This window comes from Hakea prostrata, chromosome 7 (assembly GCF_041222555.1).
Source record: "Hakea prostrata isolate BN-2017 chromosome 7, UWA_Hpros_2, whole genome shotgun sequence".
NCBI lineage: Eukaryota > Viridiplantae > Streptophyta > Magnoliopsida > Proteales > Proteaceae > Hakea > Hakea prostrata.
In genome coordinates this window covers 26,136,558-26,208,646 of record NC_142606.1, presented here as the reverse complement: position 1 = coordinate 26,208,646, position 72,089 = coordinate 26,136,558, and the positions used below count along the sequence as shown (strand labels likewise).

Below are 72,089 nucleotides of genomic sequence, written 5' to 3'. Positions count from 1 at the left end.
TATAGAAACTAAGATATAAAATTTATGTAGTTAAGGAAGTAACCATCCTTACCTTATATAACTCGCAAATGAATCTTAAGAATTCAAGTAAAATCTTGACAAACTTGAGAAGAAGATCCTAAACAAGTGTATACAACATATTAGGAAAGATCCCTAGAAAGAAAGATATCAAAACATCCAAAACAGACCAAATCTGGAGTTGTTGTACTCATTGGTCGATTGGATTGGTCTATTGTCTCAGTCGACCAATCAGTCGACCAACCAAGACAGTGGCCTACAAAATCAGAGTTTTGAGAATAAAGAACCAAATTTGGTGGTTCAAAAGGGTACCAAACAAGGGGTAAACTACAATGGTAGCATCCTAGTATATAGAGGACTTCAAAACACTAATTGAATCAAGTTTTCAAGTTACAAATTAGGAAACAAAAGTTACTATAATTAGATCAATCATAGTTCTTGAAGAATTCAAAGTACAAATCATAGACAAGAACAAAAGGATGATGGATCATTGATTGTGATAAAGAAATCATGAAAGGCATGCATAGATCTTCAAGAAAATAGATCTAAGACTGAAGAACATGGATCTAAATAAGGAAACAAAACTTACCATAGATGTATCAGTCATGATTCTTGAAGAAAGCATGGTATGATAAAGGAGAAATAACTAGAGATTGATAGATTATGGATCATGTAAAGAAAACACAGCGATTGACTACTAATATGATCAATAAAATAGATCTGAGAAGATCAGAATTTAAATCAAAGATGAACGAAGACAAGATCATGATTTAGATCATGATTCCTTCAAAAGCTTGCAATGATCATGATTAAGAACATTGCTTTAGCCATTAATCCTTAGGAAGATCATGAGAGATAAGTGCTGAGATGTTTGCAATAGATAATGCAGCATCTCCTCTACTGTCTCAACCCAAAAAGGAAAGAAAACAAAGATGAAGAAGAAGAAGAGAGTGTATACATACCTTTATGTGTTAGAACATGAGTTTTGACGAAGATCCGTCAAGATAAACACCAAGGACGCAAGGGAGATGACTTGCAGAGGTCTTTGGTTCGTTCCAAAGAGTTTGGAGGCAGAAAATACGAAGTAGACTCGAGATTGGACTTAAATAGAGCAAGCAAGACCTAATTAGCAAAGATAGAACCCATTGGTCGATTGGATTGGTCGACTGGTCCAGTCGACCAATCAGAACAGCAAGTCCAAAACAGGGAATTGAAGGCTCAGATCAAATCCAAAAATAAAGGGGTTTTGCACACACACCAAGTGACTTACCTAATAGGTAGAAATGCCTTCGAACCATGATAGAGAGCACTCCAAGTCCATCAACTAATCCGATTTTCATCAGGATTCAGTTTCCATAAATAGAACACTGTCATCAACACTCATGGATTCAAAGCCAGTCACCAAGTCTTCCACTTCCACTGGGATGGCCCATAGCTGACTTCTTGCTTTACTTCGAGTTGTCAGACCTACAAACAACAGGGTTTCCGGGTCAAGGTTAGGGCTAGGTTTCACACATATGGTGTGGAAGGAACCAGTTTGGTTGGAACTCTGTTGAGGATATAGGCAGCAGTCAGCAAAGCATCTCCCCAATAAGAGATGGGTAGATTTGCATGTGCCATCATGGATCTCACCATGTCTAGCAAGGTTCTAGTCCTCCTCTTAGCAACCCCATTTTGTTGTGGAGTCCCTGGAATAGTAAGTTGTTTAGATATCCCCTTTTCATCACACAATCCTTTGAACATATCGGAGAGATACTCTCTACCTCTATCCGTTCTAAGAGTTTTAATCCTTTTATCTAACTGATTCTCAACTAAGCTCATGAATTTCTTAAAACATTCTAGAACTTCTGACTTATGAGAAATTAGATAAATGTGACCATACCGTGTATAGTCATCTATGAATGTGATGAAATAAGCCTGTCCTTTTCTAGTATGCACATTCATGGGTCCACACACATCTGAATGGATAAGTTCTAAAGGAAAAGAGGCTTTCAAAGCCTTTTCAAATGGTTTTCTAGTTGCTTTTCCTGCTAGACATGACTCACAGGTTGGCAAATCAGATAGTGAACCTTGGCCTAAGAGATCTTCTCTTGCCAACCTGTTCATCCTATCTAAGCCAATATGTCCTAGTCTAGCATGCCACAAATTAGAATCAATACACACAGTATTTTGGCAAACAAAAGCACTACTAGAATTAAATGAATACTCAATTGTATCCAATACAATGAAACCATTATGAAGAAAACCATAACCATAACTGTATCACCTAGATACAAAACCAAATAATTGTTTTCTAATACAACTCTAAAAACCATGTCTCATAAACCACTCTTGTTTTTGTTCCCACCTCTGTTACTTTGCCTGGACCACTGAGGTTGAGCTCTCTCTCTTTCTTGCGCTTGAAGCCTGCACCCTTACTAGTGCTTACTTCAGCAGCAAGTACTTCAGTGTAAGGAGCATCGACCAACATCCGATCCTCCTCTAGCTCAAGATGCTTGGCAGCCTGATCAAATGTCTTGACCTTATTAGCATGAGTCAAGAAGATTTTCATATGCTCCCAAGACTTAGGCAATGACCTGATGACTGCAGAGACTTGCTCCTCATTAGTCTTTTGGCGCCCAGATGCGCTCAACTCACTAATCATGTTAGACATGATTGTTATATGCTGCCTCATGGTGTGACCCTGGCGCATTTTATAACCGTTAAAGGTGAGTTCGAGCTGGCGGCCTCTTGTGGTGGAAGTCCCTCCGTACTGGAACTTCACAACCTCCCATAAGGACTTTGCAGTCCTATGCTTCTCAAATTGAAGCATCAAATCATCCCTCATGGAGCTTAGGATACTAATCCTAGCTACCCGGTCCTTCCTCTTCTAGGCATTGTAAAGCTCAAGGTCCCTGCAATACTGTGCAGTGGTACTTGCCTCAGGTGGGGACATGGTCTAGATTATGGTTTCCAGCATGTTCTGCTCTTCTAGGAGATACTACACCTTTCGGTGCCAGAGGTCATAATTCCTCTCATTCTATTTATCTCCTTTCGTGAAGTCAGCAACAATGCTCTTGGTAGCAGCCATTTATTCTAGAGACATTATATACTAGGATGAGTTCAACTATTCTAGCATAAAACACAACTCAAGCAACAGCAAATCACACTAGCATAGTCAACCTATGGGGTAAGCATTTAAACCAAAAGAGATGCTAACAAACATTCAATCAAATTCTCATACAAACCCACATAGACTTATACATTAGTTTCATTCTGTGCAAGAAACATGATTGATAGACCCATAATTAAAAAAAAATTATTAAAATAAAACATGCAATCATGTTAATGCTATGAGGTGGTTCACACAGAACACTTTTACCTCATTAGCTCCCACTAGGCCCCATTAGGCCCTCAATGCCCAAACATCACACAGATTGCCGGGCCATTGGTGTCCGGTAAGTTAGAAACACATTCTGAACTGGACAAACCAATATCCAAAAAAAACCATCTCCCAGACGGACTGTCGTCTCCCCAGACGGTCGTCCGTCTACCTTTTATGCCCAGACGGACTACCGTCTGCCTAGACGGAGATTCCTTCTGGGTCACTGTGATCAGTCTAACAATAGACGGACGTCCATCTGGTCCACAGTGACAAAAAATGGCTTGTTTTTTTTTTTTCACAATTTTCTTAAACGAAATTTTTTTTTCAAAAAAACAGAAAATCACGTTTTTTCACCCAAAACATCATCCAAAATTTCATGAAAAAAAAATCCAGCAATAAATATTAAACAAAAATAATTATTATGGATTATCAATTAATGCAAAACTTCATTAGGAAAATTCACAAGGATCCTCCCACTCGGATCCGAACCCAAAATATAAGGGTTTCTAAAAATCCTATCAATTTTCCATGGGTTTCATATTAAACCCTGGATTCTCCGCAGGTTTCTATAAACCCTTGATCCTCCCATTGGATTCATACAATGAAATTAAACAATGGGGAGGAACAAAGAACCGTGGGAACCTGGGCTCGATGCCAATGTTGGAAATACTCCATATATATTCAAATCTATATGATAGGGGAAAGATCCTTACCTGGATTCGATTTCCCAAATATGAAGTATTCGCAGCGGAAGTAAATCTGGATCCACGTTCTCGTTCCACCACCAAAGTTCTACTGGGGTGATTCCACAATCACTAGGATAGGGAATAATTTCCACAACCCAAATATCGTGTGGAAAAATGATGGATGAGTGATCTAAAGCAAAGGAAAGAAACCTCCAATGAGTTTCTCCTTCCTGCGTTTCTTGGAGAAAGGGAGAGAGAGATGGAGCCTGTCTCTTTTCTAAAAAAACTCTCGTACGAATGAATCACTCACTTACTCAAGTGAAGCGGTGGTTACAAATATATAACCTATATTCTGTAACCGTCCTAATTGTGAGTTTTCAGATTTGTCCTTGGACATCTAATTTATTAATTATATTAATAAATTCCAACATAGGCAAGATTGATTAGACAACCATCAACTAGGGTGTTGCCCAGCTTGTGGTAGGCCTTGGTAACTTTTCCCAGTCGTCTACAAATAAAAAATCTACACAAACAAAGAAGATAGCAACATTTTCTGATGAGAAACAGGACCATAAAAGTTTTTAATACAGAGAATGGTAAAGAGGAAAGTTGAAGCCTTTAGGGAATATGAGACCATGAGTCTCTACTAAACCCTCAGCGACGCCACTAAACTCCCCGCCGTCTAGATGAAGTCCAATTAAAGCGCCTATGTCTAGTAGAGTAGGTGATGCCATACAAAACTTAAAAGGGAAGGTGTTGGTGGAAACAAACCAGAACCCTAGAGTAGCTAAGAGTAGAGGGGTGTCAGGTTCAATATACTCAGTAGAAAGCTATAGGACATCTGCAATTCTTATCTTGTCTATGGTAGACTTGCAAGATGGGTTGCCACAAATATGAGTAACTCAGGGCTTCCATCCTGGGATGTCAGAGGATTAAAAATGAGTGAAAGGGTGCAAAGGTTCAAAGCAAGAAGGGTTGGAGGGTCGTGCGGAGATTTTCATCCTTGACCAGAGGGAAATTGTCAAGGTAAATAGGATTCTTGTAGAAAGGCCCTAAAGAAACAGAAGGAGTTGAGCTATGTGCCTCAATAACGATGGAGATTTGGTGGAGCTGCACCCTTGTTCTCGACAAGAAGTCCTCCAGGATAGAGGCCTGGGAATCCTCTGGGGGACTACTACTATCCGACATGGTTTGTGATCAAGAGGGATGGAGGTGTTGAATGCAAGATTGCGCGATGAAGGTTGAAGACAAGAGGAAAGCAAAGGGTTTTTGGAAAGGAGAATCTTAAGCTTAGAAGTTGTGTTAAATATTTATTACCTCGACACATGTCATGGAGGACTGGCACGCATATTGGGGTAAACTGTTTACAACTTTTTTTATTCAAAAGAGGATAACGGTTAGGAAGTGGAAGAAGTTTTTTGGAAGTCTGAAGCATGGCCCATTTGATTTTGAGACAACTAGTGGTTCTCAATCACACGACCATAAGGGACAATGTTAGTCCCAAAAAAAACTAAGTGAAATGAATTGGGTTCTGGAATGGACCAGACTAAATAAGATTGGGCTAAAGTTAGTGCCAGCTCAGGACAAAAATGTTACTTGTCCAAGCAGTCTAAAACCGATAGTTATAGTAGTTATGCCTAGTTACGCATTTGAGTTTTGAATTTCTTATCTTCAAGAATGAGGGAGATTTTGAGGGTTGTTTTAGGACCTGTTTGGTTACATAAATATGGAGATCTCAAATCTATGGAGTCATAATTTATAAAATTAAATGTTTGATCGATGTAATTTTTGTGAATGTGCAAATGTATAGCTTTTTTGAAATCTCTGGATTTCACCCCTTACCTATAAATTTACAGATTCATGTTTTTAGTGTAAAAAGGTGAATCTCTAGATTTCATGAATCTAGAGATTTTTACAAGCAAACGGGTATAATTCTCAGATTCATGAATCCAAATATTTGAAATCTCTGGATTCATGTAACCAAACAGGCCCTTAAATAATTTTGGGAGGTAGTTATTTCCTTCATCTAAATATAATAGTGTAAACTCATTTGTAAACTCCACTCATCAATCAAATGATTTTTTTAAATCTTACTATAGTTTAGGTTTTGTTCCTCTTCTAGATAGCCTTGGCATGGCAATGCTATAGGTTTGCTAAAAATAATTTCATGAGTTTGAGTTGCCTTCTCATAAAAGGCATCAAAGTTCTCTATACACCAAGGTAGATGCAAGGTGTGAATTATTGGTGAAGTTTGCCATTTCGCTCCTTGGCGAAACTAGTTTGCCATTTCGCTTCGCTCCTTGGCGAAACTAGCAAAAAACAATGAATTCCACCAATTATTTGCCCGAAAGTCTCAACATTTCGACCTCTTCCCAAATCCCAATGATTTGTTCCGACCAACACAAAGTCACAATCTCAAAATGAAATTTTCAATTCACATGAACTTTTTAAAACACTACTTCCTGAGTGGAATTATGCAAGAGAAGTGATGGGACAATTGGTCCCACATACATTTAAAGCTTTGTACTTATGTTTACTAATAAAACTTTTTTAAAAACTACAAAAGGTGGTGAGAGTTTTCCTTTAATTAATCCTTCACTCCTTTCTTGTCAAGTCTAAGCATTGATCAGAACTTCTCTTCATGAGAGCAAGTCCAAGCATAAGATCAAATCAAAGCTTCTTTTCGTGAAAGCGAGTCCAAGCATATTAGAGCTTCTTTTCTTTCTCATTATTTTTTACGAATCTCTTGCTTTATTGCTCTCTCTCGTTCCCTCATCTATTTAAATATTTGCTTCAAAGAGAAGATGAGAAAAGTTTAGAAAAGAGAATCACCGAGAGAGAAATTGGGGTTTTGCCACAAATTTCACAAGAAATGATGGCAAAGAGTCTATCGCCGACATGATGTAGAATCGTGGTTCGAGCGAAAGTTTCATTCATCTTCTTCATTTCATCTCTGCAACTATGAAATATTGAGTAATATCGTTTTTCGGGTGGATTTTCGATTTGCTACTCACCGAGCTAGCGAAATATTGCAATGTTTTGGTGATATTTCGTCGAAATGTTTTTCTTTGGGTAATAGAACTCATAACAGCCTAATAGTTTGAAATTCCCTTGGGTCAGTTCCAGACCTAGCACACTAATGCAAAATCAAGAAAAAATTGGACAAACAATTACATATTATAACATAAAAAAGAATAAAACCCATTGCCTCATCATCAATAAGAGAAAATAGTCATTATCCCACCATAAGCGTTCAGTGATGGGCATAGAACCTCTGTGTATGGTAAACCTATTAAGATAAAAAGATCCTAATCCAGTAGTTATTTTATTTGAAAAACTCTAAAGCATCGGTCCAAAAGAGAACGTATCTGGATCATGGGGGACCAAATTGGACCACAAAGATCACCCAATCATATATTTGCTTTACAGTGTCCTTTACATGTCAGTCTGTTCCGTGAAACATCACATATCACATGGTCTCTGACGGTTAAGTATTCTTGAAGCTGCAGCCATATCCTTGTCCCGTATTTCATATTTGTAATTGTAATTCGTAATTTGTGAAGCTCTTATATTCTATGCCTAAGGATATCAAGCGATATCGTCTCAGTAATGTAGTGTAGTCTAATGTGGTACGGTCTGATACAGTAGAGAAAACAAATACCTGAAACCGAGATCTTATTGTATCCTGTCGTTTTGTATCTACAAACGATATGGTATGTTAGTGGCATAAATGATACAAATTAGTATAAATTATATGAAAATGGTACATATGATTTCTGAGGTACAATTTCAGTATACACCGGGGTAAGCAACAGCTGGTGGACAACAGTGTTGTAGCCCTAAGGGTCAAGACATTGAAATAGTCCTCAGCAAAAATTGTTGGGTAAGACTCTATAAAAAAACTGTTCTGTCAAACTCTTGCTTGTGCTGAAGAGTATCAAATTGCACCCTCGTCTATTGCAAAAGTAGAGATCCTAAACTACAGCATGCATTTACAGTTTTGCACTACAACATTGAAATGAGCAACGGCTACAAAAAGCAGTGTAAGGCAATCTTCTGGTTTTGTCTCCTTTTGCTCTTTTTATTGCCTTCACTTCTTTTAGATTTTCCCCTCTTTTCTTGCTTTTATGTGAAGAGCACCCATTTCAAAAGAAAAAACCAATTACTGTTCTTAAAGCAAGAAAAAGTTCAGAAAAGCTCTGCCACAGAGAAATGGATACATAGCAATAAAGAAAGCAAAAGGCTAGCATTGTGGGAATCTTTCTCGTTTTCCAGTGTATATCTGATCCCACAGCACTCTCTCTCTCTCTCTCTCTCTCTCTCTCTCTCTTTACCTGTCTCTTTCATTTGCAGGCTCTATGTGCGTGTGTGACTTCTTGAGATTGGTCATGGATTTGGGCTGAGCTATTGTCTCTTTATGGGATTTTCAAGTGGAGATGGATTTGTATGGCTATTTTCTGTTTCTTCCCCTTCCTTCAGTCTTTAAATTGCTGGATTTTTTTAATCCACTCTCGTTTTGTTGAGCTTTTAGGATCAACAAGAAGTACGAGTTCCTTTGAGGCCTGAGATTGAAGAGATAGGGGTTCAAGAAACTTTAAGCATGGAGAGCGGTAATGGCTTAGAACTAGATCTAGAGTTCAAGCCAATAGAGCACCCAGTAGAGCCACTTGATGAGGATAGGCCAGTCAAATGCCCAACTCCTGGCTCTTCAGTGACAGATGTAAGGAAATTCAATCTGTTGTTAATCTGTTAGGTTCCTTTTGGCGTTCTGGTTCCTCTTTTCTTCTCCAGTGCCTGCTTCAGTTTCTCTTACCTCCATTGTTACAAAGCTCTGCTTTTGTTTTCTATGGACTAAATGAAACTGAACCTCATATTAAACCATCTTATGTTTCTTTTTTTTTCTTTTTTCTTTGATGGGTTTCCTCTGTTCTCTCTTTTCATGTAGAGTAGCTTCAACACATCACGTGTACTTTTCTTTTCTTTTCCTTTTTTTTTTTTTTTTTGGTTGGTTGGTTGGTTGTTGTTGTTCAAGGTGTATATAGATAATGTACTTTTAACTACAAAGCCAAGTTTGAGATAAGAATTCAATTAGTACAGCTTCTAATGCCCTTTGAGTCCTTGACCTGCATCTCAAACTATGAAATCCCAAATTTAGTATCTTCTGGGCAAGTTCTATAGATAATGAATCAGTTTGGAGTATTATAATTTGATCTACTGGTTAGTTTCACATGAAGGAAAATCTCATCAACTCTATGCGGAAAACATGTTTAATCTGTACCCTGTGAACCCTACTTCCCCTCTTCCCATGAAAATATTATTGATTCTTTAATTTATCCAAAGGATTTCTATGTTCTCTTCCCACACTAGATCTCTCAGAGAATCAATATTCTAACATGTCACATATGGGCTTCTTTTTGTGTCTGAAAAGGATGTACAAATGCAGGACGAACGGTTCACCGAAAGCTTGAGAAAGAGAGGAGAACTATCACCGGATATGAATGACGATGCAATGGTGGTGGTGGCCGATGAACCTCCAGCCCGAGCAGTACGTAAGAGGCATCATACTCTCACTCGCAACCATTCTGTGCCGCCACTACTCAAGAGGGCTCCTCTTCCTCCTCTACCAACTCAAAATGGTACAATCTTCAAAATGATTCGGCAATGCAATGAGTATGAAACCATTCAAGATATGCAATATTAGATGAATACAACTTTTGCAGTTCCCTATGTTCCTGCCAGTATTCAATATCCCCTAGTTACTCATAGCTTCCTTAAGTATAGACAAATGCCAGAACTCAATAGTTTCAATCGCTAGTAGGAATGACTCAGACATGTCTGAGGGGATCCGGAACACCATGATATAGCTCAATGTGAAAGTATCTGATTATTCAATACTTTGTGTTTCGTAATCAAACATGAAAGTTGATCAAGATTCTTCTGCTCTTATGAGTACCTATCCATCCACTGTTCTCACAAATGCTGTGTTGAGACAATTTTCTTATGCAATTTTATTTTAGCAATTTTTGTTGGGAAGCTGTTTTGATATTGTGACCTCAAGTTATAATTGTGGTCCGACCATTGCACGTTAATTCCTAAAACACTGAAATATTATAATACATGGTATGAATACAAGGCTTCGAGGCACGGGTGTAAGTTTAATATAAAACTAATATTTGGTACGGTACAATACTAAATAAATTTACCTTGTACCATTACCATATCAGATACCATATATATCATATTACCTACCATTATTCGATAAAAAATAATTTTAATATTCAATATGACATCGAGTATGGTTCATTTATACTATTTTGTCCATACATATTATTTATCAAACGATATAGCTGCACATATCGATACTGACTATGTTTGTTCGATATGACACAACACAAATATAATCAACAAGAATTCAATTTTACTAAATAATGTTTTGGTAAATGAGTTTAGTAAATGACACACTTACTAAGTTGATGCCCTGAAAGCTTCACGCCTACAAGGATTGAATCCTGGTCGACTTAAAAGCTGTTACAGATCAGAATCCACAAGGATCCCAATCAGCTGCCAGGTGACCAATGGGTCCACGAAGGTCGGTTTGTTCGGGCAAACAACCATCATTTCTGAAGGATAATGTTTTTAAGTGAGATGCCATGTGCAATTATGCATTTGGGCGGGAAATGAAGGGATTCACATCTTCTGTAATTCCCTTCTCTATAATTCCCTGCAATTCTCATCTAAGATTGTGCCATGTGGCATTAAATAATCCGACGGTCATCCAATTTAAACTAAATCTAATTTTTATTTAAACCTACCCATATTTTCCTCTCCCCTCTTTCGGAAATTTTGAAAAACCCTAAATCAAAAGTAGGTTAATCGTCAATCAGTGTTGGGTGCTATAACGTCTACCCAACAGAGTTTGAAGCTTTACAATAAGGTTCTCCCAATATTTTGGCGCTTTATACTGGAACCATCGTGACGGAATATGGGAAGAAAAAAGAGAGTTAACAATTGACATTTGAACGTTTCAAGCGTATCAATGCATCATTTTACCGATGCGATAATAAGCTCCATACATAAGCCTTAAACGAACATTTGGAATCTGATGCTAAGTTTGGCTTTATTGTCATGGATGGAAAGGGGACCCTTTTTGGGACTCTTAAGTGGAAACACCGGGAGGTGCTTCGCAAATTCACAGTTGATCTTCCAAAGAAACATGGTTAGAGGAGGGCAATCTGCACTTCGATTTGCTCATCTTCGGGAAGAAAGAAAAGAGAGAAAAATATGAGTGGGTTTAAATAAAAATTAAATTTAGTTTAAATTTTAAATTGGGTGACCATCAGATTATGTAATGCCACATGGCACGATCATAGATGGGAATTGTAGGGAATTGTAGAGAAGGAAATTACAGAGGATGTGAATCCGAAATGAAGGGTGATTATAGAGATCAAATTGCACATTCTGAGATAATAGTTTGTGTAAATTAAAATCTTAAAAGGATGAGCAATAGATCGTTTACATTAGTGATCTAGACTGCAATGGATCTAGACACAGGTTGTGTCTCTTTGCATTCCCTTTCCCTTGATTTGTCTGGCGTACTTTTTAGATTATTTTCACGCTTCCAAATCGACGAACCACAATGATGGAGGTTCATGATTAGTTTCTCTCTTTGGAGAATTCGTAGAGCAAAGGAGAGTATATATATATATATATATATATTTCAGTAATCTATTTGGTATTCCATCCCTCTATTTATAATGTTTTTCCCTCAACCCTAATTCCTTAATTAGAGTTTTACTTAGACTTAACTAAGTGAGGGAAAGCAATATCAGAGTCTTGCTTAGACTCAACTAAATATAGAGGTAGTCATCTTGGACTACAAACCGCATTGTTGCCACCTATGGCACAAATTGTAGTGGGACCCCCCACTACGATTAATATCTCCCACTAGCCACAAGGTGGTGGAGTTATCTAAATGCTCTCATCAACTTTAATCCTTTCAATGCGAAACTGAAACGTGCGACTTAGGAGATGTATCTAGGGTAGGAGTGCTATATCAAGTCTCCATCTAACCAACATAGCACACCACTCAAAATTATCTCATTATACCCTAAGCAATTCAATTATACATAGTTCCACACTTTCGATCCCTCATAGCGAGCAATGTGAACTATCTTCATATGATGTACTCATGATTTGTCAAATGACAAGTCACCCGGGCAATGAGTCACATCACTGTTGGGTATAGAATGAAAAGTTTTCCCATAGCCCTCATGCCATTTGGATTATCCCCAACTGCTTTTCCAGTCTTGTCTTGCGAGACCACATCATCCCTAATCCTAAGGAACAAGCTAAAGTAGCATCATTGGGTGTCCTCTTTGTGGCATTGGCTAAGGTGAAGGGTACAAGTAGGATCAACAAAATGTGATCCTGATGGCTCACACAATGATGAAGTTGGGATCCATTCAATCACTTTCATCATCGATCGACTTCAGCACATGCAACAAACATGCATGTTATGGCGTAACTCCCCCTGATATGGGTATGTCACAAAAGAAAAATAACATCATACGAATCTTGGTTTAGTCGCTACCTAAAGCGCCTAACCTGATTCTTTTATAACTAATTGTCAAACAACCAATTGTAAAATATTCACATTCGGCTTCAACTCAGGTAACATGGAAATATGGTGTCTCCATGTTCGACCAATGAGGGTCTCATCTTAGTCCTTACTAAAGCGCCCCTCATTAGTTTGAAAGCCCCCTAAAGCCTTACAAAACCATAGGCTCATCTTGCTCACTATCCACAAGCGCCAAGGCGAATTACTAGTATGAGTGGGTTAATTCAATACCTAGTGACACCTTTATAAAAATAAACATGTACATAGAATATCACTTTGAATATATTTAATATAAGTGTCCAATTAAGAAGATACATATCTCATCCTCTTCAATCCCAAGTTCCTTATATGAATAGGAAAAATATTTCTAGCAATGAGCTTTATCAAGAGTTTTAGCCAACTCATTGTTAGTGGAAGATATAAATTAGGACTACTTCATCTTTGTGCAACCATATCGTGAATGTAGTAATATCAAACATGTTTAGCCATCCTATAGAATTTTGGGATGTCAAGTTAGCGTTGCTATGCCATGTATTAAGTCAAATGACATCATAAATCGATGTTCAATAGCAACTTACTCTGACTCTACCAAAGAGGGGGCATTGTGGTTAAGTCAAATGACATCATAAATCGATGTTCAATAGCAACTTACTCGGACTCTACCAAAGAGGGGGGCATTGTGGGTTTGTTTCTTGCCACATCAAAAGCAATAACCCTATTTCTCAAAAGTAAATCCTAAAGTGGACTTACACCATCTCTTTTACTGTCAAAAATACTTTATCCTCTCAATCTCAAATGTGAACCATTGTAGACGAGCCTGAGGTCTATAGCCCTATTAAGATATCTGAGGATTCTATTTATTGCTCATCAATTACCTAATCTTGGAATGCTTTGTAATAAATAAATATCCCAATTGTATAGCATATTCCTGCATGTGTGCATATCATCACGTGCATCAGACTGCATATTGCATTGGGTACCTTGGACATATAGTTTCTTTCTCTCTTCATTAATCTTAGAGCATTGGTCTAGGTTTAAAACACATGCCTTGTCCATTGGAGTGCCTGTGGGTTTCAAGTTGCTCATATGGAATCACTTAAAGAATTTTTCTTATTAAGTTTGGTAAGACCTATATACCAAGGAATTTTCTAATGCATTCCCTCACCAACTTCAGGCACAACACAAAGTTGGCCCCACCCATGTCCTTTATCTTAAGAAAATATAGGACGACCACTTCTTAGTGAAGACAAAATCTCCAATATATAGGATATTGTCAACATAATTGGTAAAGAAATATTCATTTACTTAATAAAGGTAATAGAATGATTAAACTTCATGCATCACCACCTAGACGATTGCTTAAGGTCAAAGAATAAATGAATGAGACAACATGCTTTGCGCTTTTATTCCTTGACCACAAAACTCATTAGTCGAGCCATAAAGGACTCATCATCTAGTTCTCCACTGAGGAAAAAATTATGAATGTCCAACTAGTAGATTTTCAGGTCCAATTTTGTGACAAGCATGAAACAAAATGAGATTATTTTCAACACAAGGGAGAATGTCTCTCATCTTTGTAGCCTACACCACAGTTTGTCCCATCTCTTTAGGGATACTCATATGCCACTAGGCATGCACTAGAAGACGAACCTCATCTTCCATAAATGTTTATGTTAGGAAACGCCATGTCAGCATTGTCACATTAGCCTCCATTAGTTTTGATGATAACAAACATGAATTACTAATGGTTGTACTGAGTTGCATTTATCTAGTTCAATATAAGAGCAAGTGGACCAAATCCAACTCAATGCCAAATGCCTAAGCCAAAGTCAAGGCCAAGACCAAGCCAAGATGGACATGAAGTCTAAGTCAAGATGAGCACGAAGAATGGAGTACAAGAGACTCAAAGAACATCAATGATCATCAACTCAAGCTCAAGCAAGAAGACTTAGCAAATTAGGACTTAAGTCACTTCATGTACATTCATATGTAATTGCACTCAATTATACACATATCATATCATTAGACTGACCTAGGACATGTTAGGAGAGTGTATGAGACTTAGGGTTGGTTAGAAATACCAAAAACCCAATCAAGTCCATGTATGCACCTAAATGTTCATTTTGTGCCTCAAACGGACATCCGTTTGATCCAGATAGTCGTTTGTCTAGTCACAGAAGGTCAGACGGATCAAACGTTTGATCAGACAGACATCCTTCTGAGATGGACTTCCATCTGTTCAGACGGATATCCTTTTGGTCAAAAATCTGCAACGGTTAAATTTTTTAAACGGCTATATTTTCAAACAGATGTCCGTCTGGACTGAAATCTAGACTAAAATATGTTCATTTTCTATCCCTTGGGGGTTGGGCTAAGGCACTTAATGGCCATTTATATAAGCCCAATTCACCCCATTTGAGACCTTTAACCTCACATTTGATCAACCACTCCCTAAGTAATCTCAAGCTCTCAAGTCACAAGAAAGCAATTGTGTTTGCTTCTCATCCTCATTCAACCTTGAAGAACATACCAAGGTATTAAGTAGGCTTGTGGAAGTCAAGCTTGAGGTGATTGAAGGCGTTGGTGGTGCATTCATTTTACAATTGAGCATACAATTCTCATTGCATCACACTCACACAAGAGGTAAAGTGTCACACCTCTTGTTAGGTAACATAATTTTCTTGTAATTGTTCAACTCTAGTCCAGGTAGATTAGAATTGGTTTTGGGTGCTCTTGCCCGTGAACAAAGATTGAAGAGGGCACTCTTGCCCTAGGATAAACAAATATTATAAAGGATGCTCTTGCCCCATAACAAAGATTGAAAAGGGTTTGATCTCTACCCATTGTATTGAAAGAGAATCACTAGTGGAAATCTCTTTTGAGACCAAGAGAGGAGTGGACGTAGACTTGTAAAGTTGAACCACTATAAATTCTTGTGTTGTGGTTGTTTGTTATTGTTTAATTTCATTTGGATTTTCAATTTATCTTGAAATTGCAATCAAACCAAAAAATTGGGACAATCCACTAGTTGCAACCGATTCACCCCCCTCTAGGTGGCACCAATAGTTTATCTCATTTCCTTAGCTTAAAGAGAGCACTTCACATAATGAAGCGAGCTCTTTCTCATCTCATAAAACACGGCTAATAACATTCTTTTCAACCTCAAAATGATGAAATATGAATGTGTTCTCATGTGTTCTACGTACAAAGGGATCTTGAGTATTTGGTTGTATGCTCACACTTGGTAGTGCACTCCCACTAGACTGATGATCAATCTCATATTCTCTAACATTTACAAGATGGGTTTTAATTCCCCACCCTCGCCTAGAGCAGATTATACTTTTTCAATCTCTTTCTCATAAATTCAAGATCTATGCAAGTGTCTTTTATGCTAGGAAACTAGTCTCTAGAAAATGAACATTTTAGGATTTTGCCTATGATGGCACATTATTATGGATGCCGGTTGCAGTCACAAAAAAAGTCCCCTCAAGAAGATATTGAGACGTTGACTTACATCATTACCATCCTAAACATATCTAGAAGTGAAAACTTTCTCTATTCCCTGCTACAATATTATTATTTGTTACAGGGAAGAAAAATATTTCAAATTTCCTTCTCATTAATTGTCTGCAATGTCCATAAAAATAAGCTCAAGGGTTTGAGATACCTTTCTTAAAAGATTCCAACAAGCCTTACAAGCTAAATAAAGCACATATATCAATTGATTCACCTTAGTGAGTGGGTCAAGAAGACCTTCTCTAGCTAGCCTGACAATTTTGTCACGATTCATGTGTTTTAATTCATCATGCTCAAAGAATATACAAGATCACAATAAACATGGATCACAAAAGATGAAGTAGAAGCAGTTAGATTAAAGAAAACCCGACTTGATGAAACCATTCTAAATTCACAATGTCCAAATAAACTGCCATTGGAACATATTTCCAAAACAACTATCAAATATTAAAGATTTTAACAAAGACAAAAGTGTGCTAAAACTAAAACTAGATTACATCGAATTTCTGATGCTTTTAGCAAGTCATGGAGAAATAATGTACACTCAGTGTGCAAATCAAGCTTGGAGTACCACCCCACTGTACTACTTCATCCATACTAATTCCCATGTAGATAGTTTGTGTGAAATCCAGCCCAAACCCTAGCCTGGACACCCTATCTGTTTTGGATGAAATAGAGTTTGTTTGATGTTTGACCTTGAGGTTGGACCTTGAATACAATTTTGTTATCTTTGGAAGGTCCAAGGAAGTTAGGTCAGACCTCTCCCTTATTGTAGATCTGAAGATCTGAAGTAAAGGAAGAAGTCATTATGGGCCATCTCAGTTGAAGACATGGTGTTTGACCCAAAACCCATGGAGACTAATGATGGAGTTCCCTATTTGGAACCTTATCTTGTTTTGGAGATGAACTGCACCTTGATGTTTAAGAGCTTGGTTGATGGACTTGAAACCTATTTGGACATGGTTTGATGCTAGGTGAGTCATATGTTGTGTTAGGAGAAGCCCATTTGAATTGAAAGAGGTTTGGGCCTTGAAGTCCCTGTTTTTGGGCTTGCTGACAGCCTTGGTCGATTGGCTGGTCAACTGGGCCAGTCGACCAACAGTGACAACAAGATTTCCTAAGATCCTCTGATTAGGGTTTTGATGCTCTATTTAATAGGACTTCGTGTCTCTTAGCTTCTTTTGTTTTTAAAACCACTAGAGAATGTGGAGAACCTCTCTCAAAGCCTCTCTTGGTTTTGTGGAAGATCCCCAAGCATTCTACCAAGTTTCTATTTTGGTTTCTCTCATTCAAGGTTGGTATTCTACCTCTTTCTTCTCTAATCTCTTCTCTCTATTGTTCTATCTTATTGTTTTGATTGTCAGGAATGTATTACACTACTGTAATTGCTTATTCTCTGATCTCCTTTAACTTAGAGTAAAACCCCATTCACTCTATGTATTCATTGAAGCCATATGGTGAATCTCCTTGATTTTGATTGATTTTGATTGAGTTTTGATAGCATTATCTAATCCTACTATAGTTTTTCATTCAAATATGCATTAGACTTGTTTCTTATCAATTTTCCATACCTGATCTACTTTCTTGTACCTCTTTGAATGAATCCCCATTCATTCTAGCTATTCTAGCCTTTCTATGTTGATCCATGGTTTTAGCCTAATAGGGGTTTTGTTAGAATTCTATTATATTGGCCTTATTAGATGTTTTAACCTTCAAAGATAGTCTTAGTATGTTTTTGTGGAGTTCCCCTTTGAATTTCGGAGTAATCGGACTTCAAACGAAGAAGTTATGACCAATTTAATGTTTGTTGTTGCATATTGTTCACCTGGTCGACTGGTTGGTCGATTGGGCCAAGCTGCCAACCAATCGACCAAGTGAGTCCGCAACTCCATTTTTGCTCTATTTCGACTCCTATGTCTTGGATTTACTTCTTATGGTCAATACATGTTTTCTCAAGCTTATTTAGGTGATTTTGGATTTGTTCTCTGATATCTCAATTGAAGGTTTTATATTCAGAATTTGAGGTGAGTACTCCAACTGACAATATGCCTATTTACATGCCTTTTGTGATATGACATGAATGCATGATCTAGCTACTATTGTTTTGTTTTCTTTACATCATGATACTTCTATAATTATAGTAGCATGTTTATAATGTGATTTACATATTGGAATTGACTATGGATTTATGTGAGTATGATTTGGGCTATGATGTGATGTGTATGGAATCATGCTATGTTGTGAATGTCTAGGTTGTAGTTGTGGAATGGGGAATGCCCCTTTGGCGTTTCTGTCTTTGGACATCAGTGGAGGTGGTAAGGGAAGCCTTCCTATGGTGCCCCTTGACTCTTTCCTTGACTACTGGTTGACATACCTAGGGCATTTCTAGAAGTGTTTGGCTAGGAAACCTTTGTCATATCTGACCCCATCGGAAGGGGAATTGAGACCTAGTGACATGTGGCAGCAATGGGGAGAAATGGGCGCTCAAGATAGGTAACCAACCCGTGAGAGGACATGGATCACATTGTGGGGGCCATTCATTGGTAGGGTTGCATGTAGTGGACTTGGGCTCGTGGGTGCTCGAGATTGAGGGAAGCATGAGAGGACACGAGAGCTTCCCGCTTACTATGTGTGGATGACCAATAGAGTTAAGAGTCTACGTAGCCAGGAAGGAGACGGTGACTCTAGTGGGAAAGGTACCGGAAAGGATCTCGAGAGGCAAGGAATGGATGTATCTAACCCTAAGTAGATGTGACTCAGTAGATGACTTGCATTGGGCTAAGATTATCCTTGTACCCGCATTTTCAAAAATCTAAGATTGAGAAGCAAGTCGCCTCCATGCTCAACAGTGGGATAAATTCGGTAGAGTATGAGCCCTTACTCATAAAATATGCTCACTTTAGTCTATCCCCTGGCTTCACCAGGGCCCCGATTGCCGATACATTTGTCCATGACATTGTTCGCCACCATGGTGTTCTCGGCTCCATAATCAGTGACAGAGACCCATTGTTCTTAAGCAACTTATGACGAGAGTTACATCGCCTAAATGGCACTACATTAGCCCTCAACACCGCCTACCATCAGCAGACTGTTGGCCAGCCAGAGGTCTTGAACAGGACGCTTGAGATGTATCTCCGCTGTTTTGTTGTAGAAGCTCCCATATGATGGGCGAAATATTTGAGTTGGGTTGAGTATTGGTATAATATTGCTCATGATTCCACCACCAAGATGACCCCCTTCAAGGCACTTTTATGGCCGTGATCCTCCCACTATTGCTTGCTATCTTCCACATTCGTTGACAAACGCTCTGGTGGATGAAGAATTGCAGACTCGAGATCAACTCTAATGCTGATTTAAAGGCTAATTTGCTCTAAGCTCAGGCATGCATGAAAGCCCAGGTAGATACTAACCGGGTAAATAAGGAGTTTGCTATTGGGGATTGGGTATATGTTAAACTTCGTCCCTACCGCCAGACCACTGTTGCCCACCATCTTCACACCAAACTTGGCAAATGATTCTTTGGGCCCTTTCAAATCACTGAGAAAATCGGAAAGGTCGCTTATCATTTACTTCTTTCCCCCGAGTCCCAAATTCACCTTGTTTTTCATGTTTCCCTCCTAAAACCTGGTGTGGGCTCAACTTCACCACCTGTTCTTCCCCCCCCCCCCCCCAAACCGAACTTCTTCCAGCTGCCATCTTGCAGATTCGTCATGTCATGCATTCTGGGGTTGAGGTTCACCAGGTCTTGGTGCAATGGGCCAGAATTCCCTTGAAGGAGGCCACTTGGGTTAATTTGGACGATTTTTAGGCTCAGTTTCACCAATTTGACGTTGAGGACAAGGTTATTTTCCAAGGGGATGGGAATGTTACAGATCAACATCCATAGGGATCCCAATCAGCTGCCAGCTGACCAATGGGTCCACGAAGGTCAGTTCATCTAGGCAAACAATGATCATTTCTAAAGGATTGTGTTCTTAAGTGAGATGCCATGTGCATTATACATTTGGGTGGGAAATCAAGGGCGGTTACAGAGATCATATCACACATTTTGAGATAATAGTTTGTTACAGAATTTGTTAGCTCATTAGCCTATAAATGTAATGACCACAGGAATAGAAAGCATCGTAGAAGTTAAACCGTCAAACCCTTCTATTCTTCTCTTCTCCGATCCTCCTCTGCTATCTCAATTAATTGTTAAGCTGTAACAAAAGCTCTATAAGGACAAGAACACTACTCAATCCTCTTTCAACACGTGTAGAATTGAAACATGCAATGGGGGAGTTACTCACTTGAAATAAACAATTTTTTTTTTTTTGGTAAGAAGTTGAGAAATCTTCATTCATGAACTCAAAAGGAAATAAAGACACACACCAAGGGAAAAAAAGAAATACAAAAGACAAATGCATCAAACACAAGGTTCAGTCTGAACCAAGGAGTGAAAATTGACCAAACGTCGAGGCTAAGGGATGGGTCGAGCCCGTAACAATCACAACAACAAATAAGCACAAGAGATACAACATATAGATCTTCCATCACAAACGCCCAAAGATATGCCACAAAGGCGGAGACAGACATGCCACAAGGACGGAGATACAACACTCCACAAAGGCGGAGATACAACACTCCACAAAGGCGGAGAGACAACATGCTACAAAGGCGGAGAGACAACACGCCACAAGGGTGGAAACAAAAGCCACAACGGTGAAAAAACACAAGCAGCGACCAACAACAGAGGAGAAGCTTGCAGCAACAAAGCTTCTAGATCCACGGGAGGCACTTCTAGCTTTGGCGTAAAACCTTCAGATTTGTGGGATGTACGTCCGCATCTACGTGATTTATTTTTTTTTTTTCCCATTCTGATAACCGAAAACTTCCACCGGTTAGGGAAAAACAAAAAATGGAAAGAAGCGGAGAGAAAAAAGAAATTGAGAAAAGAGAGCAACGGAGAAAAAGGTGCGAGGAAAAGGACAGGAATGAAGAGGAGAAATAAACAAACAAAGAAACAAGAGAGAGGCGGTGAGATAAGCGGAGAACGGAGAACAGAAAAAGGAAAGAGAGAAATGGAGAACAAAAAAAAAAGATAAGAAGAAAACAAGAAGAGAAGGCGGAGAGCGGAGGCAAGGAAGAAGAAGCAGAGGTGGAGGCCTCGGTAGGTTTTCTGAGCACCTCGTTAGGTTTGCTCAGAGGTGATCAATCTGTTTTTTGGAAACCCGAAATAAACAATCTTACAAGTTACAAGTATGATCCTTAATAACCATGCGTGCTTTGAGCCACTCAACCCAATGCTCTTGGGAGGGAAAATCAATGAAATTTATGCATTAGAAATCATCACTGACTAGGTTTTGGGAATACAACTCAGATAAAGAAAAAACAAATTCTAAAGCATTAACCGTAGATGAACAAAGAGCACTTTTCGAGTAGAAAACTAACGTGAGATTATAACTCCACAATTCTCAATATTTTTTTGAAAAAAAACTTCAGCATTTTAATATTTTTTTTTTCTCTTATGATTTTTTAGTCATCATCAGATTTAGTCAACTGGAGACCTACAGGCGCAGGATATGAAAAAAACACTTTGTTGAACCTACTGCTTTTATACATAATACTACTACCACTATACCAGAAATACATCCACCTTCTCTATTACATCATTGACATAAAATTGGATAGACTTTCTATAGTCTACAACCATCAACTTAGATGCCTGAGCTATAAATAAATAATTACGTTGATCATCTAATGACAAACCATGTCAAAAGTAAATAATCCAAGATAATGAAACATTCAGAAATCATAACCCGGATTTTAAGGGAGTAAATCAAAAAGTTTATTAAAAATTTCAAGCAACAAATAATTTGAACGTGTAGAAGATGATTAGTTGATTAAAATAAAAGTTGCAGAAGATTGTGGACCTTACCTACCGTCAGATTCGAATTGAGGCAGATGTTGGGTTGAAGCACCAGGTTGAATAAGAAAAGGCGACCAAGCCTAATGTGATTAATATTCCTTCTACTTGTTTGGATTCCAACAATTTGAAAATAAACTGACTTGATTTTAAGATCGATCGATCCAAAGGTTATAACCAGATACCATGAAATTTTCTCCTTCACCACCAGATGATCCAGCTTGGTCTTTTAAATTATGGTACAAATTTGTGTGCACTTATTGTCTAGGGATCAAGGTAGTCTTCTCAGAATACAACAAAACTATCTCACGTGGAGGCTGAGAAGGCATTGATGCAGAAAGGGACCAATGACAATACCTTGCATAACAGCGTGGTGCTGCCAAGAAGGGAACTTCTTACCAAAGAAAGAATGGAATTGATTGGTCAAACAGAAAGTGGAAAAAGCTAAAAAGAATTTTTTTTTTTTTTCAATTGACAAATCTGTATTTGGACGATTACAGAACCTAATGGTGTGGAAGCACTTCACTCCACTAGGGAAATACAAAGTGCGACTGCCATGCCCATAATCAGTGAGGTCAGTTGGATAGCTGAACTCTTGAATGTAGAGTTCCCATTATTCATTTCTGGGAGAACACCAGCAACAGCGATGTAAATGAACCCGCCCGCAGTAAATCCCTGCAAAAAAGTTGTATATCTATCAATAACTGGACCAGCCCACAAATAAGAGTTCCTTGAAGAGGGATATTTTCACCTCAATCAATGAAGATTGTCCTGGATCCCGTCCCATGAGCAAAGCCTGTGAAAACAGAGACAATTGTTGTTCATTTTATTCATTTAATCATTTAATTTATTTGGCACGGGTGGGGAAAAATTTTGAAGACAAAAAAGCCGCAAATAAATATGCTCACCAGTGCAGTTCCAGCTAAAGCTACCAGTGCAGATAAGAAGTTGAAAAAGAGGGCTTTTGAGACACTAAAACCTGACCTAACCAAGATTCCAAAGTCGCCAACCTGCGGAAAAGGGATAAACCAAGTGAAAATCCAAAAGGAATGGTTGGTGAGAGATTGCTTCTGTTGTCCATGAGTCTGAACATTTAAATACAACAGAATCTTCTGTTTCTAATTCAAATCAAATGCATTAAAGGTACAAAAGAGTGACTGTACAAATAGATGCAAGGTATGGTTGGAGCTGATGTCAAGAGGCACCTAAATCTACAACATGATCTTTTAAGGAAGCTCTGCTGCTGGAATTTACTTTATTGGGTGATTCCCTGGTTTGAGAAGTTTCTTACCTAATGTTGCAGATATGCTATGACATTGGAAAACATGGTTTCCTCAATGTCAAATGAATTCACATTCCTTCATCTTCAAAATAGTTAAATCATTTTGCGCTCAATTTAAATGAGTATAATACTTATGGATGCTTTAGCTATCATGTTCTTGAGTTTCAGGAGAGAAGCAAAAAGCAACATGTTGAGATTTGCGCAAATTATTGGAGATGCTGCCTTGGTGCGCAACTCTTGGAGCTGCTGTCTTGGTGCCCAAGTTTTGGAGCTGCTGCCTGGAGTTTCTTTTTAGGATACGTTCTATTTTCCTTTTGTTTCTATTTTAGTACTTTCTAAAATATTACAACCCTACTCACTCACTAATTCAGAGTACATTCCAAAAATAAAAACCAACTTTCTACGACTCTAAAGATATTTCCCAACAAGGAAAGATGATATCAAACTAAATCGACTAGGAAATTAGTAACTTCCTAATTTTGTAGAACACTCAAAAACTTTCCAATTCTATAAGAACTTTCCTCCTAGCTAGCATGCCTGATTATCACAGAACATCTTAACTAGCTTTTCAACTTTGTTAGAAAACAAGCTTTAAAAAATCAAAACAGTAGTTGAACTTGAACAAAGAAAAGAGAGAAAAAGAAGAGAAGAGAAGAGATATGAAGAACTAGTAGAAGAGGCCTGTGATTCTAGCTGAAGAGTCTAGAATCACAGAGCCCTTTTATTTATAGCTTCTAATGAATTTAATACAACTTGAGAGACAAGTAATTCTCCTCTAGAAAAAGGAAACAAAAAATTACAGCTTTAGTAACTTCCTAGCTCCTAAAATAAAAAGTTCTGAAAATATAAACTACCACCAAAATAGAAACTATGCTTTTTAAAAACTCCCAAAACATATGTAGCAAGACTCCTACATTAGAAATAGAAAGTAGAATAACATCAATAGCATAATATTGTTCACGTGAACAGTAAAATATCCCAAATTTATGTATACTTCAACACTCCCCCTCAAGCTGGAGCATACAAATCTCCCATGCCCAGCTTGCAAATAGAGACTCTGAAAACATGGTCTGAACAGAGCTTTGGTGAACAAATCAGCTAGTTGGTCAGTAGAGCTCACAAAAAGAGTCGCTATAAGCTTCTTCTTGACTACATCATGCACAAAGTGACAATCTACCTCTATATGCTTTGTTCTTTCATGGAACACTGGATTACTAGCAATGTAAGTGGTTGCTTGATTATCACAAAACATTATCATAGGGGCAAAAACTTGAAATCCCATTTCCTCTAACAATGAATGAAGCCACATCAATTCAGCAGTGGTGTGGGCCATAGCTCTATACTCAGCTTCAACACTAGATCGGACAATGGTGGACTATTTCTTACTCTTCCAAGTCACAAGATTTTCACCAAGAAAAGTACAATAACTTGTGGTTGACCGGCGATCAATGACAGATCCTGCCCAATCTGCATAAAAAAAGGCAACCAAGTCCATACTTCGATTTGGTTGATACTCGATAGATGAGCCCTTTTTCGGGCATACTCTTAAGGTACCGAAGCGCTCTCATCGCTGCGTCCCAATGGGCCTTCCTAGGAGACTGCATAAACTAACTCAACACACCCACAAAATAAGAAATATCAGGACGAGTAACAGTAAGATAAAATAAGTTTCCCAATAAGACTCCTGTAATGATGGACATCATCTAACAAGTCACCAACATCATGTCCTAACTTCAAGTGAGGATCCATGGGAATGTCGCTAGGTTTAGAAGCAAACATGCCAGTCTCAGTCAAAATATCTAACACATACTTCATTTGTAACAAACTTACTCCTTGTTTACTGCGGATCACTTCAATCCCCAAGAAATATTGTAGATCACCTAAATCTTTGGTTTGGAAAGATTTCTGTAAGTGTGCCTTGACTATATGGATTGCATCAACATCACTACCTGAAAGGACAATATCATCAACATAAACTGCTATAATGACAACACAATCACCCTGCCATCTAACAAACATAGAGTGATCAGAATAACACTATACAAAACCAAAAGACTACACAGTCTTGCTAAATTTCTCAAACCAAGCCCGTGGAGACTGTTTGAGTCCATAAATTGCTTTATGAAGCCTGCAAACACGAACATTGTCCTCCCCTTAAGCAACATACTCTGGAGGTTGCTCCATATAAACCTCTTCATGAAGATCACCATATAAGAATGCATTTTTTATGTCAAGCTGAAAAAGAGGCCAATCATAATTCACAACCAAAGATATCAAAACATGGACATAATTAAGTCTTGCCACAAGAGTAAAAGTCTCAAAATAATCCACACCATAGCTTTGTGTATAGCCCTTAGCCACCAAGCAGGACTTGAGCCTTTCAACCGTACCATTAGAATGGTACTTAGTATACACCCACCGATAGCGGACCACATCTTTCCCAGGAGGTAAGCCTACTAAAGACCATGTATGACAAGAATGTAAAGCATCCATTTCCACATCCATGGCGGCTTTCCAGCCAGGAATTTTAACAGGCTTCGGTATAATGCGTTGGAATATAAATGGTAGACATAGACAAAGCAAGGCAACGAAAGCTAGGAGGGAGATGAGAGGTAGAAACAAAATTGGAAACAGGATAAACAATGTTAGAGTGTAAAGTACAAGTACGAGTACCTTAAAGCAATTGGTAAGTCATCTGAAAACGGAGTGGGATCTCCACTAGAAGAATCCGCCGATGGAGAGGATGAAGAAGGAACATCCGTAGGGCCAGCTTCAGGCTCCACTAAAGGAGAGCCGCTAATATTGTTAAGAGGAACTCTACTATCCACAATATGTTCTACCAACTTATGTCTCTGCTGATAAACCTATAAAGGAACATTGCTAGTGGAAGGAACTAAAGAGGGAATAGGAGGAGAATCAACCAAAACACAGTTTTCAACAGACACAGATTGACTAGGATAACAAGGTGTCTTAAAAAAAGGTCACATCCGCACTTGTAAATTGTTTGCGAAGAACCGGATCATAACAGCGAAAACCTTTTTGAGTATGTGAGTACCAAAGAAAAATACACTTAACAGAACGGGGGGAAAGTTTATCCAAAGGATGTGGTATGTGAATAAAACACACAACCAAAAATTTTGGGTGGAACTAAAAACGGTTCTTTATTGGGAAAAACAATTGAAAAAGGAGATTTTTCAGAAAGCAAAGTCATAGGCATTTGGTTAATTAAATGACCAGCAGTCAAAACCGCATCACACCAGTAACTCTTGGGAACATTCATCTAAATCAAAATAGTGCGTGCAACCTCCAAGAGGTGACGATTTTTGCGTTCAGTCACTCCATTTTGTTAGGGAGTGAATGAACAACTGGTTTGATGAATCATTTCAAGAGAATCACATAGGTTAGATACATCATGTTGCACATATTCTAAAGCATTATCAGACCGAAAAATTTTAATAGGAAGAGAAATTGAGTCCAAATTTCATGAATAAAACTTTTAAATGTAGTTAAGAACTCTGTCTGATCCTTTAAGAGACACAACCATGTAAGACGGGAGAAATCGTCCACAAAAGTAACAAAATATCAAAAATTATGCCTATTGCTAATTCTAGAAGGGCCCCAAATATCGGAATGAACAAGAGAAAATAAGGACTCACTACGAGTGAGATAGAGCGTGGAGAATAGGTGGCACAATGATGCTTCCCTAACTCAAACGCTTCACAATTTAATCTAAACACTGATTTAAAATAAGGAAATAAAATTTTTAATCTAGGTAAAGACAGATGGCCTAAACGACAGTGCCACTGGAGAGCATCTACACAATCATCAGAGAGACCCGCAATAGGGGTAGCATAGTCCAGATAGTAGAGTTCGTTCCTTTCACACCCTCCACCAATCGTCTTCCTCGTGTGAAGGTCCTGAAAAACACAATAAGTGGGAGTAAAAGTCACAGAGCAGTTTAGTGCTTTAGTTAATAGACTAACAGATAATAAGTTAAAAGGAAAGTTAGCAACATGAAGTACGGATGATAAAGTAAGAGAAGGTGCAGGAGAAACACTTCCAGAGCCTAGAATAGGTGTGGAAGTCCTATTAGCTATGACAATAGAATTTTTAGTGGTAGATTTAGAAAAAGAGCTAAAAAGTGATGACTTACCATTCATGTGCGAAGAGGCCCTTGAATCGATGATCCAAGGGGTGGGAGTAGAAGTGACAAGTGTTATGTTACCAACATGAGAAAGTGTGGCAGCAGAAGTACCAGTGGATGTGGAAGCGCCAGTCTCAATATTTTGCAATCGGCGAAGGATTTGGCTTACATCATCTCTTAGAGTCTTAGACAAGTCCCCTGAAGAAGATCCAGAACCACTATCGTTGTTTGCTATAGTATCAGTACCACCATAAAAAAATGGCATGATTGGCAAGGTGCTTAGCCCACTCTGGTTTTCCATGTATGGCCCAACAAGCTTCCACTAAGTGCCCTGTTTTACCACAATGAGTACAAAGTCGAGATGTCTTATCAGACAATTGAACACCACGACCTCCAAAAGACCTGCTAACTCCCCCTGAACCACAACCACGTCCCCTTCCACGAGAGGTAGTGAAGGCTAAATTTTCTCCTTTAAAACTTTTTTCTAGAGAACTCCCTTCAGGCAAGGCAATACATTGAAGTCTAGAATATGTTTCACTAACGTTAGGGACATGCTCACCAGCAAGAAAATGTCCTTTGACATATTTCAATTCAGGGTTCAATCCTGCAAGAAACTTAGATACAAAAAATTCATTCCGTTGGGCTTTAAGCTTCTCTATATCAGTGGTGAGAGGTTGAAAGACATTAAACTCCTCCATCATGCCTTTAAAGGAATTGTAATAATCCTGCAAAGACTTGTCAGCTTGCTGAAACTGAAATAGCTTCTCATAAATACTAAAAATCCGAGTCATTTTTAGCTTGGGAATAGGTCTCTCGCAAATCATCCCATATTCCCTTTGCAATCTTATGGAACATAACATTTGCTACAATATCAGGTTCCGTAGTATTCCACATCCAAATTTTGATGATTGCATCATCTTGGATCCAACTAAAATAGGATTGTTAGTCTAGTAGGAAGTTCATCCTCAATGAACTTAAGTTTACCTTTTGCAAGTATATACACCCGAACCGCTTGTGACCACAAAAAGTAATTAGAACTACCTTTGAGCTTGATAGATGTAATTTGAATGTTTACATGATCTCCTTGAGATCCTTTAGATTCAGTTGTACTCATGGTTGAATCACGTGTAAGTGAAGACATTAAACTGAGGTAGATATCACTCAAATCAGTTTTTCAAAACTTAAAGTAGAATGAGCACAAAAAAAAAATTATGCAACCTTAGGACTAAATAGGAGAAAAAAAAAAGGTTTGCAGTAAAAAAGAGGTAACAAAGGTAGATAGAAAACAATATTTAATCCAAGTTCTGGAACGTGCAAGAGTAAGGTAATAAGTAGAGAAGATCAGTTCACATGAATATTTGATCTAACAATCTATAATATACAACATTAGGTGGTTGCACACCAAGGTAAACAAAAAAGAACTTCAGAAGAGAATATTGAGAACAACACTGTTTTGATTCAAAAAAGCTCTGATACCATGTTAGAAAACAAGCTTTAAATAATCAAAACAACAGTTGAACTTGAACAGAGAAAAGAGAGAAGAGAGATGAAGAACCAGTAGAAGAGGCCTGTGATTCTAGCTAAAGAGTCTAGAATCACAAAGCCCTTTTATTTATAGCTTCTAATGTATCTAATATAACTTGAGAGACAAGTAATTGTCTTCTAGAAAAAGGAAACAAAAAATTACAGCTTTAGTAACTTCCTAGCTCCTAAAATAAAAAGTTCTGAAAATATAAACTACCACCAATATAGAAACTATGATTTTTAAAAACTCCCAAAACTTATGTAGTAAGACTCCTACATTAGAAATAGAAAGTAAAATAACATCAATAGCATAATACTGTTCACGTGAATAGTAAAAGTTGTTTTTACTGTTCACGTGAACAATAACATGAACAGTAAAATATCCCAAATTTATGTATACTTCAACAAACTTCAATCCCTACTTTCAGGAAATACTAGACCTAAACAATTTCAAACACCATATGAGCCATAGCACGAGACACAACCTTAGCACTATAGCAAGCCATTGTAATTTGCTTCTTACTCTTCCAAGTAACAAAATTCCCTACAAGGAAAGCACAATGATCAGAATTTGACCTTCAATCATCTCGCGATCTTGCCCAATCTGCATCTGAATAAGCACACAACTTTAGATGAACATTTTTCTTGTACACAAGCCTTCTCCTGGAGCCTTCTTCAAATACTATAAGATACGCATCATGGCATCCCAGTGAAGCTTTTTAGGTGAGTGCATGAACTGGCTAACATCGCCTATAACATATGACAAGTCGGGACAAGTCACAGTAAGATATATAAGCTTCCCTTCCAACCGTCTGTACCTCTGGGGATTCACCAAAAGCTCTCCTTCATCCTTCGTGAGTTTGAGATGAGGATCCGTAGATGTATCAAGAGGTTTACACCGAAGCATATTAGTTTCAGCCAACAAGTCCAACATATACTTCAGCTAAGAAAGGCTGATTGCTTCCAAGAATTTCAACTCTGAAAATACTGCAAATGCCCCAAGTCCTTTATTTGGAATGGTGTAGTCAAAAAATTATTTACCTCATCAATGACTGCATTATCACTTCCAGAAACAATTATGTCATATCCACATAAACAATTAGTAAAAAAATTCCAGACTTTGCCTTTCTTACAAAGATAAAATGACCTGAATAACATTGGGAAAATCCCACTTCAGATAGTACTGAACTAAACTTTTCAAATCATACTCTTAATGACTGTTTCAACCTATAGATGGACGTGTGAAGTCAACATACTTCATTAGAATTCCACCCCTGAGTAACAAACACAAGAAGTTGCTCCATATACACTTCTTCAGCCAAGTCTCTATACAAAAAACCAATTTGACATTTAACTGATGAAGAGGCCATTCTTAATTAGCCGCCAAAGGCAAAAAAATATGCATAGAATTCAAACGAGCTATGGGGGGAGAAAGTTTCAAAAAAAACTATAACATAAGTGAGTATACCCCTTGGCAACCAGCTGCACTTTAAGGGGCTCTACAGATCCATCAAACTTATACTTAATCACAAATACCCAATGACATTTCACAAGATCCTTACCTCGAAGCAAATCCACAAAAGTCCAAGTATCCTTAGAGAATAGAGCCTTAATTTTAGACTTTATAGCAGCTTCCTAACCCACACTAGAGAAAGCCTCAGATATGTAGATGGAACAGTAATAGAAGACAGATATGTGGAAAAGGTATGATACTGAACCGACAAGTGAAGAGTAGTAACATAAAGAGAAATAGGATACACAACAAGAACGTTGGACTTTCTTGTTGTATTTCTTGTTTTATTTTAGGATTTGAAAAACTGTAACCAACCTAGGGACTAAAAGAAAATTTAAAAAGAAGATGAATAGAAGAAGACTGAAGAAGAAGAGAAGAAAAAGGGAGAGAGCTCGCATGTATGTGTTGGCTCTCCCCTAGTACTTAATTTATAATGCAAAATTAGGTCTTAGTTTAGGAAAGTTTCCTAAACTAAGTTACAACAAAAAGAAAAATTACATATTACATAAAATCTCCCAAATCTACTAAAAAAGATACTATCCTTGGAAGATTACTTGTCAACCAAGTAAAAAGAAAAATAGAAAGTAACTAAAACAAAAAGTAACTAAAATAGAAAGTAACTAAAAATAAAAATTTAATTTAAAATAAAAAGTGATATTTTAACACTACCCCTCAAGTTGGAGTATACATATCAAGGGCTCCGGCTTGGAATAATAAGAACATATCAAGAAACTTCATTACACTTGAGCATTATATAGCAATAACAGATGCCAATAGACACCAAAAGTAATTCATCCAAGAGATAATCAACGACTTAAGTAAACAATCTTTATGTCGAATGAATCATCCAATAATGAGAATAACAGGCAGTGGTGAAGCCAAACCATATCCATAAGTATAGCAACAAGTTAAAAACAATAACATCAAGGGCACCAACCAAATAATGCTAATAGTAGTGATGAATCTCCACACAAGAAGATAAAATGTGCAGACAAAAATCAATATAAGCTCTTCGCAAAAAAGGCAAGTGTGAGGGAGAAGTATGCATAGGTAAAAGACAATATAGGTTACTCCGGACCAAATAAGTAGGTAAAAGTAATATGGGTTGCTGCAAACCAAATTGGTAGATAAAAAGCAGTATAGGTTATTGGGGACCAAGTAAGTAAGTAAAAGGCAATATAGGTTACTGCAAACTAAGCAGGTAGATAAAAAACAGCATAAGTTACTAGGGACCAAGTATGTAGGTAAAAGGCAATATAGGTTACTATAGACCAATTAGGTAGGTAAAAGACATTATAGGTTATTGCGGACCAAGTAGGTAGATAAAAGGCAACCAATAGTTAGGTGTTGCTGTAGAATACCATCTTAGGAGGATAAAGATCTTCTACAATAATACTCTTCAACAAATCGTGAATAGATATAGAAAGAGTCTCCAACATCCCCCTCATGTGTAGCATTACACACCAACTACCACCATCTCAAAGTATGAACACAAAAGAAATCCAACAAGGAAAAGTAGCAGGCATAGAGCAATGTATTATTCACTAATAAAGCTGATCCAGCAGCAATAAATCGTCTCACACGATAAAGTCATGTTTACCAGAAAAAGAAATTCTAAACCACTGATAACACTCAAACAGGGCAGCAGCAAATTAAATCAGAAGAAATTATTGAACCGGCTTTGAACCTCAGACAATAGTAGCTCAGCAGAAGTGCAGTAACAATTGCCGAAGTAGTGATACTATCAGATGTGTTTACCATAAAAAAGAAGCAGTCATTGTAGTGCAAATTGGATTGAATTCATAGTTCATAAAGAAACATCTAGAGGTCCTCACTAGAGCAGTCTGATCTTTAGAAGAAAAGAAAATTCTTGCGTTGTATCTGGGACCATATAAGCAAACTTTCGCTAGATTGAAAACTCTAACAGATCTCGAGTTGAAGGGGGGGGGGGAATCCCAGTCCTCCGTGTCTTTTTTGAAGTATTAGATAAAGAAAAGGCAGCAGTGTATGTCAAACACATGACAGTTTTAGTAGTATATTTCAAATTCAGAGGCATACTCAGATGTACCAGCAGTATATTCCATATATATATATAAATAAAAGACTCTCGAAAACAGGGTACTCAATTGCAGCAGCAATGTAGAATGACAAAAGAATTCCGGTCATTAGAAACTTTAACCAAAAGAACTTAGTACATGGGGCTGTAGGCAAGGGATAATACACCCCAAGAAGAAGAATCAACTCAGCAAAGTAGCGAGTACAGGGTTGATCGCACATGGTCATTGAGACATCAAAAAGCAAGCATCTGCAGGTCTGTTTTGGAGAGGCAGCAATCACTAATCAGGCCATCTAAATGCTTCAGAACTTGGATCAGGTGTTCCATTAATTGTGCAAGAACAATCATCAAAAGAAACAGCAGCATCAGTTGGTGAGAAGCATGTAATTAGCAGGTACCTCAGATTGCAGAAACAGAATGCAGGCAGAAGCCAGTGTATATTGTTGTCCAGATAAAATTTATAATTCGTCAAAGGAAGAAGGCCATCACAAAGAACCACGATAAAGTAGCAAGCACAGTAGATCTCAAACAGAAAGAGATGACTTGTGGTGAATCTGGGGCTGTAGCAGATCTTGCACTAAAGTAAATAATGGCATAAACAATGCCGCATCCTCTGGGTCTTCTGTATCAGTAGTAGGTAAGTAAAGAATCCTTCATAAGTCATTGAAGAAAGATCCAATGCATAGGTAAAACAGCAGTAGGTGGCTGCTCACTAGGTAGGGAGAATGAAAGGGGAAAACGAAGCAAATGTGAGAGATCAGGGTGTCTAGGCTGATTAAACAGGCTCTGATACCATGATAGGATTTCAAAAATTGTAATCAACCTAGGGATTGGAAGGAAATTTATAACGAAGACTGAAGAAGAAGAGAAGAAAAAGGGAGAGAGCATGCATGTATGTGTTGGCTCTCCCCGGGTACTTATTTATAATGTAAAATCAACTCTTAGTTTAGGAAAGTTTCTTAAACTGAGTTACAGCAATAAAGAAAACTACCTACTGCATAGAATATCCCAAACATATTAAAAAGGAACTATCCTAGGGAAAATACTTGTCAACCAGCAATAAGAAAAATAGAAACTAACCAACTTAGAAAGTAACTACAATAGAAACAAAAATAGAAACTTAATCTAAAATAGAAAGTGATATTTTAATATAACAAAAATTAACCTCATATTTACATATGAAAATAACAGTTTCCACATATTTTTAACATATGCTTAATATGATAGTGTCCAGCCTCATTGGTAATAATACTTCAGACTATGTTTTTTAAGTGTAAGAAATATAGATTCAGGGACATTTCCTTTTTCAAAAGATAAGAAGAGGATAACCAATCAAGAAAATAAAAGTTTCAGCTCAAAGAAGAGGATTTTCCAATACATTGATATCCTTTTTCGCTCCTAGCTGCAGTGAGCCTGACCAAGACTCTGCTTCCTGGGAGACTTCTAGGAGACTCGGTGCTGTAAGAAGAGGAAATATCCAGACTTCCTTCACCATTGGCTGCTAACGGTATGGAATCCTTCGACTCCTTCATAGATTCACTCCTTGCAGCTTCAAGTGATCTGTGTGCCCTTCTTCTGCAATTGTAATTGGATATTGATACTGAGGTGGCTTTCCTTTCTGCTAAGAGTATGGAATCCTATTTTATTTTTTTTCAACATTCTTTTGGAATTTGGATTTTTTTTTAAGACCTAAAATTAAAGGTCAAATCTATAGAAATCTAACCTTCAGATCTATCCCAAACTTTATAGGAACATCATTCACCTAACCCTAGCAACCTGCTTTCCCAATTTCAGCCCAGTAAGATCAACCCAAACCCAAACCCTAATTCCTTTTCTGCCCCAGACTTCGAAAACAACCTAACCCTACTTTCGACCATAAGTCCCCAATTGCTCACCCTTAAACCCTTTTAGGATCATCATCCTCCAATCCCTCTCTACCATTGACCTTAGCCCTAACCCTAACTCTAACCCTAGAAACTCTAGAATTGAAAAAACCAAAAATTCCCAAACCGTAGCTTGGAGAATAATTCGGCAAACTAAAATTCTGATAAAACAGAATAATTTTCTTCAATTTTCAGACCTAAAACTAACCTGGAACCCTAAAACCTTCCCCCAATTAACCCTAGACTTCTCCATACATATCCCCAAGATTTGGAAGACAAAGCCCTTGAACCGTAGGCCATTCTTGGTCAATCCCAGCTGCTAACCTAGCTACAGAATTTTCAAACCCTGATTTAGCTAAACACCCTAAGCTGCAGGGTGTATTGAACCATTATTAGCTGCTGTCCACTAAGATTTGATCTATAACAGCAGAGTTCTTAATCTTAATTGTACTGCTGGTTCAATTCACAGGATCCTGAAGACTGGCCCAGACTGTTGTTTACATCAGATGGCAGTATACTGTCACAAATCACATTGTAAGTTTCTTGCTACACAATTACATGTTAAATAGGGATTAGGATTCACTTGCCTTGCACAAGTGTTCTTGTCTGACTCAATTAGAAACCCTTTGAAAAGAACACTTTCAATCACCATGACTTCGACCTCCCCAGCAACCTACCGTTTTTCATTCTTATAGCATCTCATTTGATCCATAATATTAAATAACTTAATAATTTAACGCCAGCATTTTGTTCATCCTACTTAATCCCTACCAAAACCCCTCTTCTAGAACCTGTTTACACCTTCATATTGATCAAAATTAGGGGTTCTGGGCCTTTAGCCAACACTAACAGGTTACGTAGCGGCTGGCTGCTTAGCTGGGCTGTAGCTCTACGTAGAGTATAGCAGTAGCAACATGCAGCAGCAGTAAGCAGCCTCTGCAGCTCTCATATAGGCTCAGTCTTTTAGGGGTTTTCATGAAGAAACCCCTGGAATTTCATCCCTATGTTCATATATATCAAGTATGAGTTCAAAATCAACCCCAGGGTCTTCTGAAATGAGATTTAAACATCCTTTTGAGGCACTAACATCATTTAGTCAAGGGTACTCTTGGTTTCTTCTAGAAAAAAAGATTCAGCATTGTTAGGTTTAACCTTCATTCAAGTTACAAGATTAAGCTTATTATGAAACCTTTAAAACACTCACAATCTAAATTTTGTAAGCACGTATTGGGTTCAGATCTAACCTCAATATTTTGCTCAGATCCTGTGACATATCCCTTTATGTTGCATGCTCAGATCCTGTGACATATCCCTTTATGTTGCATCAATCCATAAGTTCCTAAGTTCAGCTTTTAGGCGGGTGCTACATCCACCTTCAACTCAAAACCACCAAAATCAGCTCTTCAATCTCTTCTTGTTTTTCCTCTTTCAGCTTCACTGTGTTTCCACTCTTCTCTCTTTTCTTCACTTGTTTTCTGTCTGGGTTAAAGCTCATAATAGAATCCCTAAAACTGTATATTGTCCGGTTCAAATTTGAACCAGATCAGTTCATTGGGTTCAGGGTTAACCCAATCCAATGCTTGCATTTCCATATTAAACTGTCTCTTGAACCATCTAACCAGCCAGCTTTAAACCATTTTTTCCAAAACTTCAGCCATAATAAATTCTTTGGTTCGGCTCTAACTGAATACATTAACCGGTCCTAAACCAATTCACACTAAATCAAACCCTATCAAACCAATGCCTTGAACCTCTCCTTGACCCAGCTTAACCCATCTATTCAAGGTCCTCTTACGAACCAGCTTTTATGCTGAATGGACCTTAGGTCCACATCCTCTTTTGTTCATGTAAACCACTAATGATCCATTAACCAGGGTCAAAGGGTCAACAATCCTGAGTTTAGTTCATAACTCATAGGTCCAAGTTGCAATCCTTAATTAATAAAATAACAATCTTAATGCGGGGTATTACATTTACATCTCCTCCTTGAAAATTTTGTCCTCGAAATTGTCGTACCTGATTTACTATCTACTTGCAACAGTTCATAATGTACAACAATTGGTGGACCACAGTTGTAGCCCCAAGGTCAAGGTATCCAAACAACCACCCAGCAAAAATTATTGGGGTAAGACTGCGTATGAAAATTGCCTCCTGGACTCTGCTTCTATGGAAGCCTTTGGCATTGATACGTTGATTACAGTGCATACAAAGGAGAGGCTAATCTATAGGATACTTGTCCAATCCCTTCAAGTACTTAGAAAGTTTCCACATTTCTCAAGTTTAACTTGCCTTTCATTCCTACCTCATCACATCTTCCATCGAAGAAACTTCTAAGAATGCTTCGTTGCTAACCATGAATTCCACAACCTTACTTTTAACATTAGCATAGGTCTCCAATGATAGAACTACAACACAAAGTCAAGCTCACACAGCTCATCGAAGAGCTGCTGTATGAAGTTTCAATAAAAGAAATTCTAAAGGTAGAAGAGAACACTGCAGGGGCCAACACAAGCAAGCATAACATGACTGAAGACCAAAAGTTGCTGCCAAAGAAGTTTGAAGTAACACCTAAAGTGTTGCCCGAAGTAGTACCATTTTGTTAGATGCTCATCATGCCCTCAACCTAGCTTCTGATTTTGTTCTACCTAAAGAAGAAGAGGTAATATATGAAACTAGAACAACAGAGATTATACAGATAGTGAAAACTTTAGGAAGGAAGAAATGAAAGAAAGCTGACTTGGTCCAAGATAGAGAAGAAATTGAGAGCACTCCCGTACAAGCTGTCAAAGTTCAAGATGCTCTTGAAGAAATAGGGTGTGAGCCACAAATCTTCGACATATAGGACCACAAGGTTGGAGATGGTACTACAAATGTTCACAAAGACATGATCAAGACAAGAATAGTGGCGGAAGTTTTGACAAAAACATACCCCAAGAATTTGGATGCTGAATTTGAACGTACCCATATTGACTTTGTCATGCCCCGATGGTTCTTTGCAGAAAAAGCTCCCAAAATTGAAGACTTCATTCCTAGTTTTTCCACCATGCTAGAATTTTGCTCAGGAGTGGTTAAGGCTGCTACACACAAGTTATTCCCTCCACATCACTACCAAATTCGAGGACAAATTTTCTCAAGATGAGGAGAGTTGATGCAGATCTGACACAGACTTAGCCTATACGATATCAACCTAGGGTTTTGAAAATACAGGTGTTGAGCCTTCCATTAATAGGTTTACGTGGTCATGGGCCAATACTGTGTGAAAATAGGATAGTTTATTAGTTTAATCGATCTAATTTACTAATTATGCAAATTAGGTTAAGTAAGAAAATAGGTGTTCAGCATTTAGGTCAAGTACAAAAATAGTTGTTCAACATTTAGGTCAAGTACGAAAATAGGTTATTTTATTAGCTTAATTGGTTTAATTATGCAAATTTACCTGAGTTATAAAGGCAAAATAGTCTTTTTCTTATGTCATATTTCAGTTTTAAGAGTCTACATTAGTTAGCTTCTTTTTACTAGTTTAAATCAGTTTCAAAGTCCTAATTTCAGTATGACTTCTTGTGTAAGGCTATATACAACCACCCCCCCCCCCCAAAAAAAAAAAAAAATTTGATTAGAAGAAAACAGATTTGAATATGAATAAAAGCTTGCCTTCAAGCACTGTGTCTGTGTTTTTATGTTGATTATGTCAATTAGTTTGAATATTCAAGCATTAGGAGTTCTAAATCTGTCAATCAGCATGAAGACCCAAACCTGAACATTCTAGGTGAAAGCAAGAATACACATCTGCTACTGGTCAGAGTTTAACCTATTCTCTGAGCATTTCATCCTCAAGACTCCATCCATGTATTTGGCAGCCTAGAGTACATTCCCCTTCACATATCATCCTCTTTTCTCATTTTTTTTCTTGAATTTTCGGACTTTTCAAGAGACCAAAAAGTCAAGGTCAGATCTACATCAATCTAACATTGGATCTGTACCAAACTTAAGATACATCATCCCCCCAACTATAGTGTTTGATCTCATTCTGACCATCCGATCTCAAGACAAAAATATTTTCTTGAATTTCCATACTCCCACTATTAGCGTGGGTGAACCAATATGGCAACAAAGATAGAATCTCATTCTATTGAAACCTCTATGGGAATAAAGATACGATCCTATTGTAATCCAACCAACATGGAAACAAAGATAAAATCCCATTGTAATCCTATCCCTCACCCTATGGTTTCCAATCGAAACTCCACCTCTCACTCATTGTATTCATCTCTATTTAAAGGGAATAAACTCTCCCCTAGAAGTAGAATAGGGGGATTCATCTCCGTGGACGTAGGTCTTCCTCTTTGGGTGACCGAACCACGTTATATCTTGTGTTATTTTCTTCCACATTTTCTTTGATTTATTTTCATCATGGCATCAAAGCAATCAAGATCTAGTGGTTTTTCAGAAATGATAGTGGTGGCTTCCTCTCTAAATGGTGTTCAGTTAAGTGCTGCCTAAGGTCTATGATATAATCCATTGCGATCTGCAAATTATTTCTATATTTTGGATGAGAAGCGCCTTAGGATAAGTTTCTCTTGGAAACCCTTTGAGTTCTATGTTTTTTGTTCAGTTAGTTTTTCCTAACAGAATAATATTTGTCGAGATGGTGTTGGGATATTCCCACTTCTGTGAAATGTTGCTGTTTGATCTATTCACAATTTGAAAAATCAACCAGAAACAGGAAACGATCCAATCAACTTGGATTCTTGTTTGAGGAAAAATTTGAGGCATCTTCACTGAAGCAGTCGTCGTTTCACAGATCTGATATTCAGAGAAAAAAAAAGAGTAAAAGAATTTGAGACCTTTTGGGTGGAGTCTTTCTTTGATCGGATCAGAGTTTCCCTTCTACAGAAAAAAGAAAAAAGTGTTTACTAGTGGGTTTGAACCTTGGTCTTCCGGTTTTAAGGGGGGGGAAAAGTGTCTGCTAGTGGGTTTAAACCTTGGTCTTTTGGTTTTCAAGTGTTCTATTGAAAGTACATTGACCATCTCCACTATGGCCTTAGATTGCACCCTGTTTGGGCAAAACCTATTTTTAAATTAGACTATATTGTTATTTTCACATGCCATTTTTTAGCATTGGTATTATATTTATTCGAGTATTCTTTAAGGGGTGAATTATACTTGAAGCATTTTATATAATGGCTGAATCAACATCTACTATTAGAACAACTTATGACTTCGGAGTTGTGGCTCACTCCAGTAATGTCTCTGCTCTCAATGTTTTCTCCTCAAATTAATTTTTTATTGATTCTAGAGCAACGGATCACATGTGTTGCACTACTCATGGGTTGTTGAACTTTCGCATTGCTAAATTCCACTCCTCCATTACTGTTGCTAATGGAACCCAAGTTCCTGTACAAAGAATTGGCACTATCAAAAAATTTCCGTAGCATGTGATGTGTTATTTGTGCCTGCCTTATCATCCAACTTGTTGTCTGTTAGCAAGAGATTTGAATTGTACCGTTGTTTTCTCCACCACCAAGGATGTATTTAAGTACAACAGCACTAGGGGTGTCAACGGTGCGGTTTGGGGCGGTTTCGGGCTGGGCCTAACGGTTTCGGGCTAAAAAACACCTAGCCCAAAAACGGCCCATTAGCAAAATAACGGTTTCGGGCTGGTTTGGGTTCGGTGCGGTTTGGGTTTGGGCTAACTAACGGTTTGGGCTAACGGTTTAAATTCAGGTTGACTAACGGTTTATGGTGTGTAAGAAAAAGAACAAGAAGAAACAATTGAGCATCCCACAACAAAAGCGGAAATTATATGGAAAGCAAAGTTGCTATTGGTCAATTTCCATTAAAAAAACCCCACCCATCTATAGAAATCAAGAACCTAGATATTAAGTAATAAAATGACTATTTGATCTTTGAATTCATGCTTAATTTTTTTAATTGTCTATACCAACTACCTAATGGTAATATAATGATTCAAATACTATTTAATGTAAAATTACAAAACGGGTTGTAAAACGGGTTATAACGGGTTGCGGTTCGATTTCAGGTTGGCGCGGGCTCCACAACCCTCAGCCCAATTACGGCCCATTAAGGTTCGGTTTGGGCCAGTTCGGGCTATAACGGGCCAGTGCAGTTCGGTTTTAACGGTTCAGGCTATAAATTGACATCCCTAAACAGCACAGGAAAAACACTTGATGAAGGACGGTTTTAGCATGGGCTTAAGTCCTTGATTTTCCTTTGGATGCTTTTGTTGCAAAAGGAAGTAGAGATGCTATATCTCAATTGTCACATAATCGTATGGGTCATCCTTCAGATATTGTTTTGCAAAATTAGACCGTAAGTTTTTTGGTGACTCTTGTCACTGTGAGATTTTTCGTTTTTTGAAACAACATAGACTGCCTTTTCCTTTTAGTTCAAATGTGTCAACTGAATTATTTGAATTAGTGCATTCTAATGTTTGGAAATCACCTGTCGATTCTCATGATGGTTTTAAGTACTTTGTTACCTTCATTGATGACAAGTCTCGTGCTAAATGGCTACATTTGTTACGTATGAAAAGTGAAGTGTTGACAATGTTTCAAGATTTTGTCAATATGGTTCAAACCCAATATGGGACCAACATCAAAGTATTGCACAATAAAAATGGAACAGAATATACAAACAATCCATTTTAGCCCTTCATTCAAAGTCAAGGTATGTTGCATCAGAGTTAATGTGTTGACACCCCGTAGCAGAACGGAGTTGCTGAACGAAAAAATTGGCATCTTCTTAAGGTGTCCCTCACTCTTTTATTCCATGCACATGTCCCTAAAACTTATTGTTCTTCTACTATTTCAACTAGCTGTTACTTAATCAACAGTCTTCCAAACAAAATTCTGAAGTATAAGCCTCCAATGGAAATTCTTCTTGGACGCCTTAGCAGTGGTCATCTTCGGGTCTTTGGGTGTGTGTTTTATCCATTCACCTGGTGGTAAGTTAAATCCTCGGGCTTGAAAATGTATTTTCTTGGGCTATATATCTGTGAAGAAGGGCTACAAGTGCCTTGATCCTTCAACCAACAAGTTTTTTAATCTCTCGCGAAGTTGTGTTTGATGAGTCTCATATATATTTTTTTGACAAAGACCAACTTCAGGGGGGATAATGTTTCTGGCTTCGACTATGGTGCTTATACTATTGAAGTTGCTCCTATGCCAGTCCCATTCAACCCAATTAGGGATGATAGTAATAATGACAATGTTCCCAATCATCAAGTTGAATTTCTTGAAGATCAAGTTGAAAAATCAATCAGTTACAATTCCGGATACGACCCTAGAAGTTGTAATGACCCAGAAGTTGTGGCTACTCCTATCCCTATTCGTATGCTACTTGATGCTCACAAAGATCCCACAAACTTCATCAAAGCCGTAAAATCTCCTATATGGGTGAAAACCATGGACAAAGAAGATGTAGCACTCAACAAAAGTCATACTTGGGATATAGTTCCCTTACTTGAAGGAAAGAAGCTTGTTGGATGTTGATGGGTTTATAAAATCAAATACAATAATAATGGATCCATCAAACGTCATAAGGCCAAAGGGAACACACAAACTTATGGAGAGGATTACAAAGAAACCTTTGCTCCAGTGGCTAAAATGAACATTGTCAGAGTGTTATTGTCAATAGCTGTTAATTGTGGATGGTCCCTATTTCAAATGGACGTAAAAAATGCCTTCCTATATGGTGATTTAGAAGAAGTGTAAATGGACATTCCTCCTAGTCATGACTTAGAAAATAAGGCTAGAATGACATGCAAACTAAATAAAGCCATATATGGGCTCAAGCAGTCTCTGCGTGCATGGTACGGTAAGTTAAGTTCCACCATTCTGGTTTTTGGATTTAAAAAATGTGACTCAGACTCTTCGTTGTTTGTTAGAAATAATGCTCAAGGCATTGTGGTTGTTCTTGTCTATGTTGATGACATTGTCATATTTGGTGTCAATCTTCATGAAATAACAGCTCTCAAACGGCACTTGAGCAAGAAATTTGACATTAAGGATCTTGATCATTTACAGTACTTCCTTGGAATTGATCTCGCTTATTCTAGTAAAAGCCTATTTGTCTCCCAAAGGAAGTATGCTTTGGACCTATTAAAAGAAAGAGGCAAGTTGGGAGCTGCTCCAGCAAAAACACCTATGTACTACAGTAGCAAAGTTGTCAAAAATACTGTTCCATTAAAGGAAGTCGGACATTTTCAAAGATTGGTAGGACGTCTAATCTATCTCACTATTACTAGACCTGACATTAGCTATGCCGTCAGTTATGTAAGTCAATTTATGCATTCCCCTACTGAAGGTCATATGGCCCTTGTAGATCGAATACTAAGGTACTTGAAACTTTATCCTGAACGTGGCATTTTGATGAAGAAGAATGGTCATACTGAAATTATTGGCTACACCGATGTAGATTGAGCTGGAAATCCTACAGATAAAAGGTCAATATTTGGGTTTTGCATGTTTTTAGGGGGAAATCTTGTCACTTGGAGAGGTAAATAGAATGTTGTGGCAAGATCAAATGCTGAAGCAAAGTATCGTGCAATGGCCTCAACTACCAATGAACTAGTATGGCTACGACTATTACTACATGAGTTAGGTTTTGGAGGTTCCAATGCACCTATGAAGTTGTTTTGTGATAATTAGGCAGCCTCTCATATTGCTTCGAATCCAATCTTCCATGAAAAGACTAAACATATAGAGGTGGATTGTCATTTTGTTCAAGAGGAAGTACAAGAAAAAACCACCGAGACTCCGTATATTCGAAGTGAAGATCAACTTGCTGATTTTTTACAAAGGCATTGCCTAAAGTCACTTTTCAACGCATGATGTCTAAGTTGACCTCCGATGATGTCTTTGCTCCAACTTGGAGGGGGAGTAAGTGGATGAAGCCAATATGGCAACAAAGCTAGAATCTCATTCTATTGAAACCAATATGGGAATAAAGATACGATCCTATTGTAATCCAACCAACATGGAAATGAAGATAAAATCCTATTGTAATCCTATCCCTCACCCTATGGTTTCCAATTGTAACTCCACCTCTCACTCATTGTATTCATCTCTATTTAAAGGGAATAAACTCTCCCCTAGAAGTAAGTAGAATAGGTGATTCATCTCCGTGGACGTAGGTCTTCCTCTTTGGGTGACCAAACCACGTTATATCTTGTGTTATTTTCTTCCTTATTTCTTTGATTTATTTTCATCACCCACAAACCCCTAAAACAAGAACCCTTGTATCTCTCAATTTAACCATCTAAACCCACCAAATATGGGGGATTGTACTTTTATATTGTTACATATATTCCTCCATTCTTCAACACATTTTGACATGTAGTTTTAGGTTCCCATCTCAAGGAACTTATCCCATACCTCCCATGGGATGGGCTACATATCCCTGAGATCCTAAATATCGTTTTCAAACATAGTCGTTAACCACAAAACCCTATCAAAATCATCCCATCCCATTACACAGCCCATATCACAAAGAACCCCCATATCCTGTAACCGAAAAATCTCAAGAAACCTTTCTTGGTCCCATACGAATTGGTTCTATTAAAAGATCTTGGAAAAAGTGTCCCTCCACAAATTGGGGCTGCATCAGGGTGGGGGGTGGAGAAGTTGGGATTAGGGAATTCACTCTGACACCCTCTATGTCGGTGTGCAGGCATCACACTTCACAGCAATCTTTTTTCCTTGAATTGAATATGCTGCTATTCGCGTAGATCCCTCTTTTGAGGATCTATGGTTTCTAAAATTACCTGCTTCAAAACTCTTCAATGCTACAAATCGAAAAAGACACTTTTTATTCCCAAGCCTTTCGTCCAATTCTCAACCTAATTTTTCTTTCAATTTCTTCTCCTAGAAAAATTATATTTTGAAATCATGTTTCCAGATTAGTTGTATATTCTAAATTTTTGTTTAGAAAATAAATATCAGCATATAATCATCAACTTCTACAGAAACTGCAACAAAAGCTATCCTCTTGAGAAAGCTTATGTACATGCTATAATAAGAAAAAGGTAAGAACAAAAAGAGGAACCTCTTGAGGAAGCTCATGTGCAAGCAGAAATAATGTTCGAGACCATCCACCAATAGTACCATCAAGCAAGAAAGCACTTCCTAGAGCCATGCCATCAGTGAAATTGTGCTGCCACATTAAGAAAAAGTAATGCCTGAATACAATAAAGACTTGTTTGGTGGAATTGAAGTTCTGTGCTTTGCACAAATTTCATTATTAATTTCAGTAGCAGCTTCGGGATTAATATCAAGGAGACACTTACAACACCATCAGAGAAGAGATTCAGATAACCAAACACCAAGTTTGAGGGTGATGCAGTAAGCCCTTTTTCAGTAGAGGGTGTTAATTTATTAGCTGAGCTGCTTGCAGCATCCAAACTTAGTTCACCACCATCACTGGCAACAGTAGTTTTGGTTCTCTGTTCCAAAAAATAATATTATGTGTGTTAAAAAATAATTCACGACTATATAACATGTTTCTATTTCAATTATTCATCTATAAGAAGAGGAAACCAGGTGCAATAAAAATGAAAAATGAAATTTCCTACAATTTTCTACTAATCTGTTTCATTTATATCCTATTTAGCATTGTTCACATCTACATCCCATATGCAATAACAGTTGTGGTCTAGAACTGGCCACGAATATTTACTGAACAAACTTACACACGCACATATACTGCAAAGATAAATGAATGCAAAATTCTCATAGCTTGCTTGCAATGAGAAATTGATCTGAAATTGAGATTTTGGTGCAAATAGCACATGGTTCAGTCATATAGACAAACTAAAGCAGTAAATGTCAACAGAAAAATTAGTTACAAACATAAAAATAATTGCCTGTGCTGAAGCCTGTCTTTTCCAGCAATAAATAAATCAGAAAAAAAAATGTATTGTTCTCAGAACTCAGAAAGGAACTCTTTTGAAGTCTATTCACAAAAATAAGACTGGTTTTACAGTGTGTAGGCCAGTTTTCACTTTTTAGTGGACAAGTGGTGCCAGTAAGAAATACCAACCAAAACCAATAAAAAAATGATAGTCCTTTTTTTTTTATTATTTATTTATTTTATCAGAGACTATACAAGAATTAAAGTCCTAAATAAAAGATGGTGGTTTCGTGGGATAGCACGATACTCAAAGGTTACACGTTGGAAGACAATATCAATAATGAGAATTGAAGACCTTACAAGGACATCAACATATGAAAATCCATACATAAATGAAAAATCACAATATAATAGTTTAAGATTACCTTACGAAGGAGAGATTCATTTTGAGCATGGTTTTCTTCATTTCTGTTGTTATTAGAATTTCCATCCAATTCTTCCTCTGTCAATAACTTTTCTGTTACATTCCCATCCTTCTCATCAGCAGACTGCAACTTCTGACCATCATGAGCCTCGTTCTCATCAGACTTCTTACTGCTCTTATGGTGATGGTGGTGATGACCATGACCCCATGCATTCCCTCCATTTCCAGAATAAGATTCAACATACCTCACAACCTTCTCTACCAGAAGAAAAAGTACAATTCCAGCTGCAACAAGCAAAATATCGCCATAAGAAAATCAAGAGACTGAAAGAATGATAGCATCTGACTCAGAAGCACAAGCCTCAGAAATAAAACCAAAAGCCTTACAGTGAACAAAGGTTACATACACCAGATAAAGTAATATCCAGTTACTAAGATGCTCAATGGTTTTGCATGTCAACTGAAAAACCTTTTTACCGATAAAAAACTAGTAGCTTCTAGTCAAGCTTGCCTAGTTAGTATGTAACACTGGTATATCTATGAAAGAAACAATACAATTGATACCTTAATTAGACCAGCATAGACTAATGAATTTGTGAACCTTAAAAGTATCTATACGCCTTGAAGATTATCCTAAATGAAGGGGAAACAATTTTTAACTTCTTTTCTTTTTTTCTTTTCTTGGGGATGGGGTGGGGGGGGGCGAGACTGGGGATAAGCAACAAGAGGGTTAATGACGTAAACATTTACGTTTTGCACTCACACAGAATGGACAAACCAATAGAAAGATCCTTCAGAGAATGTGAATGTGATTCGCCATGCCCAATGTGATTAAAATGATCATGAATATGGTCCACATGGTTCTCAGACGAATGAGAGTGCCCACCACCTGCAGAGAGAAATACTGAACCATAGTCAATAGCACATTTCAGTCAGAACCTTAGTTCATTACAAATTTAAGTCTTCAAGCTTGAAATTGCATGCTTTAGTGAAATCATGATACCATTTCCATGAGATCTTAAAGAGGATGAATAATTCACAATAAGATACGGGAACTTAAACCACAATAAGATAAGGAAACTAAAATTGACAACTTTAAGAAAGAAGCCAATGCACATGACATCCAGTACACAAAATCTGGTCCATATCATACCAAAAGCATGAGGTAACTGATGAAGAAAAGCATCCCCGAGCATAGCCCCAGCCTGAAAACAAATAAGTCATTCAGGACCAGTTACTCATAGTTGAATAAATTTTTTGTAAGTACTTAATTCAAGCTATCATCTTCACAAGCAGAATTTAAGAAGGTGTGTCCATTTCATTACACAGAAGAGATGGACTTTATCTTAAGGTCCTCCGGGAGCTTATATCTGAACAAAATGCAAGCCAGAAATATGGAAAGGAAACAGTTTGAACAGTATGACTTCTTATTTCCAGTTCAAAAGCATACATATCTAAAATAGAGTCACCCATTACAGATAACTAACATAGAATATTGTTGTGTTATAACCTCATTTGTGATACACATATGGCATGACATAGAATATTGTTGTGTTATAACCTTATTTGAGATACACATATGGCACTTTATTTAATACAAGTGGTGATTTAATTTGGGTGCAGCAACCATTCCCAGAAGATCCAGATTGACCCCACCTCTGGAAAGAATCTTTACTTGCGACAGACAAGACTCACTAACATATTCCAGTCTTTTTATTTGTCTCTTACTACCTTGTATTGAAACATTTGACCAATAAAAACTGCCCCCAAGGAGGACTATTTCCATCATTTCTGTACTCCCCACCAACATTGAGAGGATTCTTGCAGTATCTATGGGGCAACCAATACTCAAACTTCAAATGCACAAAGCAGAGCCAGGAAATGGTAAAGAACAAGAAGAATCTCACCCCAAATGCAGCCAATGAATCAACAACGGCCTTGGATGGTTTTCCTTGTACTGGAATAGCACAAAACATATTAGTCCTTGTTGACAGAAAAAGCACAAGTTAGAATAAAACAAAACTTTACAAGGAGAAATCACAAAGTCAAAGTCAAGGTAAGTACAAGAAAACAAATGCCAAACAACTGAAACTTACAAAAGAGCACTGGCAAAATAATCAGGCAAATGAGGGAAGCCAGGCTCACCAATAGGGAGCAGCCCATCGCTTGGATCCACAGACCTTAACATTTGGAAAAAGGAGAAAAGATAAGAGTGAAGAGGAGTATTAGTAAATATGCTTCGACCAGAAATTATGCATCAGTTGAGACAACTTCTATGATGTTTGGGCAGTAATCAACTGGTAATACAAACAAACCAGCATATGAGGATGTCCATAAACTGTGATAGATGGAGAAATTTCATAAATGAAAGTTCCAAGTATGTCAGAGGTTGTCAGGGAGCCACTAAATCAAGAACACAACATAACACAGCATACAATAGAACTATCTATTACAGTTTACCGAATCTGGAAGCTTCAAGATTCCACCACAAAGAAGGAAAAGAAACAAAGAGTGGCATTTTGCTAAACCCATAACTAATAAGGAAAATATTTTCATGATAATCATTGGTATTCATAGGTTGAAGTTACTGGATTTATGCAGAAGTCTTTCAATGGAATACGAAGTTTGATTCATGGAAGTGATTTAAGAGAACCCAATCATCTCTTGGTTGCTGCAAGTAATCTCAGTTCTACATGCATCATATGGAAAAGGCCAAGACCTACATTATTACCAATTGAAGTGCTAAGAATAGAGATGTTTCCATGTAGATGGCCTGGCTACATTTTCGTTTGGTCGAGGTTTACTTTCTGCAACATGATGGGCTGAAATTTGTTAGATAAGTAGACATGAAGCTCCCTTCTTTCACATGTAGAATTTCTAACCAAAGGGAGTTTGCCATGTGCAATTTAAAACATTGAATAAAATTCAGAACTTCTATGGAGCATGGAGAGTTTGCACAGACATGCATGGAAGGTAAATGGTTTAGTGTCTCGAAATTTGATACATTGCCAATCTAGACCATTTCCTAGATATCCGATAGAAGAAACTACCACAACATATTCCACGTGGCACAACTAGGTAGACCACCCAGCTTGAAAATGTGGCTGCGTCTTTTTGGGGCATGGGACAGCATGTCATGTTTGACACTTCACCAGCTTACACTAATGAATGCTCCTTGCTCATTTATTATCAACATACTTATACTATATCCTGTGTTTCGTTTGTTTATTTATTTATTTATTTGTTGGATGAATTGAATATGAAATAAACGAATCTTTTCCTCACAAATTAATAAAAGGAAAAACAAGAAGAAATACAAGGATAGACCTTCGCGACAAGACAATGACTACCTTACATCTAAATCAAGCTGAAGGAGGCCACCCAAAGAGTAATAAAAAGGCATAATCAGCCCCAAACTGTCAATCACCTGGATATAAAACTCAGCTTCCTCCTAGGATTGTAGGGAGAAACAGGAGGAACGACCGTCTCCCAAATTGATTCTCTGAAACAAATGAAGGATCATAAAAGGGGCCTCCAGTAACTTTCTGTTACTTCCATAACTGCATCATCAGGATCAACTTCAAGCACTAACCAATCTCACCTTCTCAGGCTACAAAAACTTCATCAAGTCCAGGCCATTGTGCTTCTCAGATTGCAAAAGCCAGAAGTTTGATTTGTTGTCAACTACGCTAGGATAAAGCCACTCATTTTGAGAGTATTGACATTCTGAAAAACTACAGGAGCATTATGATGTTCTGTATTCTAGACAAAACAACCTCTCATGTATCCTCTGAGTTGTCACAGGAATTCTACAAGTTGATTGAAAAGGTCACTCTTTGACCCCTTGTTTTCTACCTTCAAGTGAACGTATCAGGTGCTAAATTCCATGCTTCCTAATACCTCTGGTGTGTTCAAACACAGAACCAGTGAGAGCATCTTGCAGTTATGGAAGTCTTGGGATTCTTCTCAAAGAGTTTGACTTTGTTTGCTCAAAGGTTCTTGATGGTTATAAAGTGATCATATTGTCTATTGACTTCCAAAGGTTCTTTGTGTATCTTGCGAAGATTCACATAATGCTGCACCAGCTGATAATTCAGCCCTCGCTGCTTACACACCTACTGTGGTTTTGGAGTACAAGGTTCTAGTGGCGGTCGCAGAAGTAATTCTGGTAAAACCTCTATTACTACTAGTTCACAAAGTTCTTTAGACACTTCAAGCACGGCTGAAACTTATCATTACATCCTGAGCAATAAACATATCCAAATATTTTGCTAGAAACTTGAAAGCAAGCCTTCTCAGTTTGAATTTCTCTACTGTTTAGCCTGAGGGAGGATTTTGAAAATGTCAGATCAGGGATTATACATGTTTTACTAAATTTCAGGCTTTAGTTATCTCAGCCTTCCACAGCCACTTTTGTTCAGATAGGTAATGCTACTACTTGTTTATCATCTGCTTCTCACCCCCTGATCATTGAGTTAGGTGCCTCAAATAATATGACTGGGTACTTAGGCATATATCCTTCTTTTGTTCTTCCACTTTAATTGTCATCATAGCACATGGCTCCTATGCCAAAGTTAAGGGTATAGGGACCTCCAAGTTACTTTTCCTTTCTTAACGGCATTTGTCCTTTAGTTATCAGAGTTTCCTTTTAATTTGTGTCTGTCTACATATCTACTTGTACTTAAATTACTCTATTACTTTTTTTTGGCTTTCGTCATTTTCAGGATATTACAATGAAGTTGATTTTTAGAGGTCATAAGTCTATAGGGTTGCATCTATTCAAAGATGAATACTTTGTGGCGTACTCTGATATATTAGTGCTGTACCAAATTCACCATCATTTGCTTCATTGAAATTTTGTTCTCTTTCCAGTTTGCCTTCTGAGTCTTGTCAATTTTGGAAGGTTCACGATGTGAGCTCTCCCTTTCATGTTATTGAACACTAAACAATTTTTATTTTTTCTTTTTTTCTTTTTTTTTTCTTTTTTTTCTTTTCTTTCTTTAGTGAATTCTGATGCTAAGATGGATGAGTGGCAAACTAGGAAGGGTAACGTAAGGAACAATCATATTAGAGTTCAGCTCATAGTTGCTACAATAAATGATAAGCTACGAGAAAGTCGATTGCGGTGGTACACCCATGTTCAATGGAGGCCTTTAGATGCCGCTATGTGGAGAAGCAATTTAGTCCAAAATGAAGTAATTAGAAGCACTAGGGGCAGACTTAAGATAACGTTAAGAGAAGTGGTGACAAAAGATATGAATAGCTTAGGCCTTGTATCTAGTATGGCCTCAAATAGAGCTGATAGGAAGGAAAGGATTCATGTAGCCGAGCGCATTTAGTTGGGAAAGGTGTGTTCTTGTTGTTGTTGCTGTAGTGCATTCTGATGGGTGGGGTGTATATTATGCTATTTCTACTTTGGGGTACTGTAACTTTGTTACTTTTGTTAATGACTATTCTAGAGGTTACCCGGGTATATTTCACGAAAAATTGCTCTGAAATATTTTCTATCTTTTGTGGTTTTGTGGCGAAATACATTCTCAGTAAAAAATTCCAATGTGTATCTTCGAAGTGATAATCCAAAAGAGTATTTTCTACTCATGATTTTATGTTACACAATGGTATTATTCATCAGTATTCTTGTACTTGAATCCCTCAACAGAACGATCTGCCACCACCTTGATTTCTCCTGCAACTTTGTTCATTCTCAGCAATAGCCAGTAAGAACTCTGATCGAATAGAGATTTTGAAGACAGATTCAGATCACAAATAGGTCCATTCAATCACAGCTTCTCAGCAAGTCAGTGGTTTGCGAGTTCTCACTAGTCCTTCATTTTGGTATCACCTTCATATCTCTACTTCTGGCCAATGGAATTGGCAGAAAATTTGGAAGAGAGGTTATCTTCACTTCATTACACTCAACCTCAACTTTTTGCACTGTTTTACACACTGGTCTGATCTCTACCTACTTAGTTTGGTTTTATGGATATTTTGATATGAAAACTACAACCATCAGCAATGAACTGTACCTTGAAGAAGAAGCCAAATAGAGCTACGAGGGCTTCTGCCAAGCAGCTAGTGTTGGTAGACAACAACTCCCATCCTAGGTGATTTTTTTCATTTTTAATGTTCTTTTACTTTTGGTCCAACCTTCCAATGGGTTTGTTTCATTGTAACCCTGATCCAGTTTAAGTTGTACATACAAGAGTGTAACACCAACATGTATAAGAATTATCGAGGGTTTTAAGGGATCCATGATTTGAAGGCTATTGTTTTGAATCAAAGTGGTTGACAGTGGTGACTTACTTAAGTTGCTTTAGGCTATTTAGAAGCCTTTGGATCTTGTTCTTAGAGTTGGGAGTTTGTTAGGAATGGGTACCAATAGAGGCGGAGCATAGGGGCCAGGGGGGCCATCCCTTCCCCCCCCCCCCCCACCCCAAATATTAGAAATAAATTTTTACAGTAAAGATGACGGGTATAAATGTCATTCTTAATAATGGTTACCCTTAAACCCCTACTTTTAAGGAACAAAAATTAAATCCTAATTAGAAACTAACTCATGATCCATAAATTTCTCCCTATTTATTCTCTCATATTTCCATTTCTATTTATTCTATTCCCTATCTCTCTCTTCTAGTATTCTTTTTAGAAAACCTTAGAAAACCACAAAGGCATGAGCCAAGTGATTTCTTTTTAATAATTTAATTATTAAACTAATTGTTTTTTCTAACATTGTATTGAACTAATTATTTAAGTAACAGACGTACTCTCTTTCTTTCTCAATTTATATTTCTCTTTCTCTATCTCTCTAACCTTTTTTGTTATTCTTTTTAGAAAACAATGATCTAATTGAAAGTTTTTCCAATTTAAGTATTGAACTAACTGAAGTAATTGTTTTTTCTAACATTGTATATTTGCATGGTTGTATTGAAGTAATTGTTCTATTAAAAAAAAATTTATTGAACTAATTGAAAGAATCTGACTCTTATTTTTTTAGAAAATCTATCTTTTCTACTTAATTTATGGAAATTGATTGTTTTCCCCATATTTAGTTAATCGACTTCAAACCTTTCTTTTCTCGTACAATTTCTCCCATACCTTCTTTCTTCCATGCTTTTTTAAAGTTTTAATCGGTAACAAATCAAATCATACAATTTTAGCCCCAATGCTTTATTTCAATATATTTTTAACAATTTACCTATAATTGTGTTATCTATATTTTAATCTTCCTATTAATTTACCTATATTTTTATTGTGGGCCCCATGTCCGAATATGATAAAAAAAATTCAGTAGTTCAGTAGTGGGTCCCACATGGACCACACATTATCTGGGGTGAAAACGCGTTAGTGCTCGACCGACGAGGAGTTGATCCAGACTTAATATTCGGTCCGGTCCGCCTCCGCCCCCAAATGTTTAATCTTGGCTCCGCCACTAGGTACCAATATCCTTAATCACTTAATTTGCATATCCTATTAATTTCAAAATTAATTTTTTCATTAAATTCCCTATCATGGATTTATGGATACAGTTCAGAATATACAATTCAACTAGGCTTGAGTTTATTGTTCCTAAAAGGAAGGTAGGCCTGATTCTTAAAGTCCATGCCTGATTTAGCTAGTGTTTGAAATCCAGCCCCGGCATCCTAGGTGCTTCCAGTCATTCCAGACCCTGGTCCAAGTATCTGAATTAGATTGTGGACTTAGCCTGTGTTCTCCATTAGCACTACAACCGCTGGTTTACAGCAAGGTTATTCATAGTTCAGATTATCCTCACCCATTCTTTCCTATTATTTTGACTTGTTTCGGTTCAGGGAGACAACCGGTCGATGAATACTTGCTGCCTATCCATGACAACCATCAGAATAGCCCAAAACTTCCACTATACCGTCCAAAGCTTTAAAACCCGCAACTGCAGATATCGTGGGCTGCTTGTTCTCAGATTTAATGGAACTTTTGAGGATCACCTCTTCCTTAGGTCATCCTTATTAGTTCCAAATTGCAGCCCATTGTTTCGCTACTAGACCCTTTGATCCTAGAGTCCAAGCTTGCCTCAAGGAAGTCCTAAAATCTAGGAACCCTTAGTATCAGTTGAATTTACATCAATCCATCCCTAGGGCCTCTGCACACCAATATCCTAAAGCTCCTTCCCATCTGACTTTTCCACTGGTTTGATTTACCTGAAGACGGGGGATTCAATTCGGTACCACCTAGCCTGCACACCAATATCCTAAAGCTCCTTCCCATCTGAATTTTCCACTGGTTTGATTTACCTGAAGACGGGGGATTCAATTCGGTACCACCTAGCTGGTAGGCCCAGCAACAGAACGATGGAGAAACAATTAATAGGACATGCAGAATGAAGGCAATTCCCCATCTCATGGATAACTGATGACATACGACCTCAGAGAAAAGTACTTCAAAAGTACTTTAGATTTCAACTACAAAAATAGTTCAACACTAACAGAAGGAAGTATTTCTGTAGCTGAAATGAAACAATTGAACACCCTAGCTTGCCATAATGGTGTCAGGGGAACTAAATTGCAAATCTTGACTTACAACTACCCTTGGTGTGACTAACATCCATGGTGTTTAAGATTGTAGGAGAATGCCCTCAGGGCAGACACTTTTATCTCAATTGACAGGCATAGACCATGATTGAAGGTCTTGTGAGATCTCGATATTATGAAAGGCCGAGACAAGATGGTCTGCAAAACCCAGGAAGTTGTAAATCTCAGCCGAGATCTAGTCGAGTTGGGATCTCGGTTCAACTGGGATCTCAGTCAAGTTCGCCCTTTGAATAACCCCTCTCGTCAAGTCAAGACGAGAACTCACCTCCTCTTGACCCCTGCTTATTGTTCTTCCACTTCTGGCCAGATTTTTCACCAAAAATTGCTCGGCTCTTCCCCTACATTGCATCAACACTTCATATAGGTCATGTAGAGTAAGTAATCAACAAGGATTGAGTGAGTTTGAAGCCATTCTTCAAGGAAAGTGACATTTTTTCCCCCTAATTTCATTTTTCATTCCAAATAATATGTTCTACATTAGGTGCTTGTATCCATTGCTCTAGTACCAAATTGATGTAACCCAACTCTTGGGTTAAGGATTCTTTGAAATAATCCCCTAGAATTCAGGGTTAGCCCAGAATCTTCTTATGAATCAGAAAATAATTAACAAAATTTAAGGGGTTGAGTTATGGTAAAAAGGAATACTACGGGAAGTGCTATGGAAGGGTTTGTGAGATATTAGGGTTTTAACAATATCCCATGGGATGATTTTGGGAGACTAAAAATTATCCTAGGGTTGTTGGGGAAGAAGATGAGATATATTGGATTAATATGGGAAGGGTTTGAGATACCTAAAATTACCTGGGAAAGGGAAGTAAGCCTGCGGTCAGGTATGGAGGGTTTTGGGATGATCTTGGGCAATCTTTCTCAACTCTTTTCTTTCTTTCTTTTTCTTTTTCTTTTTCTTTTTTTTTTTTTTTTTTTTTTTTCTCTTTTCTTTATTTTTTCTGTTTCCAGACTTGCTGCAAGTTAGAGAAGGGGAAAGAGAGGGGGCCAAGAGAGAGAATGGGGAGAGGGGGTGCTGCAAGGGTTGGGGGTGGTGGGGGAGGGGATTAGAGGTGCCACAGGGGGTGGGGGATGGTTCCCTAGGGACCGTGATGGGTGGGGGGAGGGGATTTAGGGGGAAGCAAAGGGAGGGGAGGGGTTCCTAGGGCCTGTGCAAGAAAGGGAACAGGACGGCTGCGATGGAGGTGGGAAGGTGAGTAAGGGGCTGGGGGTGTTGAACTTACTTGGGAGGCTGCTGTTCATGAAAAGCTGCTGCTGGAAGTTGAAGATGGTTGCTGAAATTGAAGAAAGAAACCTTTAATTCTGCTGTGGCCCTCCCAAGAAAGGCATGGCTTGTTTTCCAACAAGAGTCTTTAATCTTTACTCAATTCTGTCAAACTTTACAATGGAGGGAATGGCTTATTTATAGCCTTACATGAAGAAAGAGAGAGTTAAGACTGTAACTAGGAAATAGAAATAGAGTTACACCCCACAACTAACTCAACTTACAATGGAATATAACTCTCAAACTATTAACTCAAATAAGACACTAAAAATAGATCCATGACCCTTGGATCGAGATGATTCTATCCAGACCCATTTGAGTCCTACAAGGGGCTGGAAAATGACCAAAATACCCTTGGGGGCATTCGGCCAGCTTAGATTGGCCATTTGGATCTGGACTTTTGGGACCCAATTATGGGAGAGTCCTTGTGTTCACATCAGGTTGACTCAAGAGTTGCGCTTTATACTAAATCATCTATGAGATTTTATTATGAAAACAAACCTGCCATCATTACATCACATAATCCTGATAGAAGAAAACGTATTGAGATGGATTGGTGCCACACTTCATCAAAAAGAATATTGATTTTGGCCAAATATGCACTCCCTTTTGTGAGGACTAGAGATCAGTTAGTGGACACCTTAACCAAGGGCCTTATTTCTCATTAGTTCAATGCCCTTTCATGCAAGCTGGGAATGCTTGACATCCACTCTCTAGCTTGAGGGAGGAGTGCTAGAGCTGTTGGAATTGATAATGTTACTTTTGGGCAAATGCCTATTACATTGTAACTTAATCTAATGTTTTATCTTTTTCCTTATCTACCTTTTACCTTGGCTATCTTATGTCAGATAGGGGAGCAAAGTTGTGATTTGTCTTTCTTGCGTTAGTAATCAATGTTTGTGATTCTGACGTGGAGGGGAAAACACACAGGATTACAGAATTCTTCTCATCTCTTCTCTTCCACCTCCTACAACCTTTTTCCTCCATCCTTGTCCTTTGTATTAGATAACTTGCAACTGAAGCTTCACACCGTAGATACTGATGTCCTCCAAACACTTTGTATATATAGGAAAGCAAGTATGAAGGGACTCCTATTTCCGCTCTGTTTTGACCCTTATGCACTTCATACCCTTTTGTCTAAGACCCCACCTGACATTTTTATTTTTAATCCCCTAAACCACTAAATTCTCCACCATCAGTAGACAGCATTAACAAACCCTAAATCCACAAAACAGCCCAAAGTAACTGCTAAAATCATCTACAAAGATTTGATCGATTACCCCCCCCCCCCCATACCCTCCTAAAAACAGCATTCAAGTTTAGTTGAATTATGGTCTCACAAACTCTAGGATTTTCACATATTCTCTATTCCAAAACACAAAACCCAACCCTAAATCGCTGTCAAATCAATTCCAGCTACTTCCCTCCATTAAAACATCATGAAATCTTCACTTTTAGATTCTCCAACTTCAATGGCATAAACAATGCATCAAACCCTAATGGTAATTTGTTATAAAACTTATTTTTAGCCAATTTGAATTCTTGTTCATATCAGATCCTGGTTTATTGGCTTATAAGTGACCTTCGACCAGTTGAGAGGTGTATCAGTTCCTCAGGATTGGTTTATTTGTTATCTGAGTCTAGTTTACTGGCATCAAAACTCGTTGATACTCCTATGGGTCCATGTTCGAAGTTTGGATCCAAACATGTTTTATAGACAAGTGTGAGATTCATGGGAAAACTTGACTACCTCATTGGCTCTAGACTGTATAATTGGTTGTCAGTGTTGTTGGTAAATTTATGCAATCCCTAATGAAGGGTTTATTGGGAGGCAGCCGATCGCATGTTATAGTATTTGAAAGGGGCCTTTGGGCTCATCTATTGGCCCCATAAAATAGCTGATTTTAGTACATCTCTCTTATGCTGACAGGGCAGACACTGGTGGCAAGAAAAATCAACCACTGGATATTGGACATTAGAGTGTGGCAAATTTAATCACTTGGCATATTAAGAAATAGACTATAGTTGCAAGGTCTAGTACAAAGGTAGATATCAAGCTATTGCACAAATCAAAGTCAAGTTGATGTGTAAAGCCAATTCTTCATGAATTGGATTTTCCAACCACTCAGCCCATGAAGCGGCTCCATGATAATTAGGTGGCCATCTACACTGCTGATAATCCCATGTTTCATGAGAGAAAAGAACATATTGAAGTGAATTATCACTTTGTAAACAGTGAATTGATTAAGAATACAATTGTAACTCCCTTTGTTACTTCTTCTGACCAACTTGAAGATGTACATACTAAGCCATCGTTTGTCCATGATGAAAAACTAATGTTGAAAGCTAGGCATGGGTGATGTACATGCTCCAACAGGGAGTGCTACTAAGAAAAGTGTATTGGACCCTCTATACCATGGGGGGTACAAAGGGGTGCCACAACATTGAAGGTGCCACTCCCTTTGTGTATCTTCATGTTTGCGTGTTTAGTTATTATTATAACTCAAGGATAGTATTTCCTTGTTAGATTAGGACAAATCAATCATTACCTTTCTACTAGTAACTTGAGACCATATATTGATTAAAGGGGGACTGATAAAGCATGGTCTGGTGGACCCTAGCAGTCACAGCTCTTCTCTCTTGTGATTGCTGGTTATCTCTTACAGTCTTTTAACAAAAGTGAAAAAGCGTTTAGTTTTTAAGGAAAGGAAATCTTTTCGATTCTTCTCACCCTTTGGCATTCTGTTTTTGGGTTGAGGGTCCCCCCCGTTTTGGTGGGGTGAGGGGGTTGGGGAAGGGGATAGAGGAGCAAATTTTAGTCTAAGGTAGTTAACAGCAGGAACCAGGAAGCACCAGTCAAGAAAGGCACAGTTAAAGAATCCAACTAAGGAAATGAAAACCGATCTCCATTTAGGGAGGACGACAACTGGACAAAGGACTTGGGTGATGGGAATGAGACCTTGAAACGGATATAATGTCAGAAACAGTCGACTAGAGCAGTACACATCTCCAAGCACAGTGATTGAGTTGAGACCACCACCTATTGTTCACTGAGCTTCAAAGCATGTAAGTCCTATTCTTTGAAATAAATGAAAATTCTTTGGTTTCTTCATGCATACATGTATTTGTAAAAGACGAGCAGAACTGGAGTGGGCCACAAAGTAGAACTCAAACAGAAACTGTAGTTGACACCTAATCTATAGAAACCCAAACAACTGATCCCAAATCCAAATCCTCAGAATGTTCTGTCAAGGGTATCACCACTTACCATAGAACATGGCAGTTCCCATTAGACTTTGTCACTTGTCCCATTTTTCTAAAACCTTAATGGGGTCAAATCTGAGTGTTCTATCTACCAACCCCCCCCCCCCCCAAAAAAAAGGAGTGTTCAGAGGCCATCAATCCATTTAAAATACTTGCCACTTCTCACTATAATATTTGTTTTCATATGTGCAGTTTAGAAGTTTTCTCATACTTCATCGTCTACATCCAATAACATGCTGGAAAATTCTACCTCTCTCATCTAGTAAAGATAGCTTAAGGCAGAAAAGGTAGCAATTAACCCCTTTCCCTGTTCATTAACTAAGTACTTATTCACAATTCCTTTCACTACCATTTCAGTCCATGCCTATGGAGACTCCTTGAAGCCACAATAAAGAAAAGTGGTATCCACTCCTACACAGTACGTGATTGCATACCCTGAAAATTCAACTTCCACATGGTATAAACAAGTAGTCACATTAAGTCCAAACAATTATAGTTAGCACCAAAATAATGAAATCTTAAGTAATACATTGATAAACTAGGAAAACATCGCTCATAACTGTGAATGCGATCAAACATTAATTAATTACGTTTCAAAATTCAGTTCTTCAGAAAAAGGACAAATAAAGGAAAGGCATGAAAGGAAATCTGGTGTTGAGGTCCAGACAAATATAATAAAATGCAATAGAATGGAATGCCCTCCAAGAACTCAATCTGAAACAAGTCAAGATACCCCACCCAAGCTCGAAAGTTCTGAATCAAGATGATCATGACCGCGATGGTGGTTGTGGTCGTGATCGTGATGACCATGGTGGGAGCCGAACCCGTACAATTTGAGATCCTCTTCTTCTGCAATTTCCTCTGCAAGCTTGTTCTCCGACAGATCCATATGATGCTCATGATGATGATGGTGATGATGTTCGTGACCGTGATGGCCGTGGTCTGACTGATAATGCTGCCGAGGATGCGGACTGCTGAAAGGACAAGATCCAGATTCGTCTCCATGCCCTAAGCAGATGCCCAGTCCCATAATCGATATCAGAAGCAAGATTGCTAATCTCTGTTCCGACAACACCAACATCTTTCAAATCTTCTCGCTAAGTACAAAAACAAGAACAGAGTCAAGAACAGAATGGAGGCAGAGACTAAAGGATTACAGTTGTTTTTCTCCTGGGTAGAAGGGGTTACTGGGATTAATCAATAAAAAATCTTAAATGGATGAAGCAGAAGGAAAGAGCGTTTGCAAGTGCTTTGAATACTTACGAAACGAATCGCAGCAGAGAAAATAACAATGGCCCTTCGGCCACTATGACACCAAAGTGAGCACATCCATTTCTCCTTTATTATTAAAATTTTTCCAAATTTTGCGTAACAATTTTTATTTAATAACTTCTACTTTTAAGTGAGATTGAGATACGGAAAGCCTGGGTCGAGGATGCCATACTGAATAACAACTGAACTGAATGTTCAGCACACTCGCTGCTCTACCGACCGGTGGCTATTGCTGTTTTCACCTGTTTGGGATTAGATTTTCAATCTCTTTTTCGGTTTCTTTTTCTTTTCCTTTCCAGTTTCCGGTCAACCTCATTTTGGTTTATTTGTTTTCTAAATTATTCACTTCCTCCGCTAACCTCTATTTGCCAATTGTCCATTGTAGACGACGGACTCGAAAATTTGTTGTCATTTGTACAAATAAGAAATAACAAAGGCTTCTTATTTTCTACCAAAAAAGGAAGAAAGTTAAAAGAAAAGAGGTAAAAAACCCTTCATCCCAATTGATATGCCCGATTTACCGTAACTCTAGCCCGACCAATAAGAGCGAGCCAACCATGATGCTCGCGGATTCAACCCCGTGCTCAAAGGGATTTTTATTTGCTGTTGCTGGTGGCAGCAGCTGACGACGGGATTCATCCATGTCATCAAAGTTACATTTAACAGCTTAGATTAAAAACTGAAAAGTATTTACACATAAATTTAATTTTCTTTTTGCATTTTAAGGGTTTTAGAGTTTTTAAATTTACAAAATCAGTACCTGTTAGTAGCCGACTCCAAACCCAATTGAAAGACTGATTCTCGCGGTCGGAAAATCTGCCGGCACTGATACCCCGGCAACATTCTCCGGCGAAGAGACAATGTCTAGCAAAGCTTTCACCAGAAAATTGAGTTGGGTCTTTCCAAGAGTCCATTTTTCGTCATGTATATCTCCACTAAGGTATTTGATTAATTTCATAACAAGAACAATGAAGGCAACAAACAGGGTACTCCTCTACATAGGAAGTAAAGTTGCCAAAACAGGTTTGTAATGGGGTTTGCTTCTCTCGGTTACAGTTTTTTGAACTCATCATCCCGCTCCATGAAGTGTTGACGCCGACAGAAGTGACGAGCATTCGGCCGTAACCATTAACCAATTTTGATCCAGAAATCATGAAAGGATTTTAGTCACTGTTGATGTTACATCCACCCAGCCGATACCCTACCTAGCATACCCGGGTATGTGATCCACATTCCCAAGGATCAAGTATCGAGCAACCATGCCTCCCACATACGCGATAACACAATCATGAATAATAATAATCAAGGTTAAAACATAGAATAAAATAAATCATGAATAAAATAAGAACAAATAATCAGAGTGCGGAATAAAACGATACCAAATATATAATCAAAAGGAAGGAAGTGAGCAGAAATCACTCCCTCGGTACACAGCGGAGAGTAGATCAATCAAAGTTAAAGTTTACATATCCAAGACTTTAAAATTATATAACAATATAAAAGTCTAAACTAAGGTCTCCTCGGTCTTATACAAGATATCCTCATAAGTATAAACATAGGAGACCAAACACGGTCGTTCCCACACTAAGGTCGAGCTAATCCTGGTACGGAAGGTAACCACCCTCGGGATCTTCACCGTGACCTTCATAGTAGCCAAGACCTTCAGAGTAGTATGAGGAATCCGAGTCCATCTCGAGGAATGAGCCATCAGATTCTTTAATACCTGTAGAGTAACCTAACAAAACAATTGCACAAAAATGAATGAGTTCGAGAGAACTCAGCAAGGCAGTTATTCCATAATACATAAGTCGTATGATACAAAACGTAACATAATGCAAAATAATATGAAACAGATGATGCAATTATGATTCTACCTCTACATATGCTAGTCTTTATGGTAGACATGCTTTAAGTCATAACACCATACTTCTTTGGGTAAGTCTCAGTCACTCAGCACCGGTTGGTAATGCGTCCTGCATCCATCTCGGACAATCCATGGCTGGGGTTTCAATCACCACTCTCTCACATCACCATTGGTCTAAGTATTGGCACATGTTAATGTCACATCCACCCAGCCGGTACCCTACTAGGCATACCCGGGTATGTGATCTATAGTCCCGAAGATCAAGTATCGAGCAAACATGCCTCCCACATACGCGATAACACAATCATGAACAATAATAATCAAAGTAAAAGCATATAATAAAAGAGATCATGAATAAGATAAGAACAAATAATCATAGTGCAGAATAAAGATGATACCAATGTTTAAATATAATCCAAAAGAGAGAGAGAGAGAGAGAGAGAGAGAGAGAGAGAGAGAGAGAGAGAGAGAGAGAGAGAGAGAGAGTGAGCGGAAGTCACTCCCTCAGTGGTAGCAGAAAAATAGTCAATCAAAGTTAGTTACAAAACCAACATCTAAGAGTATATCAAAAGAAAGTTAATTATAGATCCGAGTTCCAAATAATAACAATAAAAAGGCCTAAGCTAAGGTCTCCTCAGTCTTGTACAGGGTGTCCTCGTAAGTGTACACGAAGGAAACCAAGCAGGGCCTCTCCCACACCAAAGTCCGGCTAATCTTGGTACGGAGGGTAATCACCCTCGGCACCTTAACAGTAACTTTCATAATGGCCATGACCTTCAGTGTAGTATGCGGAATCCTGGTCCACCTCGAAGTATGTGTCATCGACTTCTTCGGGACCTGCAGAGAAATCTAACAAAACAATTGTACAAAAAGGAATGAGTTCAAAAGAACTCAGCAAGGCAGTTAATCAATAATACATAAACCATATAATACAAATCATAACATGATGCAAGATGATATGAAACACATGATGCAAGTATGATACTAACTCTACATATGCTAGTCTCTATGGTAGACATGCTTCAAGTCATAGCACCATACTTCTTTGGATCAGTCTCCATCACTCAAGCCGAGAAACTAGGTCCTGCATCCCTCGGGATAATCCATGGCTGCTATTTAAGTCACCGCTCTCTCACATCACCATTGGTCTAAGTAGTGGCGCATGTCAAGGTGAAGCCTAGCCCAATGCAAGTCATCTACTTAGTCATATCATGTCAGATCTAGATACGTCCATTCCTCGCCTTGGGCGATCCTTTCCGGTATCCTTCACACTAGATTCAGCATAGTCCCGGACTACGGACTCACCATTCCTATTGGTCATGCACAAATAGTAGATGGGAAGCTCTCACGTCTTCTCACGGGTTGGTTACCGGTCTTGAGTGCCCATGAGCCCAAGTCTAGCTATTTGCAACCTTACCAATAAATGGCCCTTTTTGGATATCCATAGTATGATTTATGTCCTCTCACGAGGTGGTTACCAGTCTTGAGCGCCCATCAAACTATACTACTACCACGGGTTGTTCAGTCTCAATGCCCTTCCAATTTGGGTCTGATACAACCGGGACGTTCTAGCCAACACATCTAGACAAGTCCTATGTATGTCATTCAATAATCCGGGAAAGCGTCGATGGGCATCTTCGGAGAACATCCCATACTATTCCCTCCGATGTCCAAGGACAGAAATGTCAAAAGGACATTCCCCAATCCCAAATCATACTTATCCAATCACAGTCTCAGTTCATCATTTCATACATACATGATACATCATCAAATTGAAAGATACGTCATGGCATCACATGATCAAGTGTATAAGTAAATGACAAGAATGAATAGACATAATAAAGGAAGTAAATAAACATGGTGCTACTGTTATAAGGTAACTACAGTAGTCATATGATGTCTAAAAACAACTAATAAGCTAAGCCTACTAAGTCGCCAACATCAGTGTAATAATCACATAGTCTATGTCATATGGATATAACCGTCCTTACCTTAAACCACGATGATGATAATCCAAAGGCCACAAAAGAATGATCCAAATATGGTATTAAGACCCTAGACAAACATAAACGAAAGATTAGAAAAGAAATCGGGAAAATCGGAGGTCGAACGGATCAAATCGACGAAGTACACAATTCAGCAGTCCATTGGTTGACTAATTGGTCAACTGACCAAGTTGACCAAGCAGTCGACCAAGTGAATAGTGCCCGAGGCCAAATAGTGATTTTTGGCTCAAAATCGATCTTCTGAGGCTCGGATCGATCCGAAACTTGGAGGAATTCATTGTAACAGTATAAAAAAAACTACCAATCAAGTAATTAACACAATCTAAAGGTCTAATTAGAAACCCCCAAATTGAAACCCTATGTTCTAAGTGCAAGAATCATAGCATGGATTGAAATCAAATGAATTTGCATTGGAAATGAATGAATTTGCTAGGGGAACTAATAAGAATTGGATTAGAATCATATGCTAGCAATAAACATAGACATAGCACACTATATACCTCAGTTTGGGACAAGAATGCATGAAGTTAAGAAGAGAATCAAAGGAATGCATATGCAAGGATTGAAATGAGAACATGAGAGCATAGCATCAATGGAAATGGAATGAGATCAATGATTAGCTAAGAGTGAACACTTGGAGTGATGGTTGCAAGGTTGCAGCATCAACTCCAAGGTTGCAACAGCAAGAAAAGAAAAGAAAAGAGTAGGATAGAGAGTGAGAGTGATGAATCATACCTTGAATGTGCAAATGGAGACAATAGGTAATGATTGCAATGATTGGGGGCAAAAATCATTCACAAACACCAAGAGATTGCCTTGGGAAGCTCCACTCTCGTTCTCAGTAGCCTAAATGAGTATAATAGGGTTCAAAACACAAGAAACACTTTAATAGAGAGAGGAATATCCAAAAAGGATCTTTTTCTCGGATTTGTACAGCCATTGGTCGACTGGCTTTGGTCGACTAAGTCAGTCAACCAAGCATGTACAGCAAGCTTAAGTCAGGAATATGAAAGGCTATACGGGTCCGAATTGAGTTGGGTTTTCTCCTACAAGTCAATAAACAAGTCTAGAGTAGAGAAATACCTTCAAAACAAGATCGGAAGCGCATTAAGCACTTCAACTAAGCTTCCCCTCTTCTAGGTGCAGTTTCTCATTGAACACTGACTGTGTATCCAAGTAAGGGGCTTCACTGTCAATATCCATGGGCTCCAAATCATACACCAAGTCTTCAACTATGAGGGCCCACAAGTCTCTTCTTCCACCACTCCGGGTCTTCGGACCTACACACATCAAGGATCCGGGTTAGGGTTAGGGTTAGGATAGGTTGGGTTTCACATTCTCCCCCCCTTAAAAGAAATTTCGTCCTTGAAATTGAAAGCGTACCTGTGCTTCCAAAAAGATGAGGAAACTTCTCCTTCATGTCTTCTTCTATCTCCCATGAAGCTTCTTCAGGGGTATGGTTCTTCCACCGAATCTTCACCAAAGGGATGGTGTGATTCCGCAACTGTTTGTCCTTTTTGTCTAGGATCTCGATTGGCTCTTCATATTAGGAAAGATCAGCACTTAGTCCTTTGGGTGCTGGCTATAGTATGTGTTCCGGGTTCTCTATGTACTTCCGGAGCATAGAAACATGGAACACATTATGAACTCCAGCAAGAGATGGGAGCAAAGCCAAACGGTATGCAACAAGTCCAACCTTCTCCAAAATCTCAAAAGGTCCAATGAAACGAGGGCTAAGCTTTCCTTTAACATTGAATCTCACCACCCCCTTCATAGGTGATACTTTGAGGAAAACTTTCTCTCCAATATGAAATTCTAAATCGGTTCTTCTCTTGTTGGTATAAGATTTCTGTCTAGACTGGGCAGACTTGATCCTTTCTCTAATCATGTCAACCATCGCACTTGTAGCTTCAATCATTTCTGGACCCAAAACTCTTCTCTCACCGGTCTCGGTCCAATACAAAGGCATCCTACAAGTGTTACCATACAAAGCTTTAAATGGAGCCATGCCTATTATTGCTTGATAACTGTTGTTATAGGCAAACTCAACCAAAGCTAAGTGTTCATCCCAATTTCCACCCATATCCACTACACAAGATCTAAGCATATCTTCAAAGATTTGAATTGTCCGCTCAGATTGTCCATCAGACTATGGATGATGAGCTGTACTCAAATTCAATTGGGTTCCTAAGGCTTTCTGCAGACTATTCCAAAACTTTGAGGTGAACCTAGGATCACGATCAGAAACAATACTCAAAGGCACTCCGTGTAGACGAAACCACAATGTCCACATAAAGCCTAGCTAGCTTATTCAAAGTACGAGTGATCTTTATAGGAATAAAATGAGCTGATTTAGTCAACCTATCAACAATCACCCACACAGTGTCATTATTGTCACATCCTCCCAGCCGGTACCCTAACTGGCATACCCGAGAGTGTGATCCATAGCCTCGAAGATCAAGTATCGAGTAATCAACCTCCCACATAAACAATAACATAATCATGAACAATAATAATCGATGTGCAACAGATAAACCAAAGATCCAAATAAGGAAAGAATACACCATGTATATGATCAGAGTACGAAAGATAATCAGAATGTCTAAATCAATAAGTAAAGTGAGGCGGAATCCCACTCTACAACCAGCGGAAAAGTAGTTCTAAAAGAAAAGGAACAAGATAAAATCTAATCCCAATAGCAGGTACAATAGGTAACTAAATTGTTTTCAATCTTATAGACAACGTCTCTATAAGTATAAATCTCATAAATGGCACAAGGGCACTTCCATTCAATGGTCGGACTAAGCATCGTACGGAGCATAACCACCCGTGGAATCTTCAGTGTAATTGTCGTAACCGCAATCACCTTCTTGGAGATATGCCTCTTCTCCTTGTGCTTCTTCATACGAGCAGTCATGATACTCAGAACCTGTAGAATAATCTAACAAAACATTGTACAAAAGGAATGAGTTTCAAAGAAACTCGGTAAGGCAGTTAAACCGTAATAACATAAATGGTAGGATTTCAAAGCAAACATAAATGCAATATGGTATGAGACAAACAATGAATGTATGAATCTAACTCTATGTATGCTGGTTTCTATTGGCAGACATGCTTTAAGTCATAGCACCATACTTCTTTGGGAAGGTCTCATCACACAACGCCTTTTGGTAGTGGGTCCGGCATCCCTCGGGACATTTCATGGCTGGGGGTCAAGTCACCGCTCTCTCACATCACCATTTGTCTAAGTACTGGCGCATGTCAGGGTAAAAGCCTAGCCAAATGCAAGTCTCCTACTCAGTTACATCAAGTCAGATCCAGATACGTCCATTCCTCGCCCCTCACGTCCTTTCCGGTCCTTCACACTAGGTCCTGTCCCCTCGGCTCTCCCCTTGGTCTCCCTTGGTACGGGCTCTCCGTCCTCTCACGGGTTGGTTACCGGTCTTAAGCGCCCGTGAGCCCAAGTCTAACCATATGCAACCCTACCGATCAATGGTCCCCACAATGTGATTCCTGTCCTCTCACGGATTGGTTACCGGTCTTGAGCGCCCATGAATCCCCATTGCTACCACGGGTCGTTCGGTCTCAATACCCCTCCGATTAGGGTCTGACATAACGGGAGATCCTAGCCAAACACTACTAGACAGTCCTAAATATGTCATCCAACAGTTTAGGAAGGTGTCCAAAGGGCATCTCCGGAAACATCCCATAGTATTCCCATAGTAGTCCTAGGACAGAAGTGTCAAAAGGACACCTCCCCTTTCCAAACCATACTTAAGCATACACAAGCATCAATCCATAACCTCACATATATGGTAACTTCATATATGGAAAGAAATCAACAATAACAATCAACTTGTATAAAACTGGTAAGTAAATCATACATCAATCTATTTAATATAAACAAGTAATGCTACTGATATCAAGACAGTACAAAAGTAGTATAACATTGTAAGAATCTAATTAAGGAAATAAACTAACAAGATTCAAATATAGAAACTAAGATATACAATTTATGTTGTTAAGGAAGTAACCATCCTTACCTTTTATAACTTGCAAAGGAATCTTAAGAATTCAAGTAAGACCTTGACAAACTTGAGAAGAAGGCCCTAGACAAGTGTATACAACATATTAGGAAAGATCCCTAAAAGAAAAGATATCAAAACATCCAAAACAGACCAAATCTGGAGTTACTGTACTCATTGGTCGATTGGATTGGTCTATCTGTCCCGACCAATCAATCGACCACCAACGGAGACGATGGCGTACAAAATCAGAGTTTTAAGAATAAAGAACCGAATTTGGTGGTTCAAAAGGGTACTAAACAAGGGGTAAACTATAATGGTAGTTTCCTAACATAAAGAGGACTTCAAAACATCAATCAAATCAAGTTTTAGAGTCACAAATTAGGAAATAAAAGTTACCATAATTAGATTAATCATGGTTCTTGAAGAATTAAAAATACAAATCATAGACACGAACAATAGGAGAATGAATCATTGATTTTGATAAAGATATCATAGAAGGCATACATAGGTCTTCAAGAAATAGATCTAAGAACCTGAATCTAAATAAGGAAACAAAACTTACCATAGATGTATCAGTCATGATACTGGAAGAAAGCATGGTATGATAGAGGAGAAACAACTAGAGATTGATAGATCATGGATCATGTAAGGAAAACACAGCGATTGACTACTAATATGATAAGTAAAATAGATCTAAGAAGATCAGAATTTAAATCAAAGACAAACGAAGACAAGATCATGATTTAGATCATGATTCCTTCAAAAGCTTGCAATGATCCTTATTACGGACATTGCTTTAGCCATTAATCCTTAGGAAAATCATGAGAGATAAGTTCAGAGATGTTTGCAACAGAGAATGCAACATCTCCTCTACTGTCTCAACTCAAAAAGGAAAGAAAACAAGGATGATGAAGAAGAAGAGAGTGTAAACAATCCTTTTTGTATAAGAACACAAGTTTTGACGAAGATCCGTCAAGATAAACACCAAGAGCGCAAGGGAGATGACTTGCAGAGGTCTTTGGTTCGTTCCAAAGAGTTTGGAGGCAGAAAATATGAAGTAGACTCGAGATTGGACTTAAATAGAGCAAGCAAGACCTAATTACCAAAGACAGAACCCATTGGTCGAGTGGATTGGTCGACTGGTCCAGTCGACCAATGAGTTGACCAATTAGTTCAGCAAGTTCAAAACAGGGAATTGAAGGCTCAGATCAAATCCAAACATAAAGGGGTTTTGCACACACACCAAGTGACTTACCTAATAGGTAGAAATGCCTTCAAACCATGATAGAGAACACTCCAAGTCCATCAACTAATCCGATCTTCATCAAGATTCAGTCTCCATAAATAGCACATTGTCATCAACACTCATGGATTCCAAGCCAGACACCAAGTCCTCCACTTGGATGGCCCAAAGCTGACTTCTTGCTTTACTTCGAGTTGTCGGTCCTACAAACAACAGGGTTTTTCCGGGTCAAGGTTAGGGTTGGGTTTCACATTCTCCCCCCTTAAAGAAATTTCGTCCTCGAAATTGAAAGCGTACCTGTGCTTCCAAAGAGGTGAGGAAACTTCTCCTTCATATCTTCTTCCTTCTCCCAAGAAGCTTCTTCAGGGGTATGGTTCTTCCACCGAATCTTCACCAAAGGGATGGGGCGATTCCGTAGCTACTTGTCCTTCTTATCCAGGATTTCAACCAGTTCTTCATCGTAGGTCAAATCAGCACTAAGTCCTTTAGGTGCTTGTTGTAAAATGTTTTTCGGATTCTCTATGTATTTCCGAAGCATCGAAATATGAAACACATTATGAACACCAGCAAGAGGTGGAGGTAATGCTAATCGGTACGCAACCGGTCAAACCTTTTCCAAAATCTCAAAAGGTCCAATGAAACGAGGGCTAAGCTTTCCCTTAACGTTGAATCTCATCACACCCTTCATTGGTGAAACCTTCAAGAAAACTTTCTCTCCCACTTGAAATTCTAAATCGGTCCTTCTCTTGTCAAGATAAGATTTCTGTCTTGGATCAAGCGAGACTTAATCCTTTTTCTTATCAAATCAACCATAGCACTCGTAGCCTCAATCATCTTAGGACCTAAGACTTTTCTTTCCCCCGTCTCAGTCCAGTACAAAGGCGTCCTACAAGTATTTCCATACAAAGCCTTAAATGGAGCCATGCCTATTGTTGCTTGATAACTGTTGTTATAGGCAAACTCAACCAAAGCTAGGTGTTCATCCCAATTACCACCCATATCCACTACACAAGATCTGAGCATGTCTTCCAACGTCTGAATTGTTCGCTCAGATTGTCCATCCGATTGCGGGTGATGAGCTGTACTCAAATTTAATTGGGTTCCCAAAGCTTTCTGCAAACTATTCCAAAACCTTGAGGTGAACCTAGGATCGCGATCAGAAACAATACTCATCGGCACACCATGCAGACGAACCACATTGTCCACATAAAGCTTAGCTAACTTATCCAGAGTATGAGTGATCTTCATAGGAATGAAGTGGGCTGATTTGGTCAACCTATCAACAATCACCCACACCATGTCATTGCCTTTACTTGTCTGAGGCAAGCTAGTTACAAAATCCATAGAGATATCCTCCCACTTCCAACTAGGAATAGGAAGGGGTTGAAGTAATCCAGATGGGGGTTGACGAATGGCTTTCACACGTTGGCAAGTCTCACACTTGGCGACAAAATTATCAACATCAGCCTTCAAACCAATCCACCAAAAATGTTCCTTCAAGTCCTTGTACATCTTGGTGCTTCCCGGGTGTATAGCAAAGACTGACTGGTGTGCTTCCTTCAATATTTCCTTTTTAACTTCTTCATTTTCCGGCATGCACAGTCTACCTCTAAACAATAAGGCACCATCCATGGATATACCAAAGTCGGGGTCCGACTCAGGATTCGAAGAAATCTTCTCAACTTTGACCATAAGTTCTTGATCAGAACTCTGTAGAGCAACAATCTTATCTCTAAGGCCAGATCTTGCCGTCATGGCAGAAAGAACAGAAACATAATTCTCTGGGACAACTTCTAAATCAAAGCTCTCAATAGAATACCACAATGGTAGATTCAAAGCATTCAAATCCAAAGTCTTCTTTTGGTTCTTCCTACTAAGAGCATCAGCAACAACGTTTGCCTTCCCAGGGTGATATTGAATATCACAATCATAATCAGAGACTAGTTCCAACCACCTCCTTTGTCTCATGTTCAACTCCTTTGGGTGAAGAAGTATTTCAAACTCTTATGATCCATGACAATGGAAGTCTTCTCACCGTAGAGGTAATGTCTCCAAATCTTCAAAGCGAAGACAACAACGGCAAGTTCTAGATCGTGAGTGGGGTAATTCCGCTCATAATCTTTCAATTGCCGAGAAGCATAGGCTACGACCTTGCCATGTTGCATCAGTACACAACCCAAACCAATCTTTGACGCATTGGTATAAACTGTCAAACCACCGGAACTATCAGGTATAGTCAAAATCGGGGCGCTTGTCAATCTATCTTTCAACTCTTGGAAATTCTTCTCACAGGCGTCAGACCAAACAAACTTCTCTTCTTTCCTGGTCAACCTAGTCATAGGAGCAGCCAACCGAGAAAAGTTCTCAATAAATCTTCTGTAGTAACCCGCCAATCCAAGAAAACTTCTTATTTCCGTTACCGACTTCGGTCTTTCCCAATCAGCCACAGCTTGGACTTTTTCAAGATCGACACGAATCTCTTCAGCTGAAACCACATGGCCGAGGAATACTACTCTCTTAAGCCAGAAGTCACACTTGCTAAACTTGGCGTACAACTTCTTTTCTCGCAATCTTTGCAAAGTGAAACTTAGATGGCTCGCATGCTCTTCTTCATTCTTCGAGTAGATCAAGATGTCGTCGATGAAAACAATCACAAACTTATCAAGCACATCGTGAAAAACTCGGTTCATGAGGTCCATGAACACTGCAGGAGTATTAGTCAATCCGAAAGGCATGACCCTAAACTCATAGTGGCCATACCGTGTTCGGAAAGCTAT

At 38.4% G+C, this 72,089-nt stretch overlaps 2 protein-coding genes across 4 annotated transcripts; one reads left to right on the top strand and one right to left on the bottom strand.

The window, feature by feature from the left end:
• The first annotated feature begins 8,189 nt into the window (after nt 1-8,189).
• On the top strand, nt 8,190-10,462 carry LOC149010826 (uncharacterized). 3 transcript variants are annotated; one of them, XM_089163106.1, is made up of 4 exons: nt 8,190-8,319; nt 8,422-8,512; nt 8,600-8,788; nt 9,497-10,460. In XM_089163106.1, exons 2-4 carry the CDS (start codon nt 8,486-8,488, stop codon nt 9,767-9,769), a joined length of 489 nt encoding a protein of 162 aa, XP_089019232.1. In that variant the 5' UTR covers nt 8,190-8,319; nt 8,422-8,485; the 3' UTR covers nt 9,770-10,460. The 3 variants fall into 3 exon arrangements, with proteins under 3 accessions (XP_089019232.1, XP_089019233.1, XP_089019231.1); XM_089163107.1 differs by lacking the exon at nt 8,190-8,319 and having other exon boundaries at nt 8,385-8,512; nt 9,512-10,462; XM_089163105.1 differs by lacking the exon at nt 8,190-8,319 and having other exon boundaries at nt 8,385-8,512.
• An 11,535-nt stretch (nt 10,463-21,997) lies between these two features.
• IAR1 (ZIP metal ion transporter family) lies at nt 21,998-60,422 on the bottom strand. Its single transcript, XM_089161568.1, has 12 exons — nt 60,163-60,422; nt 59,638-59,996; nt 47,898-47,981; nt 47,709-47,758; nt 46,955-47,006; nt 46,565-46,690; nt 45,803-46,086; nt 44,815-44,970; nt 44,574-44,681; nt 23,015-23,116; nt 22,858-22,902; nt 21,998-22,781 (listed from the first exon to the last, which is right to left on the bottom strand). Exons 2-12 carry the CDS (start codon nt 59,978-59,980, stop codon nt 22,629-22,631), a joined length of 1,503 nt encoding a protein of 500 aa, XP_089017694.1. The 5' UTR covers nt 59,981-59,996; nt 60,163-60,422; the 3' UTR covers nt 21,998-22,628.
• Between the last annotated feature and the right edge of the window lie 11,667 nt (nt 60,423-72,089).

Bases quoted from the DNA above. Each gene is read 5' to 3' on its own strand.
- LOC149010826 (XM_089163106.1), top strand. From the start codon at position 8,486: ATGGGATTTTCAAGTGGAGATGGATTT. The intron at 8,513-8,599 runs GTATGGCTATTT...TTGAGCTTTTAG, and splicing joins TTTCAAGTGGAGATGGATTT to GATCAACAAGAAGTACGAGT. The intron at 8,789-9,496 runs GTAAGGAAATTC...GTGTCTGAAAAG, and splicing joins CTGGCTCTTCAGTGACAGAT to GATGTACAAATGCAGGACGA.
- IAR1 (XM_089161568.1), bottom strand. From the start codon at position 59,980: ATGTTGGTGTTGTCGGAACAGAGATTAGCAATCTTGCTTCTGATATCG. The intron at 44,971-45,802 runs GTAATCTTAAAC...TTTTTGGAACAG, and splicing joins ATGAATCTCTCCTTCGTAAG to AGAACCAAAACTACTGTTGC. The intron at 23,117-44,573 runs GTTCCTCTTTTT...CCTTTTCCGCAG, and splicing joins CACATGAGCTTCCTCAAGAG to GTTGGCGACTTTGGAATCTT.